This window comes from Erinaceus europaeus, chromosome 17 (assembly GCF_950295315.1).
Source record: "Erinaceus europaeus chromosome 17, mEriEur2.1, whole genome shotgun sequence".
NCBI lineage: Eukaryota > Metazoa > Chordata > Mammalia > Eulipotyphla > Erinaceidae > Erinaceus > Erinaceus europaeus.
In genome coordinates this window covers 44,168,040-44,240,128 of record NC_080178.1, presented here as the reverse complement: position 1 = coordinate 44,240,128, position 72,089 = coordinate 44,168,040, and positions in this window count along the sequence as shown.

Sequence of the window (72,089 nt, the reverse complement as noted above, 5' to 3'; positions counted from 1 at the left end):
TTCAGCCACCAGGTTCCAGATGATACCACCATGCCAACCGGACTTCCCTGGACAGACGACCCCACCAATACACACTGGAGCCCTCCTTTCCCCAGAACTCCACCCCACTAGGGAAAGAGAAAGACCAGTTGGGGGTATGGATTGACCTGTCAATGCCCATGTTCAGTGGGGAAGCAATTAAAGAAGCCAGACCTTCAACCTTCTGCACCAAATAATGACGCTGGGTCATTATGGGATAAAGAATAGGAAAGCTATCAGGGGAAGGGATGGGACACAGAGTTCTGTTGGTGGGAACTGTGTGCATCTGTACTCCTCTTATCCCATGGTTTCTGTCAATGTTTCCTTTTTATAATTAAAAATTAAAAAAGAATCAAAGGAGAAAGGGGGAGAAGAAGGGAGAAAAACACCTGCAGTTCCATCAGTGATCCAAAATTTACAAAATTGTCAGAATTATTTTTTTGCCATCAGTGTTATCACTAGAACTCCATGCCTGCAGGATGAATGCACTATTGCCAGTGGCCACTTCTCCCTTCTATTTATTTGATAGGGGGTGAGAGACAGAGATAGAGAGAAAGACTAAGACACCTGTAGCACTGCTCCACCACTAGTGAAGCTTCCCCCTTGAAGTAGAGAATTCGGTTCTTGTACCTGGGTTCTCTTGCATGGTCACACATATGCTCTAACAGATACACAACCACCTGGCCTCTAACACCATCAGTTTTAGAGTTAAAAGCATAGCTTAGAATGAGCAATATACCTCTATACATATCCTTCCAATGCTCCTTGAGAACATGTTCCAAATTTCCATTTACACACTGAGTCCCCTCAACTTTGGGACATGGCCATGAGAGATAGAGGAATACCAACAAACATCCCTGATCACAGATCCAAGGTTTTATCATAAAATATTCTTCTCTTTACCCTTCAGATATGTACTATTCAATTTTACAGTTTGACAGAAAATTATTTAAGAGATTGTCTGCCTCCCAGAGGGAAAGATGAACAGAGGACTCTGAATTCCAATTCCATCAGGACCCACTGGGCAAGGGAAAATAAAACCATTCAGAAGTAGTAGGTGTGCCTTGGAAAGGAAGAGAAGGCAGGAGTATAAAGGGGGTGGGGGCACAAATATATATAAATATAGAGAATTATAGAAAGAACAGTCAACCTCTATCTGTGTTTTTGGAGAAATATCGCAGTTTCTAGTAGAGGGAGTAGGGATACAGAGTTATGCTGATGGGAAAGGTGTACCCCAGTTACCTTCTAATTTTGTAAACCAATATTAAATCACTAATGAAAACATTCTGGTAAGTTTATAGATAAAAAAAGAAAGATTATCTGAGTTTTCACAAGTGTTTTGCTTATATGATCATCTTCATTATCAGTCTGGAATGCTCGTTGCTCTTTGTATTCAATTTCTGATCTAACCAACAACTGAAATGCTTCCATCTGTTGTTAATTGTTGCTACTGAACAAAAATGAAAATTTATACATTTCTGATTCTGCTCATTAAAAGCAAAAAGCAAATCTATAAAGATGGCATTGTCTTTCATATTATTTTAATGCTAATGGAGTAGCTTTTTCATATACTATATAGGGGGGCACCAATGAAATGAAATATCTCACTTGGAAAGTGTGTTGCTTTGCCATGTGCAGAACCCAGCTTGTAGCCCAGTCCCCATAGCACTAAATGAAGATCTGGTGCTGTGGTCTCTTTCACTCTGCCTCTCTTTTAGAGATATAAAGGTAGAGATAGGGTTGAAGATGAGTCTAGGTCATGAAAAGCCTTGTGGAGTGCACAAGCTACAATGCACATGGACCAGGGTATAAGCCACTGGCCTAACCTGCATGGGAAACACTTCACAAGTGGTTAAACAGTGCTGCAGGTGTCTCTCTGACTCTTTCCCTATCTATTGTCCTAATCCCCTCTCAAGTTCTCTGTCTCTAATCATTTTTTTTTTGCCTCCAGGGTTATCTCTGGGGCTCTGTACCTGCACTAGGAATGCACTGCTCCTAGAAGCCATTCTTTTCCCATTTTGTTGCCCTTTTTCTTGTTGTTATTGTTGCCATTGCTGTTGTTGTTTTGGATAGGTCAGAGAGAAATCAAAAGAGCAGAGTGACAGATGCAATGTCAGGCCTGCTGTATGGCACAGCGCCAGCAGGCTAGGGCTAACCACAAAGCAGGGAGTCCTAAGACTAAATTGAAACTTTTTTGCTTACATTGATAATTTAAACACTTATTGGCAATATTGAAAATACACAAGTATTACCTGAGGACAATGATGGAGGCAAAGTCAGGCCTGCTGTATGACACAGCCCCAGCAGACTAGAGTTAACCACAAAGCGTGGAATCCTAAGACTAAACTGAAGCTATTTTTTCTTACATTGATAATTTAAAGACCTATTGGTTATATTGGATATGCACAAATAATACCTGGGAACAATAAAAGGAGATCTCTGGGGGAAGTACATTGTGACAACAATTATAGCAGTGAGTGTAACAAGACTAAAAATGGCCTAAGAGCAAAAGCTGCTGTACCTACTGGGAGGCTTTCAGAAAAAGAGCTATTTGTCACCATTACAGCTTCTCTATCAGCTGTACTTAGACCAAAAACCAGAATCATGTGTGGCATGTAGCATGAGTGACAGACTGTAATCTCCATCTAAATATAAAGAGGCCCTATTGCGTACCCTCACTCACATACCCTTGCTTCCACTTATAGGCATACATGATGAATGTAGAAGTTGTGCAGTTAAATAGCTAATGTTAGGGTATATGGGTAGAAGTAAGTAAACTTTCATTACCTAAAATTCAGTGAACATTCATATATGCAAAGGTTAACCATAAGAGAGTCAGCATGGTGTATGTTTACTTTATAGCAGAAGACTTCTTTTTTCATATTTATTTATTTATTTATTTATTCCCTTTTGTTGCTCTTGTTTTATTGTTGTAGTTATTTGTCTTGTCATCGTTGTTGGATACGACACAGAGAAATGAAGAGAGGAGGGGAAGACAGAGAAGCGGAGAGAAAGATAGACACCTGAAGACCTGCTTCCGTGCTTTTGAAGTTACTCCCCTGCAAGTGGGGAGCTGGGGCTCAAACTGGGATCCATAGGCCGGTCCTTGTGCTCTGTGCCATGTGAGCTTAACCCACTGTGCTACCGACCAACTCCCAGAAGATTTCATTAAAAAAAACTTGGTGTATAATCTAGTTCGACCCATCCAAGAATGGGTTAAGAAGAAAGGCTATTAGACTTAGCTCCAGGGAAAAATATTTATTCACACAGAAGGTCAGAACAGAGAGACAGTCAGAACACAGATGGTCATTTAAGGGAAAATTTAGACTACTCCAGACCAAGGGAAGTTTCAAGGGTAGATTTAGACTACCCCAGACCCAGGAAACTTATAAGGCAAGACTGGGATGCCCCAAACAGAGGTAACTTTTCAAATAATATATACCTATAATAATAATATAATAATAATATTGTTTAAGATTATTCCTGCTGTTAATGGAAATGAGGCTTCTATGAACAACTATATGCCACCAAGCTAGAGAACATTGAAGAAATGGATAATTTCCTAGATATGTAGGAACTTCCATAGTTAAATAAAGAGGAACTAGATAATATGAACAGGCCCAACACAGCTAATGAAACTGAAACAGTGGGAGATTCCAGAAGCTGCTAGTGGCTTGAGCTCTGACTTCATCTACTGGAAACAGTAGGATTTTTTGCCTTTAGTAGGGCAGTCAATAAGAGGCCCTAGCTTTGACACCAAGGAGGTGACTATAACTCAATTTGGGTTAGAAAATAGAGTAAAAAGAAAGGGAAATTTTTTTTTTTAATTATTATTCCCGAAGAGCACCCCGTCCCCCCCTCCCCCCATAACCAGTTCCTGGGGGCCACAGATCTGGTCCTAGCAGGCTCCCCTGCTGAGCTTCTTTCTTTACCAAGATTCCTGTACCACAAGGGGATGTAATTCATTCTAATTTTATTCCTTCTGAAACCTTCGGCCTTCTTTCTTTCTAAGTAGCCAATCAGCTGCCTCTGCTCAGGGGGCCTGAGGCAATCTGGAGCCATACAAGCTGAAGACAGGAGAGGGTTTTTTAATCTGTTCTATTTTATGATCAATACAAGATAAACACATATCCCTTTTCCTCTCTCCTTCAGGTTGACCAGAATTAACTCTTAGTGTATTTTCCATTGCTAGGGGACTAGGTGACTTATTCACTGCTAAAATAACTTGTTTGACTCTTCTTACCACCCCTACCCATTTTCTCCCTCCCCCGCCATATAACTAATTAAATAATAATAAATGAATAAATACATGACTCTCCTTTAACTGTTCTTATATTACTGTTCTTTTTCTTATCTTTTTTTTCTCTCTCTCTCTCTTTTCTTCTTTTTCTCATTCTTGTCATCCTTTCTTCCTTCCTCCTTCAACTTAGTGAATTCACTGTTACACGTTTGGGAATTATTTTGGGGAAGAAATCTGAAACAGGGTGGACTCTCTCTGCATGTATCTCTGCTCTACTTCCCTTTCTCCTCTAGCTACGCTAGAGTATACAGTGTATAATAGATTTGCATAACTGTCTATTCCTGCTATGCTTGTCTAGTCCTGAGGATTTTTTTGTTTTTTACTTTCTGAATAATCAGCTGCCTCTGCTCAGGAGGCTTGAGGCAATATGGGACAGGATTTTTACCATACTCTATTTTATTATTAATATTATATAAAGGTGTATCTCTTTCCCTGCTTCCTTTAGGCTGACCAGAATTAACTCTTAGGGTATCTTTCATTACTAGGGGACTGGGCATATTATCCACTACGAGACAAACTTGTTTCACTACTCCTACCTACTCTACAGACTCTCCTCTTCTCCCTCCTCCTAGCTAATTAAAAAATTAAATTAAATTAAAAATTAATTAGCCAATTAAAAATGTTCTTTTCAATGCTCTTTTATTACAGCTGTTTTTCATTTCTCTCTCTTGTTTCTCTTTTTTTACCTTGTCTTCCATTTCTTCTTCCTTCTTCTTTGTCTTTCTGAATTCACTGATATTCATTTGTGAATTATTTTGGGGAAGAAATCTGACTCAGAGTGGACTCTGTATGTGTGTATCTCTGCTCTACTTCCCTTTCTCCTCTTGCTACCCCTAGAATATACAGTGAATAGTGGATTTGCATAATTATCTATTATTGCTATTCCTTCTTTCCTTTCTCTGTCTTCTACACTTGGACTTGTTTGCCATTTTTTCACAGACTGGAAACATTGTTTGGCTAACTGGTAGTGAACAAATTATTTCAATCCTTGCTTCAGTTGCTATTATAATTCCTGAGGTTGGTGATTGCATTTGTCATGTATTTAGTACAGTGTTGCTTGTACTCAAAACAAAACAATTGAGGAACAACAGAACATAAAAATAAGAAACACATAAATCAAAAAAATGAGTATATCAAAAACAAATAAAACTGATACTCCAAAGAATGAAGACAAGAGCCCAGAAGAAACTACAAATCACCAAGAAGTAACCATAGATAAGAAAAGTATGTAAGCAATAACAAACTTATTAATCACAGAAATGAAAACAACATTAGAGGAAAGGAATGGCAGTATTAGGGAAACAACAGTTGAGACTCCCAATGAAACTGATTATCTAGAGGCAATTAGAGAACTGGAGACTTGTCTTAAGTGGCCTCCCCCAGGGCTCTGTTCTGGCTCCTACGCTATTTAATATCTACATCAATGACCTCCCAGAAACTTCTTCAAGGAAGTTCATCTACGCCGATGACATCTGCTTTGCAACTCAGGCATCCAGGTTCGACATCCTCGAGGAAACACTCACGAAAGACATGTCTCTGATATCTGATTACTGTAAAAAATGGCGACTAATCCCTAGCACTGCAAAAACGGTATCATCTGTTTTCCATCTACACCATGCCTCAGCCTCGCGTGAGCTTAATGTGCAGCTTGGCGATACGAGAATCCGCCATGAAGCCCAGCCAGTCTATCTTGGCGTTACTCTCGATCACACTCTGTCATTTCACAAACATCTCATAAAAACTGCAGCAAAGGTGGGCGCGAGGAATAACATCATTGCAAGTCTGGCCAGCTCCTCATGGGGCGTGAGCGCTTCCACACTACGATCATCATCTCTGGCATTATGCTATTCCACTGCAGAATACTGTGCCCCAGTATGGTTCCGTAGCCCCCATGTCCACTTGGTCGATTCCAAATTATATTCCTCCATGAGGATAATTTCTGGAACCATCCATTCCACCCCATTTCCATGGCTGCCAGTTCTTAGCAACATCGCCCCGCCAGATATTCGTCGGGATGCGGCATCATCTAAGTTCATTTCCCACGTCTACGCTCGACCGGACCTGCCAATATACGCGGATATCTTCGCCCACCCTGTCCAACGCTTGACGTCTCGTCACCCAATCTGGTCCCATATGCCTACACTGAACTTCTCTGTTCCAGTCTCTTGGAAACAGAGCTGGCAGCTAGCTGAGGTAAAGAACAAACACCTCATCACAGACCCCTGCAAGCGTCAACCCGGCTTTGACTTAGCACATTATGACTGGGCTCTCCTCAATCACTATCGAACAGGCCATGGCCAGTGCGCCGCTATGTTCCATCGCTGGGGAGCCAGAGACGACCCGAACTGCCCCTGCGGCTACAGACAGACTATGACCCACATAGTCAATGACTGCCACCTCTCCAGATTCAAAGGAGGTCTCGAAACTTTACATCAGGCTCAACCTGATGCTGTTGACTGGCTACGGAAGAAGGGCAAACGCTAGTAGTAATAGTAGAGAACTGAAAGCTGAAATAGCTGAACTGAAGAAAGAAGTTGATGGAAGGGAAAGCAGACTAACAGAAACAGAAAACAGAATTACTCACACACAGCATGAGTTAGAGAGAACTAATAAAGATGTGAAAGAGCTCAAAAAGAGATTGAGAGACACTGAAAACAACAACAGAGACATATGGGATGATCATAAAAGAAATAACATTTGTATAACTGGCCTGACAGAGGAAGAAAGACAGGAAGGGGAAGGAAAAATTCTAGAGAAAATTATAGAAGAAAACTTCTCAGGCCTGAACCACAGAAAGAACATCAAGATTCAAGAGGCCCAGATAGTTCCAAAAAGAATCAACCCAGACCGGAAGACATCAAGACAAATCACAGTCACAATGAGAAGAAGTAAGGATAAAGAATAAATCCTAAAGGCTGCAAGAGGGAAACAAAAAGTCACATACAGGGGAAAACCCATAAGACTATCAGCAGTCTTCTCCACTCAGACTCTAAAAGCCAGAAGAGAATGGCAAGATATCTATGGAGCCCTGAATGAAAAAGGGTTTTAACCAAGGATAATGTATCCTGCTAGACTTTCATTCAAACTAGATGGAGTCATCAAAACCTTCTCAGACGAACAACAGCTAAAGGAGGCAACCATTACCAAACCGGCCCTGAAAGAGGTTCTAAAAGACCTCTTATAAACAAGAACATCACTATAATACTTGCAATATATCAGAGCAAACAAAAATTGTTGAACAATGGCACTACAATACATTAAATACATAATATCAATAAATGTCAATGGCTTAAACTCACCCATCAAAAGGCACAGAGTGGGGAGATGGATCAGAAAACATAACCCAATCATATGCTGCTTGCAAGAATCCCATCTGACACTACAAGATAAACACAGACTTAAAGTGAAAGCATGGAAAACTATCATACAGGGTAAGTGACCACAAAAAAAGGCAGGAACAATAATTATCATCTCAGACACAATAGATTTTAAATTAAATAAAGTAATAAAAGATAGACAAGGACATTGCATAATTATTAGAGGATCAAATGAGCCAAGAAGACTTAACAATTGTTAACATCTATGTACCCAATGAGGGACCATCTAAATACATCAAGCACCTACTGAAAGAAGTTCAAAAATACATCAATAGTAATACAATAATAGTGGGAGACTTTGATATCCGACTCTCAAACGTAGATCAACAAAGCAGAGAATCAACGAAGATAGAAGATAATTAAATGAAGAGATTGACATACTAGACCTCTTGGACATTTTCAGAGTCCTTCACCCCAAAAAACTGGAATACACATTCTTTTCAAATCCATATAGCACATACTCAAGGATAGACCACATGTTAGGCCGCAAAGATAGCATCAATAAATTCAAGAGCATTGAAATCATCCAAAGTATCTTCTCACACCACAGTGGAGTAAAACTAACATATAACAACAAACAGAAAACTATTAAAAGTCAAAGAACTTGGAAACTAAACAACATACTCCTTAAGAACCACTGGGTCAGAGAGTCAGTCAAGCAGGAAATTCAAATGTTCCTGGAAACAAATGAAAATGAAGACACAACCTATCAAAATATTTGGGACACAGATAAAGCAGTATTGAGAGGGAAACTTACAGCCATAAAAATCACATATTAAACAACAGTAAACAGCTCAAATGAATGACCTTACTGCACACCTCAAGGACTTAGAGGAAGAGTAACAAAGGAACCGTAAAGCAACCAGAAGTACAGAAATCACTAAAATTAGAGCAGAAATAAACATCGAAAATAAGAGAACCATACAAAAGATCAATGAATTCAAATGTCGGTTCTTTGAAAGATTAAACAAAATTGACAACCCCCTAGCCAGACTCCTCAAAAAAAAAAAAACAAAAAAAAAAAAACAGAGAAGACGCAAATTAATAGAATTGTAAACTATAAAGGAGATATCACGACTGCCACCACAGAAATCCAGAAAATCATGTGAAACATCTATGAAGAACTATACGCCACCAAGCTAGAGAATCTGGAAGAAATGGAAGCATTCCTAGAAACATATGCCCTCCCATAAGTGAATCAAGAAGAACTACAAAACCTAAATGCATTAATCACAGACAAAGAAATTGAAACCATTATTAAGAATCTCCCCAACCACAAAAGTCCTGGACCAGATGGCTTCACAAACGAATTCTACAAAACTTTCAGGAAACAGTTAGTACCCATAGTTTTTAATATTTCCATAAGATTGAAGAAACAGGAATACTCCCTTCCACCTTCTAAGAAGCCAACATCACACAGATACTAAAAGCAGATAGGGAAACAACAAAAAAAGCAAACTACAGACCAATATCTCTGATGAACATAGATGCCAAAATATTAAACAAGATCTTGGCCAACCGGATACAGCAGCACATCAAAAAAATTGTTCATCATGAACAAGTGGGATTCATCCCAGGAATGCAAGGCTGGTTCAACATCAGTAAGTCTATCAATCTCATTCACCACATCAATAAAAGCAAAGCCAGAAACCACCTGATTATCTCAATAGATGCAGAGAAAGCCTTTGACAAAATCCAACACCCATTCATGCTCAAAACTCTACAAATAATGGGAATAGATGGGAAATTCCTCAAGATAGTGGAATCCATATATAGCAAACCTACAGCCAACATCATACTCAATGGAAAGAAGGTGAAAGTATTTCCCCTCATATCAGGGACTAGACACGCCTGTGCACTGTCACCATTACTCTTTAACATAGTATTGGAAGTTCTTGCCATAGCAATCAGGCAAGAGAAAGAAATTAAAGGAACACAGATAGGAAGGGAAGAAGTCAAGCTCTCACTATTTGCAGACGATATGATAGTATGCATAGAAAAACCTAAAGAATCCAGCAGAAAACTACTGGAAGTTATTAGGCAATATAGCAAGGTGTCAGGTTATAAAATCAGTGTACAAAAAAATGTGGTATTTCTCTATGCAAACACTAAACCTGAAGGAGAAGACATCCAGAAATCACTCCCATTCACTGTTGAAACAAAATTAATAAAATACCTAGGAGTAAAGCTGACCAAAGAAGTGAAAGACTTGTATACTGAAAACTATGAGTCACTCTTTAAGGAAATAGAAACTGATACCAAGAAATGGAAAGACATCCCATGCTCATGGATTGGAAGAATTAATATAATCAAAATGAATATTATCCCCAGAGCCATACACAAACTTAATGCGAAACCCATTAAAGTTCCACCAAGCTTCTTTAAGAAAATAGAACAAAAATACATTCATTTATCTGGAACCTGAAAACACCTAGAATTGCCAAAACCATCTTGAGGAAAGGAAATAGAAATGGAGGCATAACACTCCCAGATCAAAATATATTATAAGGCCATCATCATCAAAGGAGCCTGGTACTGGAAGAAAAATAGGCACACAGAGCAGTGGAACAGAATTGAAAACCCAGATCTGAACCCCCACACCTATGGTTATCTAATCTTTGATAAGGGGGCCTAAAGTATTAAATGGAAGAAGGAGGCTCCCTTCAATAAGTGGTGCTGGGAAAACTGGGTTATAACATGCAGAAGAATGAAATTGAAACACCTTATTTCACAAGAAACAAAATTCAACTACAAATGGATCAAAGACCTGGATGTCAGACAGGAAACTATCAAATACTTAGAGGAAAACATTGGTGAAACACTTTCCCACCTAAACCTCAAGGACATCTTTGATGAAACAAATCCAATTGCAAGGAAGACTAAAGCAGAAACAAACCAATGGGACTACATCAAATTGAAAATCATCTGCACAGCCAAAGAAACTATCACACAAACAAAGAGATCCCTCACAGAATGGGAGAAGATCTTCACGTGCCAAACATCAGACAAGAGACTAATCACCAAAATAGACAAAGAACTCAGCAAACTTAGTACCAAAAAAAGCAAATGACCCCATTCAAAAATGGGCAGAGCATATGAATAAAACATTCACCTCAGAGGAGATGCAGAAGGCTAACAAACATATGAAAAAATGTTCCAGGTCACTGATTGTCAGAGAAATGCAATTAAAAACAACATGAAGACACCACCTCACTCCTGTGAGAATGGCATACATCAAAAAGGACAGCAGCAACAAATGTTGGGGTGGCTGTGGGGACAGAGGAACCCTTCTACACTGCTGGTGGGAATGTAAATTGGTCCAGCCTCTCTGGAGAGCAGTCTGGAGAACTCTCACAAGGATAGACAAAGACCTTCCATATGGCCCAGTAATTCCTCTCCTGGAGATATACCCCAAGGATTCCATAATGCCCAACCAAAAAGATGGGTGTACATCTAAGTTCATAGCAGAACAATTCATAATAGCTAAAACATGGAAGGAACCCAGGTGCCCAACAACAGATTTCCAAAGCCTGGACATAACACTGAATAAAATAACTTGAATATTAAAAATATACATAACTCCCCACACCTATGGACATCTAATCTTTGATAAGGAGGCCCAAAGTATTGAATGGAAGAAGGAGACTCTCTTCAATAAATGGTGCTGGGAAAACTGGGTTGTAACATGCAGAAGAAGAAATTGAACCACCTTATCTCACCAGAAACAAAAATCCACTCCAAATGGATCAAAGACCTGGATGTCAGACTGGAAACTATCAAATACTTAGAGGAAATCATTGGTGAAACACTTTCCCACTTAAACCTCAAGGGTATATGCGTGTACACCTATGTTCAGCAGCACAATTTGATATATACATACATATATATGTACATATATATATATATATAAAGGAATAAAACATAGCTATTAAGCTAAAATTATTATTCCCATAATTATGGGAGATAGAAGAACACAGAGTGCATACTCTCCTGATTTACCCCATGTGGATATTTTAATTTATGTGCCTGGTGAAGAAGTGCCTTACCTCTTTGATATGGAGACATAGCCTCACACTGTATTTCCTTTGTGCTTGCTCTCCTGGCAATTAAAACACTGGCTATAGTTGCTACCCCTCCCTTCCCTCCACATTGCTAAGCTAATGGGCCCCAGACAGCAGTGCTAAAGGTTAACTGATGACTAGGGAGTAAATTGAGCTGTCTCTAGACTGATGCATGCCAGGCACTAGTTCTCCCCTTTCTTTACGCACACCACAGATAAGGAAGATGTATAGCAATAACCAGAAAGATTGCCTTTGTCTATTTCTGCCTACTTTTTAATAATGAAAAAAACCTGCTCTCTCCACCCTCCTGCTGAGGGGGACCTCAATAAAACTGTGTGCTTTTCAAAGGTGCAGAGAGAACTTCCCAGAGTGACATGGAGTCTCTTAAACACCGGTGTCATAAAGTCCTCTAATGAACCAAATACTGGATCAAGTCTTGTGCTATGGGGATCATTTATGTAACATAATGAGTCCACCTTCTCTGACCCATCTTGGAAGGAGATAGAAGGAATTTTTTCCTGAGCCTGACATCTAATATGCAGGCTCTCTGGGGATTTTGTGTCATCGTTGGAAAAGAAAGACTAGAAAGCTAGATCAAGGAAAAGAGTAGGGAGAAAAATTTTTATTGGATGGTAAGTTCAAGGCTTTAGTCACTGAGCACCCACCAAGGAAGTCTTCCACTAGCATTGCTTCCAGGGAGCCTATGAGTTATCCAGGTCCTGGTCTATAGACCAGGTGTAACTCTCCTCTCTCCTTAGTCTCCAAAAACCTCAAACTGTGGGTTCAGGTATAGCAAACACAGAAGCTTCAAAGAGTCATCCAAACAGTGTTCCTTCCTTCCCTAGATGAGTGCAATACCCCAGAGGTTCCATCAGTGTCTAACAACACTGGCCTCCAAAGTTCTCTGCCAAGTACACTTTGACACCACTGTACTGGATCTGGTGACAGAACTAGAAAAAGGATATTCAAACTGAAACCAAAACCCAAAGTCATCCCCACCCACCCTGCAGAAGAGTACCTTTTCAGACCTCAGTTTAGAAGAGACCAGTAGCAGTCAGATTTAGCCTAAAACGAGAAGGAGAGTAAGTCTGTGACTTTTGCATAACCAAATCCAGACACTCAATCCTGGGAGACAGGCTTATTTCAGAATTATCAGGCTGGCTGGGGTGCTGCTCAGAAATGAGAATTCTCCTAATGTCCTATTCAGATCCAGTGAACAATATTTTGGCCCATTCCTAGAATTGAATTCAAGTTAAAAAGCATCAATGAAACACTGGACAGTTGTCCGTGACTTCTGCAAAACCAAGTCCAGACACTCACTCCCAGAAGACAAGCAGGCTTACTTCAGAATTATCAGGATGGCTGGGGTGTTGCTCTGAACTGAGAATTCTTGTGCCCTATTCAGGTCCAGTGAGCAGACAAACATTTTGACCCACTTCTAGAACTGAATTCAAGTTAAAAACCAGATTGTATAGAATTACTGAAAATATCACACCAAAAGTCAAATAGGCAAAGACAATCTTCAAGGTAGGCCAAAGATTTTAGGTATCATCTCCTAAAACCAGTGGGAAATGTGACAGGGTCACACTTCCCACTTCCTTAACATAACTGACTCCATCTTAACTTAACCTCAACCTATTCAACCACTTTACTTGCCAAGAAAAAAGTAGATACTAGTGTTCTGAAATTATTAATTGTCCATTGTTAATTGTTTCTGTAACGGGTTGTCCTGACTGCAGCAACAGACCACCCTAACCACCACATGTTGGGCTTCTGTAACCTAGCTTGCTTTTGCACCTGCCCCTATAAATGGCTGTGCTACACTGAGCTCCAGACAGCACTATGAGCAGTACTTTTAGCTGTTGAGTGTAGTCACCGGTGGCTTAATAAAGACTCCCAAGTTTCTGGGAGTTGGGTGGTAGCACCACAGGTTAAGTGCACATAGCACAAAGCTCATGGACCGGTGGAAGAGTCCCGGTTCTAACACCCAGGTCCCCACATGCAGGGAAGTCACCTCACAGGCAGTGAAGCAGGTCCGCAGGTGTCTTTCTTACCCTTCTCCCCCTCCTCTCTCTATTTCTCTCTGTCCTACCCAGCAATGACGACATCAATAATAGCAATAATACTAGCTACAACAATAAAAAACAACAAAGGAAACAAAAGGGAATACATTAATTAATTAAATAAATATTACAAAAACAAAAAGGCTCTCAAATGTCACTGAACTGGCCTCGGGTGGTCTATGACGTGTACCTCACGACAACCATCCATATCTCTGGCCTTACATATAGTAGCCAGAGGAGCCTTAGATAACAATCTTGTAACAACCCAAGACTTAAAAGACAAGCTCTAGCTAGCCATCAACTCCACCACAGCTTGACTGGCTTCCCTCCAGCACCAGAGAAGCTCACATGCCCAGGTGGCACTTAAAACTGGAAGCACTAGACCTTCTGAAGGCAGAGAGAGGGGGAACCTGTGTTTTATTACATGGAGAGTACTGTTACTGTGCAATGAATCTGGCCTAGTCAAACAGAAACTCTGGGCACTCACTAAGCTGAGAAAAGCCCCTCGATCCTGCTATCTCTCTGACACCTTTCCCAGGGGACAGCTGTGAGAACAGGTTTCTGAGCTGATGTGGACACTGCACAACAAGAAGAATTGTAGCCACTTCCGCAAACCAATGGGCTCAGCCTATCAAACCCATCCTGCTGATGGCTGTTCATACATCCTTTGGTCAAACACATTCTTGAGAAATCCAGTCTTGGGGGCCACAGGAAGAAGTATGAAGGTAAGAAAGCAAAAGGTAGGAACAGACCCATGGTGTCATTCTAGGAGCAATGTTATATGTGCATGCAGTGTGCCAAGGCCAGCAGTGCGGTATACTACAGTGTGGGAAAAAAAAAGTATTAGAGGACAAGATTCTATGGAGCTATCAAAAGCTTAAGGAGAAAGAATTAGTGTTCAAGAACCAGAACCAGGTAGTGCAATGCTTTGATTGAGAGGCGGTGCAGTGGGCGCAGCAGACAAGGCCACTGTAGATATCCCTCGAATTTCTGCCTGACTGGTGCCAAATTTCATGTGAGAATGAAGACTGGGTCATGGACAGGTTTCTAGGATCAGACTAAAGGCATATTTGGTGCATTACGTTTAGGAGCTGATGCTACTTTCTGATCTCCTCACAGCTTATATAAATGCATTGGGGAGGGGTTTGGAGGATGAAAGGAGGGTTTACTCTACTATGTTGTATGAGTGCAGGGAAGAACATAGACAGCCACAGATTTTCATGTGCCATTCTGCTTGGCTTGCTTGGGCAAGGCCTTGAATTTGAAGAAGAAAGACCATGACTGAAAAACTTCTCCTCAGCTAGCAGAAAAAATTCAAAACACAGAAAAGCCCAATCAGTTTGTGCCAGGAGCCATTTCTCTGCTTTATAGATGATAAGCTTTGAGACAATGGAACCCCTCAAGACAAATGTTAATTCCCTTCTGGGCAGGCTATTTCCCCTTAGGTAAACCATTTATCAGTAATCAAGTGAGTCAACACAAGTGAGTCAACACACAGTTTGGTTCCTGCCATTTGTTGCAAGGAACATTCCGCTTTGAAGTTTGCTCCCCCTTCTCCTCCTCCAGCATTCCCTCTCCTTCCCCAAAGCCTTATAATGCCTGTATTCTCAATAAAAATTTACAGCTTGATCAGAAACTTGTCTTGCTGTCGTTCTCTCATGTCTCATGTTTCTTCATTTCAGGTTTCATTGGGTTCCTAGCCCCTGTTCACCGCCCTGCTGGTCGGGGCATTCTGGCGCCCGGAACGTGGGGCGAAGAAGCCTTCTGGACCTAGAAACTCTGCTGATCGAGAGGGTAGGCCTACCCGAATTCACTGAGTCACCGCGGCCCGAGGGGGGTAACGCAAAGACTCGCATAGATCGCCACGGAGATACCTGACCGTGAGTCGCATCTGGAGGATTGTGTCACAGCGGCTGAGGTAAGCAATACCATGGGACATGAATTTAGCAAACAAGATTTATTTATTAAAGGACTCAAGGAGTCACTCAAGACACGAGGAACTAGGGTTAAAAAGAAAGAATTAAAGAAGTTTTTAGATTATATTAAAAATATTTGCCCCTGGTTCCCCCAGGAAGGCACTATAGATGAGAAGCGTTGGAGGAGAATTGTTGATTGTCTTAACGATCACTATCAGTCTTTTGGTCCTGAACGTGTACCTGTTTCTGCCTTTTGTTACTGGAATTTAATTAATGATATCTTAAAAATCTATAATCACCCTGATATTAAAAACCTTATTACAGAGGGTGAAAAGGTCCTCCGGCAACTTTCTAGTCCGCTGTCCAGGACAAAGTCCCCATACCCATGCCCTTCTGTGATTATTGATCTTGATCCCCCAGTACCCAGTCAAAATAAAAGCCTCCCAGCACCCATTGAAAGTAAAAGCCCTGTTCCCCTCCCTACAGGTTCCACCTCACTCACTAAAGTTCCCTTTATTGACCCTCATATTGCTAATTCACATGAGAATGAAAACCAGCATTCTTTCCCCCACCTCTATCCAGTTTTACAAAACCCTCCCTCTCCTGAAGCACTTCCCGCAGAGAATGAGGCTTTGCTAGAAAAAGAGGCTGCCAGATACTACAATCCCGATTGGTGTCCTCCTCCCTTTAATTTCCCTCCCTATATCCATGCCCCTGCTCTGCAGCCTGACCCTCTCCTTGACAATCCTTCTGTCAGGTGGGCATGCTCAGGAGCCCTTCCAGGAATTTCCACTTTCCGCAAGGTCCTTGCTGACCGCAGAGAGCAGCTTCAATTAATGAAAGAAATAGCTGCAGTCACAGAAGAGCTTACATTTTTAGCCTTACCAAAAAACCCAATCCCTAAAACTAAAACTAAGACTAAACCATCCAAATCAAAACCGGTTTTGGCTTTCCCTGTTACTTGGAGCCAGGCTCAAACTGGCTAACACTAACACCTTCACTCTTCCTTGTCCAGACTGCCTCCCTACACCACTGCCCCTCCATTTTGTGCTCCGGTCCTTGACTTGGCCAATAATACTGATTTGACCACTTTCTTTAAAACTGTAAAATGTACCTTAGCCCAGAAAAAGAATTCCAAAGATTTTTCTCTGCGTGGCAGCGGTAAACTAAGCCCGCCTGTTCCGCCCTCGCAGCCAATCATGGCACAGAGCTACTGCTCCACAGATTGGCAAATTCAGTCAGTCAATCATTTCCCTAAGCCACAAAGCCCCCTCCTTGGGGGGGGGGGGTAGAGAGTCTGTGAATTAAGAATCCAAAATCCAAAGCGGTTTTTCAAAGGGAAAATTTTCCTTTCACCAAGAATGTATGTTTTAAGTCTGTGCTAACCTTGTTTTCATTAATGTGTGTTAACCCCTAAGTAACTTAAGTTTGTTTTAAGTTTTAAATAAGATTTAGTTAAGCTAAATGTGGTTTTAAAGATCCAGACTCATAGAGTTGGCACACCTTTACCAGAGTAAAATATAGGACAGTTTCATCCTTCTGATAGCTAATATCAGCATCAATTCATTAGTTGAAAAGATTTTCTGAGATATCTATGCATGGTAAAATGCCTCTACAGTCTCTCTCACTCTTGTGAAAATTGTAGATATTACCAGCACCTCAATATCAACTGCCACTGTTTTTTAATTTAATTCCATGCTTAAACTGACTTTCTAATAACCCAGTCAGTGTAGAGCAGTGGCCTTGCCAGGAAAAAAAAGGGTTAAACGTGCTATTCCTGGCCTGATAAAAAAAAATTTTATTCAACAGATGTGATTCAACAAAATTATTTAGTGTAAAATGGTCATATAAAAGAAATGTTAACAGTAAAAATTTATTTTAACATTTCAGCTATAAGGTTTATCTTAGCTTTGAAAGTTACCTATCCAAATCAAAGTGAAAGATTAATTAAGTTGTGTACCCACCCTTGTTCATAGCTGCCCTAAGGGTGTGATAGCTTTGTGATAAACAAAGGTCCTAGCAAACAAAGTTTAACATTTTACTTAAAATTGTTTTTAAGACTGGCTTGGGTTAGTAAAAGATAACACAATAGTTATGTTATTTATTTACATGCCAGAGGCTCTTGTGCTGGTTTTCCTCTTTATATCTTTCTGCTTTTAAAAATTATCTGGTTTGTTTTAAGACACTGCCAGAGGTTTATTCTTGATAAATTAAGGTAATACATTGTGTTTTTGGTCTGATAAAAGATTTGTTTTGACAAATCCTGATTTAACAAAATTAATATTTTGAACATTTAAACTATGAGGTTTTATTTTAGCCTTTTAAGTCGCCATATTAGAGTTCTAATAAACAAAATCTATTAAGAGTTTTATATCTATGCTTACTCATGATAGCCTTGTGATGAGTAAAGATCTTTGTAAACTAAAGGTATAATAGTGTGCTTAAACTGTCTAATCAGTTTAAAATAATGCCAAAAAAATGGTAAACATTTTATCATGTCAACACATTAGGTATTGACTTTCTATAACATATTGGTATATTCTAATAAAGAGCCTTCTAAAATCATAGAAAAAACTCAAGTCAATTCTAACCATTACATCATCAATTAACTTGGTACAAGTTCTCTCCCTAAGTAAATAATTATAGGTACATCTGCACATGAAGAACTGACTGCTCATATGGTAAGATTTAAAACTAAACATTTTTAATTTTTTATTTATGGGTGTGTGATGACTCCTAAAGTCACTCATATCCTAAAATTTTTCTCATTTTTTTACAAGCCTCTTAAAAAAATTTTAACGCTTGACCTGCCATAGTGAGAACACTTTACTGGCTCCTACATTGTTTAATTAAGATCTTGCTATTCAGACTTTTAAGATTAATCTCCATTGATAAAAGCCAATGCTCTCTGACAGATTGATGTAATTCACCTGCCCATGTTTAGTAAACAAAAAAAACTTTTTTTTTCTCAGTTGATATTTTTTCTAAATTTGTATGGGCTAGAGCTCAAACAAGAAAAACTAAAACCCTTAAGCTTAATTAATAAAAAAGAAGGGAAATGCACCCCCCAGTATTCAGTTGGCTAAAGTGTCAATGAAGTAACATACTAAACCTTTTTAATATTTACAAAAATTTGAATTGTCCATTTATTATATCTCATTGACAAAGCCACACACTTTTCCAGTCATAGAGACATATTCTTTTTCTCTTTTTTCAACACTGGATGTCCATGTTTGTTTTCCTTTTATTATGGTGGATGACATTGCTCTTGCAAAATCCACAGAGTCCCTGTTGGCAAGTCCTTACCACAAAGGACGCCATGGCAGTATATACTCCAGCTAACCTCACCAGCTTATCCAAGTCTTCTCTTTTTGCTGACCTACCACTGCTGACTTCATCTTTGCATGTTTATTGACTGCTTACTTTTCTCAAAATATTCCTCGATGTTCAAGGAACCTCACCTTGACTTCTAATGTGTATGCACCTCCTCTGTGTTTTGGTAAACACCATCCTATATTTTCATGTCAATTCTTCTCTACCTGGTCCTTGCCTCCTAGTTTTGCTTGTTCCACAGCTGACCAGAAGAAGAAAATTTCATCAGTTGGCGCTGACCAGAAGACCAGACGTGCTCTTTCTTCCCCTGGACATCACATCCACTGACTGCTTCCCTTAGACTTGCTGGTGGCACGCTAGGACACTCTATATATTCCTCCCATGAATTTTCTGACAAATTACAACAGGTTATAGACTCCACCATAAATAGTCTTGAGTCACTACAGAGCCCCTTATGAGAACCTTATTAGTCTTTTGTTAATGATTACCTTAAGACCCTTTATTTTTAATAAGATTACTGATTTTATAAAACGGCAGATTGACTCCTTGGCATCAAAACCTTTGCAAATACATTATCACAGACTTGATTTGGCTGACAGAGGCCTGGCTGAACCTGAGGATGACAGACCCCCTTTTCGGATGGCATAAAACTCAGAATTATGCATTGAGACATCCAACCATGGCAGGGCAAGGACACCAGTAAGGGGTGCAAGGCAAAGCACTGCAGGGGGAGGACCCTATAGTCCACCTCTGAGTCCCCCGTGAATCAAACCTGATTTGCATGGAGGTTGGTGTCAGCAACAAAAATTGTTTCCCTAGAAACTGTGGCTCTGCCTCCCCTCCCCAAAAAGACACCAAGAGCCTTATAAGATGCTGGAAGGATGGTTTTGCACCCACCCCGTGGGAGGAATCAGGTCAATACTTCCCTCCTCTGGTTACGCCCACCAAACCTGCTGTTAGGGTCTCTGCTCCTCACCCCCATTGCCTGCCTCAATTTTAAATTATAACAAAGTGAGGATATGTCAGGAGCCATTTCTCTGCTTTATAGATGATAAGCTTTGAGACAACGGAACCCCTCAAGACAAATGTTAATTCCTCCCTGGGCAGGCCATTTCCCCTTAGGTAAACCATTTATCAGTAATCAAGTGAGTCAACACAAGTGAGTCAACACACAGTTTGGTTCCTTCCATTTGTTGCAAGGAACATTCCGCTTTGAAGTTTGCTCCCCCTTCCCCTCCTCCAGCATTCCCTCTCCTTCCCCAAAGCCTTATAATGCCTGTATTCTCAATAAAAATTTACAGCTTGATCAGAAACTTGACTTGGTGTCGTTCTTTCGTGTCTCATGTTCCTTCATTTCAGGTTTCATTGGGTTCCTAGCCCCTGTTCACCGCCCTGCTGGTCGGGGCAAGTTTGGACTCCTATAAAACATAGTCTTTGTAGAAAGAAAGATAAGAATATTAGTAGCCCACACAAACAGAAATACATTTCCAGCATGTTTTTTATTTATTGTCTTTTTCCTTGCAAAGTTGAGACAAAATGCTGAAAAAGAGAGGTTCATGAAGAGAGCAGACTAGTGGTCCAGGAGGTGGCATAGTGGATAAAGCACAGATTCTCAACCATAAGGTCCTGAGTTTAATCCCTTGCAGCACATGTACCAGAGTGATTTCTGTTCCTTTCTCTCTTTGTCATTGACAAAAATAAATAAATAAATAACATATTTTTATAAAAAAAGAATGCAGTCTGTAAATTCAGCGTTGCAGAATTTATGAAAGCACACAAGAACCAGAATGCCACTTTTATGTAAGAGTTGTTTCTGCCTCTCTGTTTCATATAACCCTATTTGGGACTATTTGAACCTATTCTCTGGAGGGCAGATTGAAGGGATGCCAGTGGGCTTTGCAAGAGTGACATTTCCTCTCTGGGTGGCTGCTCCCCATAGACCCAGAACTGAGGTCTCCACATGAGGAAGAACCTCAGGTGAGCTATAGGTTCAGAAAGTTCAAGAAGCCTCATTTCAGGTGGTAGTGAACATGCTTGACCAACACTTTCATGTTTTTAGTCACTATGGCTTCTTTTTTTTCTCTGCCTAAATAGTCCTCTTTTCAAACAATTATCTAGTTAACCCGACAACTCTCTGGACATATAGTTAGCCCACTGTATTGCCTTTGTTCACCATGTAGGGTTTTGGCCAGGGGTAGAGCTTAGTGGGAGATTCTGGGATTGTACACCTGTGACCCTGGGGTTTGACTGCACACACACACACGCACACATACACACACACACATACACACACACACCATAGGGAAGAAAAAAAAAGAAAGACGACCTCTGTCAGTGTACCCCAAAGCTGTAGCCTTCACTCTGGCTCTCTCTGTTCCAGCTGAAACACAGACTTTACAGACAGTCCATCTATGAGCCCATGGGCACTTCACCATCTTTGGGAAGAACAAGAAAGCAGCAGTGAAGCATAGACTGTATGAAAGAACAAATGGAAGGCAGTGCAGGAGACAAAAGAAAAATTAGCCAGAGCCACATTAGAAGTCAGCAATAAGACCAACACATGCTACAGAAAAACCAAGAACAGTAAGGGGCCTGGGCCCTCCTTCCCCACCATAAACCTCTCCTCCTTCACCTCCCTTTCCTGCCCGCTCCCACTTGACACCTTACTAGAAACATGGGTGGACACATGGAGAGTTCATGACTGGCCCTAGCTCACCCCACCCTGCTTCTCATCTCACTCTCCCCAGTCACCCTCTTAGGCTGTCCCTTGTCACTCACCCCCTCATGAGATGAGGTTTTAGATCAGTTAATGGAAATGAGCAGCTTTGTGTGGGAATTCATTGACCAGAAGAGGGTTTTGGCTGAAAGTAAGCAGTCCTAGTACCTTCAATTATCTGAGAAGTAGGGTTCACTGTGTGGGCTCAAGGCATTGACTTTTTCTTTACGTTTTTTTTGTTTTGGTGAAAATTTTTATTTATTTTGGATAGAGATAGGGAGAGAGGCAGAGAGAAACCTGCTTCACTTCCCTCCTGAAACTGAGGACCGGAGGCTTGAACCTGGGTCCTTGCACACTGTAATGTGTGCCTTCAACTAGGTGCACCACCACCTGGCCTCCAACTTTACCTCTTATTCAAAATAGTGAGAGCAAAACTAGATTTCCCACTGAATCCAAAGGAGAGAGGACTTGGGGGGAGATGGTGGCAGTGGATGGAGTCAGACTCTTGCCTTCCCTCCAGGCATTTAGCAGAAAGATGTGCAGAAGAAGATCGAAGGAACACCATCAATCAACGCCTGACAAAAGAATGGGATAAAGATGTTGTGCTGAAGCATCAGCGAGATGAAGATGCCAAGGCCTTTGACAAGTAATTGCCTTCTGGGGTTGCAAGTTGCCTCCTCTCCCCATTTCCTCCACTCTGATCTGGGGATCTATAGAGCTTCATGCAAACGAGTGGGGATTGCCAAGGGAACTCTATAGAGGACAGAAATCTGGGTTTAGTGTGGGATAGCTGTGCTGCCTGCTAAATGTCTACCAACTGTGTTTTGGTCTGCCTCTACTCTAGGAAGCTTTGTTTTCCTATTGTGGAGGGTGAGGGATAGAGTGTGGGCATTTCTCTTTGGAAATAATAAGTTTGAAGCAGAGAGAGTGACTTTCCATCCCAGGCTTACTGAGTGTTCAGTTAAGAGGGGAGCTGAAGAATCATGGGTAAATGGGCAGTCAGTTAGGAATGGAGTCATGGGTAATGGGTGGTATACAAAGTGAGACACCCAGCAAGGAACAGGCCCAGACCATCCACCCAGAGGGTGCCTGTCCCCTCTCCTCAGCCCTCTCTCTCTACTCACCACCCAGGAGCAGAGCCTCTAGCCCCAGGCCATGAAGGCTGACAGCTAGCCTGGGAAAGGCTGATGATCTTTTGTCTTATGTTCATTTGTCAATGGGGAAAGTTAACATGTGCCTGACTGAGAATGTGAAAAACTTGACAAAACAGATGGAGCCTATCCCTTCAGATGCTATCAAAGCCTCAATATGCCAAACTTAATTTTTCTGCCCAGTGCTCACCTCAGGCTTATAGTGGAGTTGGGGATCAAACTGGAACATATAAGGAAACAAAAATCATTTGCAAAACCTCTATGCTATATCCCCAGCCCCCAAGTATTCTAAATGAATAGTTAATAAATTGTTATTGTGGGTAACCCATGGATAACTCCTCATGTTCCTCCTTGCTCTTCTACTCTTCTTCCTCTCTCTACTCCTCCTTCACTCTGGCTGATGATGATACAGAGGATTGAACTTGGGATCTCAGAGCCTCAGACATGCAAGTCTTTTGCAGAACTGTCATGCTATATTTCCCACTAGGATATAATCTCTTCTAGAGAAGATGTTTTGATTTTAGTGGAAGGCATTTTCTCCCCCTCTCCCATGTAGGGCCCATCATTTGTGACAGTGAGTGAGAGGAAAAGGGCAGGCTGGGGGCAAGGGGAACAGGTACTGGGGGGGGGGTGTCACTGTCCTTGTCTCCTTTTCATAGTTTTGAGGAAGGCCTCTCACTATTGCCTGTGCCTCCTCCCCAATTGTCCTGGTATTAGGGGCTAGAGGGTTGAGAGTGGACTGCGGGGCTTGATGGAGGAGGCACCCAACTGAAGAGGAGGCACCCCACTAAACAACCCCAAATACCACCCCCTACTGGGGATTAATTGAACTGCCTCTACCCCATTTAGTACCCCAAAGCACTCTATCCCATTCAACACCCCCCACCCCAATCACCATCCTTCCACTTTCCCAGTCCACACTCAGGGCAGCTGGGGACAAGACATCCAGCCTAAGACTGGTTGTGGTGTGCTCGCCTAAACCCCTACATCCACCAGTCCACCCCACACCACCCCATCAAACCCCCTCCAATTAGGCCACCCTCTCTCCCCGCAGTCCCCATCCCCAGTCCACCCTCAACCTCACAGCCCTGATACCAGGACAGCTGGGGAGGAAGCACTCAGTCTAACTTTGGATTCCCTATCTGTCCTCCCCCGCCACCCCCCACACCACAGAGAGGAAAAACAAAAGAAGGATCTAGAGGATGAAAAGATTCTGTGGAGATACCACTCTAATCCTAATTTCTTTGCTTTTTCTTTTTGCTTCCTGTCTTATTAGGTCCATTATGACCTGCATTCAAGAGCTATGCTGAGTATCTGTCAACCAGCTTCTCCTACACTCTTACATTCTTCTGCATGTTGGGCCCCGGAAGACCTATTATTACCTTTAACCCCACCCCCATATTGCCCCTGTTTAGCAGGAAGCAGCCAGAATGACCTTGGCACCCTATATGACCAAAAAGGTCAGAATGATAAATCTGGGAGTGCCTGACCATTGAAGGCGCTTGTGGCTAAAAACACTCAGTCATAAGAATGTGTTACCCAGCAATACTAGCCCATCCCTGGAATGCCTGCTGGAGGCTAGCAGTTTCCTAAATCACAGACTCACCACACTTAACATCATGGAAAATACCCACTGAACTCTCACCTAAGTTTCTTTTTCTCCTCACCTATAAGAATCTCCCTCCTTGACCCTGGCTGCGACTTCATGCCCACCCCCACCCCCGGCCCACTTGGACCTGAGAACCTTGCCTCAGGAGCACACAAATAAAGCCCTTGTTGATAATATTCATGGCCCGACTTTTTCTGTCAGGTCCATTTCGCCACCACCCACCAGACCACACAATCATGAGATAGCAGGCAGGCACTGGTCTCCACAGACAAGCAAATGATGGGGTGGCTTCCACTGAACACACACAGGGCTGTGAGAACAAGGATTCTGAGTTGATGTAGACACTGCACATCAAGCTGAATTGGGGCCACTCCTGCAACCCGAGGGGCTCAGCCTATCAAACCCATCAAGCCTAGCGACCCTCCTACCTATGATGGTTGTGGGCTTCTCCCACCACACCACCTCCTCCAAGGAGCCCATCTCAGCATTATCCTGGGCAAAAGTCTCTTTCTCAGGGCTCAGATGGCTCCTCCCCTGCAAGAGAGAAGGAAGGCATGTGGCTGTGGGAAACCTAGGCAGTGTTGCTGCAGCTGAGTCACAGACAGTACTCTGTGTACTTCTGACAGAGAAAGAAAGAGAGAGAGAGAGAGAATGGGAGTTAAAGAGACCATAGCTCCTCCAGTGTGGTGGGGGGCTGTGCTCAAACCTGGGTTGTGCACAGGAGAAAGGAGAGCACTATCTGAATGAGCTATTTTGCCTGTCTCCCTCAAAGCCCCCACCCTAACCCTGTTTCTTTTGAATATGTATATATATTTCATATATGCAGTTTATATTTTTTAAAAGATTGTATTTATTTATGAGAAAGAAGGAGAGAGAAAGGACCAAACATCACTCTGGCACATGTGCTGAGGGGGATCAAACTCGGGACCTCATGCTTGAGAGTCCAAAGCTTTAACACTGCGTGAACTCCCGGGCCATGTAGTTTACATTTATTTCTAACATTTATTTATTTACTTTATCTTATCTGATAGAGCAGAGAGGAACTGAGAGACAGGGGGAGATAGAACCTACAGCACTGCTTCATCACTTATGAAGCTTTCCTCTTGCATATAGCACAGACCGGGGGCTTGAACTTGGGTCCTTGTGCATGATAATACACACACTTAACCAGGTGCATCACCACCCATACATATATATATATATATGTGTGTGTGTGTGTGTGTATTTCATATATGTATATTCTAGAGGGATTTCATTATTTACCCATCTATTTTTTTAAACAAAGCACTGTTCAGTTCTGAGTTTTGGTTGTGCTGGGGACTGTACCCGTACCTCAGAGCCTCAGGAGTAAAAGCCTTTTTGTAGAACCACTGCAATGTCTCAAGTTGCTAACCCCCAGATTCTTGGTCACCTGACAAAACCTTCAGACCAAATGGGTCAGGAGGGCTGATTAGTGGGCCAGCCTCCAGTTGAATTATTTATTATAGAAAGGTGGGCTTGTTGGAGGCCTGCCATCATGACTGGCCAGCTGTCACTCTGGGTTCACTGTCAACCCTGTGTCACAGTGAGGCAGAGTTTGGGCCACTTAATGGAAGCCACAGGTGGACAGTGGGAGGCATAAAGGTGATGGGACCTGGTGTGCACCCCCCACCCTCCCCCCATGGATTCCCTGGCAGGTACCACCAGGGCAAAACCAGGGAGGACCTGATGGGCTTCCCTCTACCCAGCCTGATGGGGAGTTGCTGGCCTCCAGCAAGGACTCTCCTGTTACAACCCCCTTTTTGGTGGTCACTGGGACATTCCAGGTCCCAAAGAGAACAGCAGTAATCCCCTGAATCAGCCATGCATTTCCTCTAAAGTTCTGTAGAGAGTCAGCCCAAGGATGAAGGACCCAGGCCTCCACCTCCACCTCCCAACCCCAACACCAGGACTGCTTTACTTGGCCTGCTCTGTCTCAGCATGGTGGCAGCCCTGACAGGGCAAGAGGGAAAGGCAGGGGGCAGCAGGTGCAGCATGCCCAGCCACTGGGTTGGTAGTGAGCAGAGCTGCTCCCCAGAGACTCCTGTCCCTGTAGTGTCCCCTGCCTGCAGTCACAGGCCCATGTTGGCCCTGGGGACAGCTATCCAGTCCCCATAGTTGAGGGCTCTACTCTGGACCCTCCTGGGTACTTCCACCCCAGGACATCCTTGTCAGTGTCTGCTAGAAGCTCCTCCCACATCCTGTAGGTCTTCATGGCCACCAGAAAGGGAACCCATTGCTCACACTTCATCATTCCCTGCAAGTGTAGATACCAAGGATATCTGGTCTTTCGAGACAGAGAGGAGAGGAATCTGTCATATGGCTTCACTGCTCATGCAGCTTCCTGCTTCCTGTTGCAGGAGGACTGTGGGCTTGAACATGGGTCCTTGAGCATGATCACCTGTATGATCTACTGGCCATGCCACCATATGACCCCATATATTAGTGCTTTAAACATTTACTGTATCTGCCCCAGGTCTTTGTTAGCTTTTTCTGTGGACAGAGGCTGAAACTGTGGCTCACAAAGGTGCTCTTGTACTAGCTGGCTGCATTATTTAGAATGCCCTTTACATGTTTCATTCCATTTTTTTTTGCCACCAGTGTTCTTGATAGGGCTCAATGCTTACATTATATATATATATATATATATATATATATATATATATATATATATATATACACAATAGATGTTAAGAGACAGAGAGAGATTAAGAGTGAGAGAGATAGAAAGAGGAGACACACCATGGCACTGCTCCATAGCTCAGGAAGCTTCCCTCTTGTAGGTGCTCCCATGTGGTGTCCAGTGGCTCGACCCTGCGTCCTTGTACAGTCACAGATACATGCAGTCATGTAGTACTCATCTCCCTGGATGCGGCCATAGTCTCCAAGGTCTAGACCAGGGTGCAGTGGCTTAGCAAAGCCCCAGCACTCTCTCCCAGGTCACAGCGAAGCCTCAGCCATGAGGCACTGGAGGCCTAGTGGCACGCTGGCAGCAGGTGGTCTACATTCAGCATCATAGGCAGGCACTGGCATGGGATGATGACCCTGCATGCCGTTTAAAGCACCAGCTTGCCCACTCGGATGCCCATGCCGTAGCAGCCCAGGTCCCCCAGGCCAAGGATGTGTTCCCCATCTGTCACCACCACAGCAAGCAAGACAGGGGGAGTGCTCCTGCAGTGGTCCTCCTCTGGATGCCAACCTGCCTGAGCCAATGTGGGCCCTTGTCCCCTCGACTCCCCTTTAAGGGTTGGTGGTTGCTGCAGGCTCAGTGGAGGAAACCCATCTGCCATCATCCTTCAGAGAAACCAAGGCTACCCTGCACCAGGATCTGGGTTCAAATCCTTAGCCGCCGCGATACCTGGAGGCCTTGTTCTGACTCACTCTCCCTCTGTCAGGCCTTCCTGTGCGTAGCTGACAGGTGGGTGAGTCAGGCCTGACAGGTGTGCTGACTCTTCCCTTTGGTGCTCTGGTGGCTTTCTTTCTGGTCCAGGCTGAGAGGACCCAGTCCAGCACAGAGCAACAGCACAGAAGAGAAGATCCCTACCTTAATGTCATCCTCAGGCCATGAGTTGAGTATGGTGGCAATGTGGCCTTTGTCATGAATGGTGATGAATAGCCCACTAGGAGAGACACAGCCACAGTCACCAGAGGACTCCAGAGCCCAGGCATGCACTTAACCAGGCTCTGTCCTCAGGTCTGGCTAGAGGTTGTTATTTAGGAAGCCACATCTTGAGTGCAAACCTCCTCCCACTAGACTGTCTATTCTGTGGGACCAGAAAATACCTGTCTTCTCACCGGTGCCACCCCAGAGCCTACCCTACCATCACCCTCCACAGGGCACTTGTGAGCTTGTTGGATCCAGGACACTCACATACACACAAGTGTACAGGTCTACATCTTACTTTTTTGTTTTTCGTTTTTTCAGTGAATAGAGCCTCTGGACATATGATCAGAGTCACCTCAAAATGAGGATGACATGGGACCAGGGGCATGACCTAGCAGTCCATAAATGAGGGTGGAGGAGGGTTACTTTTGCTAGAGAGTGATACCATAGCCAGGTACTTCCTGCTAACTCCCTGGGGGACTGGATCCAGCTAATAGGCATTTGGAAACCCTAATCCCAGTGAAATTACTTGGAAACTGGGTTTTTTTTCCTGACACATTCAAGGTAAGAGGACCTGTCATCTAGTCTGTTGTTTGTCTCCAGAGAAGAGGGGAAGAGAGGGACACACAGGGAGAGACTGGCATGTGGTGGTGGTGGGAGACTGGGTGAATGCAGCAGAATCCACAAACTAAGGAGGGAATAGGCTTGCTTGTGAAGTTCAGAAGCTACAGAGGCAAGACAGGACTCCACCCCCCCCAATCCCTGGCATATTTTTTAGAAAGCACATGACCCTGCCAATACCTTCATCCCAGGCTGCATGCCTCCAGCATTGAGATGAGACATTTCACTGTTTGAAGGCAGAAGTTTCTGATGTATTTTTCAGAAATAAGATGCGGAGGAATCAAACTCAGGGGCTCATGCATGTGCTCTGCCTCTGAGCCAGCTCTGCAGACCATCCCCTGCCCCAAGCAATTTTCCTGGGAGAAATAATGGTTTATAGGACAGTTATTGACATCTGAGTACCATTTCTTATATCCTTGTGATAGGTGGAGATCTCCAGGGCCAATAGACACATGAATAAATGTCCAGTCACTGATTATCAGAGAAATGCAAGCAAGAACAACAAAGAGATGCCAGCTGTGAGAATGTTAGACATCAGAAAGGACAGAAACACCAACTGCTGGCAAGGGGATGGGGAGAGGGAAAGCCTTCTATACAGCTGGGGGGAATGAAAATTGGTACAACTCCTGTGGGAAGCAGTCTGGAGATTCTTTTTACTGTTATTATCTTTTCCTTTTATAAATCATCCACATGCCCCATAGGGTTGAGTCTCCACCAATACATCTTGATGTGAATGTTACCAATGTAGGTGACTGTGACAGAACCCACAATTCGCAACTCTGGCTACTTGTCTTTGTTTATAGAACATGTTCTTGACATCTTTTAATTTTTTTATTATTTATTTATTGAGTAGGGGCAGAAAGAAATTGAGAGAGAAGACAGAGATGAAGAGAGAAAGAGCCACTTGCAACAATGCTTCACCTTTTCTGAAGCTTTCCCCCTGCAGACAGATATGTGTGTGTGTGGACCAAGGGCTTGAAATGGGTCCTTGTGTATTTTAACTATTGTACTCTGCCAAATGCACCACACTGCCTGGTCCCCATCCTTGACATCTATAGAGCAACACATCTCTCTATTCTTTTCCCTTTTTTTCTTTATTATTTTTCTTAATGGCTTTTTTCTTAATGGCTTTTTCTTAATCTCTTCTTCTTATTGTCTACTGTGAACAGTAATGACCATTAAAAAAAGAAAAAACCGGTATTTGGGTGATAGCGCCACAGTAATTAAGTGCAAGTGGTGCAAAGTGCAAGGGTAGGAGTAAGGATCCCGGTTCGAGACCCTGGCTCCCCATCTGCAGGGGAGTCGCTTCACAAGCAATGAAGCAGGTCTGTAGGTGTCTATATCTTTCTCTCTCCCTCTCTGTCTTCTGCTCCTCTCTCTATTTCTCTCTGTCCTAATGACGACATTAATAACAACAACAATAATAACTACAACAACAATAAAACAAGTGCAACAAAAGGGAAAATAAAAAAAAGAAAGAAAAAGCTTGTAAATGTTGGCACCTATATGGAAGGATTGCAGGGGATTTTGTTCGAAAGATGCCCTGTGGGAGTATGGAGGTAGCGCAGCAGATTAAGCACATGCAGCACAAAGCACAAGGACTTATGTAAGGAGCCCGGTTCAAGCCCCCAGCTCCCCACCTTCAGGGGAGTCACTTCACAAGCCGTGAAGCAGGTCTACAGGTGTCTATGTTTCTCTCTCCCTCTGTCTTCCCCTCATCTCTCCATTTCATTCTGTTCTATCCAAACAAAGATGATATTAATAACCATAACAATAAAAAAACAAGGGCAACAAAAGGGAATACATATTAAAAAACAACTTAAAAAAACAAATGATGCCCCGTATGTTTATGGTTTTGATTTAAAGCTTTTTAAAAATTTTTTAAATATATATTCCCTTTGTTGCCTTTTTTAAAATTGCTGTAGTTGTTATTGTTGTTATTGATGTCATTGTTGTTAGAAAAGACAGAGAGAAATGGAGAGAAGAGGGAAAGACAGAGGGGGAGAGATAGACACCTGCAGACCTGCTTCACTGTCTGTGAAGTGAATACCCTGCAGGTGGGGAGCCGGCAGCTCAAACCGGGATCCTTACACAAGGGGAAAAAAGGGGGAATAAAAACATCCAGGAGCAATGGATTTGTAGTGCAAGGACCAAGTCCCAGCAATAACCCTGGAGGAAAAAAAAAGAGAGAGAGAACTTCTCTAGTCTAAATAACATCAAAGACATAAAGGTTCAAGAAGCCCAGAGGTTCCCAAACAGAATTAACCCAGACTTAAAGACACCTAGACACTTCATATATAGAATGGAAAGGGATAAGGATAAAGAAAGGATCCTGAAGGCAGCAAGAGAAAAACAAAGAGTCACCTACAGAGGAAAACCCATAAGATTAGCAGCAGACATCTCCACACAAACACTACAGGCCAGAAGAGAATAGCAAGATATCTATCTAGTGCTCAATGAGAAAGGCTTTCAGCCAAGACTACTGTATCCTGCTAGACTGTCATTCAGACTAGATGGAGGCATCAAAACCTTCTCAGACAAGCAACAGTTGAAAGAATCAACTATCACCAAGCCTTCCCTGAAAGAAGTTCTGAAAGGTCTCCTATAAACAGTCAGAACACCATAATTATGTCATATATCAGAACACACTAAAAATCTATAATGATGTTAAAATATATTCAATCTATGATATCAATAGATGTCAATGGTCAGAATTCACCTATTAAAAGGCACAGAGAAGGAAGATGGTTCCAAAAACACAACCCAACAATATGATATCTACAGGAAACCAACATAACTCAACAAGAAAGGATCCCAAAGGCTGCAGGAGAAAAACAAAGAGTCACTTACAGAGGAAAACCCATAAGATCGGCAGCAAATTTCTCCACACAAACACTAAAGGCCAGAAGAGAATGGAAAGATATCTATCTAGTGCTCAATCAGAAAGGCTTTCATCCAAGATTACTGTTAGACTCTCATTCAGAATAGATGGAGGCATAACAACCTTCTAAGACAAGCAGCAGTTGAAAGAATCAACTATCACCAACCCTGCTCTGAAAGAAATTCTGAAAGTTGTATAAACAGTCAGATCACCTTAAATATGCCATATAACAGAACACTCTAAATATCTACAATAATGATGATAAAATATCTTCAATCTATGATAACAATAAACATCAATGAGGGAACCAGGCAGTGCCACACCTATTTAAGCACTCACGTTACAGTGCACAAGAACCTGGGTTCAAGTGCCTGGTCCCCACCTGCAGGGGGAAGATTCACAAGTGGTAAAGCAGGGCTTCAGGTGTCTCTCTCCCTCTCTATCTCCCCCTTCCCTCTCCATTTCTGTCTCTATCCAATAGTAAATAAATAAATAAATGTCAATGGCATGAATTCACGTATTAATAGGGGCAAAGTAGAAACATGGATCAGAAAGAAAAAAAAGTCCTATGTTGTCTGTAGGAATCCCACCTATCTCAGCAAGACAAACACAGACTCAAAGTGAAAGGATGGAAAACTATCGTATAAGCCAATGGACCACACAAAAAAGGACAGGAACAGCTATGTGTATATCTGACACAATAGACCTTAAAATAAATAAAATTTAAAAAGATAGGGATGGACATTACTTAGTGCTCAGAGGATCAATCAAGAGGACTTAATGATGATCAACATTTATGCAACCAAGGAGAGGCTATTTAAATATATCAAATATCTACTGCAAGAGCTACAGCAATATATTAACAGCAAGTAACACAGTCATAATAGGGAACTTAAACATACCACTCTATTCACTTGAAAGATTATCCAGGCAGAAAATAAATAAAGAAGTGAGAAAGGTAAATAAGGAGAGTAAAAATGGTGATGTAATCATTTTCAGCCCATCTTGGATGGAGCTTAAAGAAATCATGTTAAGTGAAATAAGTCAGAAACAGAAGGATGTATATGAGATGACCTCATTCACAGGCAGAAGTTGAAAAACAAGATCAGAAGAGAAAGCACTAAGTTGAACCCCAACTGCAGGTGGTATAATGCAGCAAAGTAAGACTCTGGAGTTAATGAGTGGGAGAGGGAGTTCAGGTCTTGGGACAGGATGATAGAGGGCCTACTGGGGGATGTAGTGTTGTGTGGAGGAGTGGGAGGTGTTATGCATGTACAAACTGTTGTGTTTGCTTTTGACTGTAGAGCATTGATTCCCCCCAATAAAGAAGAAAAAATGAATTTGCATCTACAGGGCTGTCGTCATTTGCATTTCTATTAGAGAATGTGCACTAGGTAGAAACCACCGGCTTGCATTAACTGGAGCAGTGGAGCACCAGTCCAAAGACAGTCTGCACTAGACACACCAGTGAAGGGTTTTGTGATCTGGCCTCTGGGTTCCAGTCTAGGGGTCTGGGACTTGGCAGCTCTGTTAGCATGGGGTTACTTACATTTTATCATTTTCAAGACAAGTTCATGCTAACTATGCAGTGAACAAGGGTGTACAAGGACATCTTCAAGGGCCTAGACATGAGTTTATTTGGAAGTAGTTCTACTTTTCCTTTTGTGAGCAACATCTAGTCTGTTTTCCACAGGGACTGCTCCACTTTACCTACCCATCAACAGTACACCCAGGGCCTCTGATTTCTTCTCCTCTCAGCACTCATTTCTGTTTGAATAATATCTACTCTAGCAGGTACTGAGGTTTTGGCATGCATTTCTCTGGTGAGTACTCAACTTTTCCCACAATCCTGTTGTAGATCTTCTTTGGAGGAATATCTGGTCAGTGGTTTTGCCTATTTACAAACTTGAGTTATTTGGTGTCAGACTCTTTGAGTTCCATGAGTTCCTTTAAGTTATCATTTTGAATATAAACCTGCATTTAGATATATGATTTGCACAGATGTTATCCTATTACATAGGTTGCGTCTGGAGGAGTCACAGATTCTAAATCAACTTAAAATCTAAGAAGAGTAAACTTTTTCTTCCTTTCTCTGCTGCTCATTTGTCATGTCTGCCTTTCAAGTTTTTTTTTTTTTTAATTTTATTTAATACAGTTCTGGCTTGTGTATGGGGAACTGAAACTGGAATTTTAAAACCTCATGGAAGAGAGTCTCTGCATAACTATTATGCTATCTCTCCATCTCTCAATTTCTATATCTGTAAATTACAATTCTTTTTTTTTTTTTTTTTTTTTTTTTTTACCAGAGCAGTACTCAGTTCTGGATTATGGTGGTGTGCGGGACTGAACCTGGGACTCTGGAGCATCAGGCATGAGAGTCTCTTTGCATAACCATTTTGCTATTTACTCCCACCCTCTAATTCATTTTGTAAAATATTTTTTATTATTGAATAGAGACTAAGAGAAGTGGACATGGAAGAAGGAAATAGAGAGGGAGAGAGAAAAACCTGCAACACAGCTTCAGCACTTGTAAACCTTTCCCCCTGCAGGTGGGGACCATGGACTTGAATCCAGGTCCTTACACATTGTAACATGTGCACAACCAGATGCAACACAGCCCATCCTCTGTAAATTATAGTTCTAACTAATAATTTATCTTGTAATTAGTCATAACTTGATACTTGTTAAAATGTTCTGTACCAGTGGTATGGGATTTAGCCTACTAGGTAAAGTGTTGGACTCTCAAGCGTTAGGTCTTGAGTTCGATCCCCGGTAGCACATGTACCAGTGATGTCTGGTTCTTTCTCTCTCCCCTATCCCTCTCATAAAAAATTTAAAAAAAGTTTTGTACCATATTCTGAAATTGCTGATATACTGCATACCACAGTCACAGTCTAACTTGCATGGCTGATAGTTTTGCTTTCACCTGAACAAAGATGATGAAGAAAAGTTTTTGTAATTTGTTATGTAACAGGGAATGTTCATAAATAGGACCTCTTTTTTAATATTTTATTTTATTTTAATGGGAGAGAAAAATAGAGATACAGAAAGATTAGAGTGCTGCTCAGCTCTGGCTTATGGTGGTGCTCAGGACTAAACCTGGGACTTCAGATCATCAAGCATGAAAATCTTTTGCAAAGCCACTATGTTGTCTCCCTAACTATGAATATAACTTTCTGTATGTCTAATCTTTCTATCAATTCATCTATACATCTAACCACCCAGTAAAAAGAAGCATAAAAGATCATTTTTATCATCAGGACAACTGAAATGACATCATAGGTACTCGTTATAATTGTCATAACACATAATTTGTGCTATGCTGTATAGTTACAAGCACTTTTGTATAAACTGTATTAGCAGTCCTGGGAAACAATACTTTATCCCTATTATGTGTCTCTCACTGACAGTAACCCACTTAGTTGCAAAGTGACTGCCTTGCTGATGAGAAGTAGAGATGGAAGACTTAAATTTTTATTTTATTATCACACTGTCATTTTTTTTCTTTCTTACCAGAGCACTGATCAGCTCTAGTTTATGGTGGTGCAAGGGACTGAACCTAAGACTTTGGAGTCTCAGGCATCAGAATCTTTTTGCATAACCATATGTTACCTATCCTACCACCCACCCCATCTGTCCTTTATTATCTTCTTAACACAGTCATCACATACTTTATATCCCATATTTGTATCAGTCAGCTAGAGGGTGTGGGTCATTCTTTGGGAGGCACCAGATCCCAGGAAGAGTGTTGACTTCACTAGAAGGAAGAAGAGTTTCTGTTGCCAGCATGGCTCTCCACTGAGTTTCCCCAGAGTTCTTACCCCTGCCTTGAGTGCCTGTGCTCCTGGTGAAACCCAGCTTCCTGTGTGCCTCCCTGAGGAGAACTCTTGACTCCCAAGTCTCTCTCTTCCTCTTTGGTTTTGCATGAAAAAGGTCATCTCACTCTCCTTAGTGTCCTAAGCCCACTCACTCTGTACATGCACATTAATGAAATATCTTGTTGGCTGATGGAAGAAAACTATGTAAAAACTGTGTCTTCACCCCTAGCAATAGTCCTGATGGAGGGGCTGGAGTGAAGCAATTTCTAGGGAAAACCTCTGCTCTGGGAGGTGAGGGACACAAGTGATAAAGTGGCACTAGTGTCAAGAGAGATCAAGATGCTCTCTGCACCAGTGTTCCCAGTCCATTTCCTTGTGGGCCATATGTATGTAAACTATTCTATTTTACTGGGCCAAGAGCTATGAAAACCTGTGTGTGTGTGTGTGTGTGTGTGTGTGTGTGTGTGTGTGTGTGTGTGAGAGAGAGGGGGGGGAGAGATGGGGGAATAGAGTGGGAAGGAAAAAGAGAGATACCTGCAGCACTCCTCTGAGCTAGTCAAGGCTGGGAGCTTGAACTCAGGTCTTTGTGCCCTATCTGGCATGTCACTACCTGGCCTCCATATAGAATTTATTCCTATAACTCTTACAACAAAATCTGTGATGAAAGGTAGCTGTGCAGGTAGAGTATAGGACTTTGCATTTGTGGTGCAATGGTTTTGTGACCTGGCGTCAAGTATGGGAGAGTAATGCTGTTCTTTCTCTCTTTTTAATAAATAAACCAAAAACCCAACACAAGATACCAATGTCCATGTCCAGTGGAGAAGCAATTACAGAAGCCAGAACTTCCATTTTCTGTACCCCATAAAGAATTTTGGTCCATACTCCCAGAGGGGTAAATGTCAGGGAAAGGTGACTACAGGGCTCTGAACTCCAATTTCATCAGGAACCAGAGAGAGAAGGAAAAGAAAGATAAAAAGAAAAAAAGGGGGGGGACTCACAAGTATTAAGTGTGACTTAGAAAGGAAGAGGAAGCAAGATCATAGGGAAAATGGGGAAATATATATATATAGAGAGACTGACAGTTGTACAAATAATAGTCAACCTATATTTGTGATCTTGGGAGAACAAATGCAGTATCCTATGGAGGGCATGGGGACAGAAAACACTGGCAATGGGAAAAGCATGGAATTATACTCCTGTTATCTTATAATTTTGTAAATCAATATTAAATCACTAACAAAAATATTTTTAAAGTTAGGCATAGAGAACCTATAATTCTATTCTTGAAAATATATGCCAGAGAAATGACAGCACATGCCCATTAAAAAAACATGTATACAGGGGACAGTGAGATACTTTACCTGGGAGGGTGTCTGCTTTGCCAGGTGCACCACCCAGGTTTGAGCTACTGCTACACCACATGGGGGCACTATCACACTGAGGAACGTTTTGTTGCTGTGGTATCTGTCCCTTTCTTTACAGAAAAGTGAAGCCCCAGAGAGGACAAAACAAAAACAAAAAAATAAAATAAACCTTGTATATGAATATACACAGCAACATTACTCATAACAGCCAAAGATGCAATCAACCCAAAAGTATGGCTAAAATGCGGTCTATCCATCTAGAGAGACAGCTCATGATCTAGGGGACATGCCTTGTCTAATTGTGTGGGTGGGACTCAAGCACTGGCACCAAGTACAAGGTGACATGGAAACAGGGGCAGCTCTGGAATCGTCTGTCTCTCCCCCTTTCTAGCTGAATGAAAAATCAATCTAAGAACAATGAAATTACATATAAATGAGGCCCCAGTTCCACTGAGGGAAATGTGGCTTAATCATGAAATGGAAAAAATATTTTTTAGCAAAAAATATGTATTATACATGCTGAAAATGAGTAAATCGGGAAAACATGCTAAATGAAGGAAGGGACTCACAAAAGACTGTACTGTGTGTTTTTGGTTGCATAAAAAACACTGGAAAGGGAAATTTGGGTTAGGAGATTGCATAGTGGTTATGCAAAAGACTTTTTTTTTCATTTTTAATATTTATTTATTCCCTTTTGTTGCCCTCTTTGTTTTATTGTTGTAGTTATTATTGATGTTGTTGTTGTTGGATAGGACAGAGAGAAATGGAGAGAGGAGGGGAAGACAGAGAGGGGGAGAGAAAGACAGACACCTGCAGACCTGCTTCACCGCCTGTGAAGCGACTCCCCTGCAGGTGGGAATCCAGGGTCCCTAACCAGGATCCTCATTGCAAAAGACTCTTATGTCTGAGGCTCTGGGGTCCCAATGAATCTCTGGAACCACTTTAAACCAGTGCTAAATAAAGCTCTGGTGAAAAAAATAAATAAAAATAAAAGGTGATCCAGGAGCTGACACAGTGGCGAAATTGTTGGACTCAAGCATGAGGCTCCAAGTTCAGTCAGTACATGGTAGTGTACATGCTGGAGTGAGGCTCTGGTTCTCTCTTTTAACAAGTAAAATAAAGATAAATTTATATTTTTAAAGACAGATTTGGAAAAAAGTACTCTGGGGGGTACTGGGACACCAGCTGCAAACTGTATTATGTTTTCTAATGTATTGGATCCAGAAAATGGAGACTATTTCTTGCCTTACACATACTGTTTACTCGTATTCATTCATACCTTGTCTTCTATGACAGCTCATTGAATTTGCCTTTCCCAAATCCAGTCACAATAAAACTGCTAAGATGCCTTTCTGCATGAGCTCTTTGGGTTTCCTTCACCTTTCAGAAGAGATAACAGGAGAAATTTAGTTTCTTCAGTATTCTCCAAATCTAAACTGCCTAAACGCTAGCTGAGCTCTCTATTAATAACTGAACTTAACAGAAGATAACTTGGCATATTACCAGAATTTAGCTTTCCTGGGTTATATATATATATATATATATATATATATATATATATATATATGACATTTATTAATAAAAAAATAAGTGTCAGTGTATCTTTTCCCATTCAACTGCTATCACAAATGACCTCAGACTGGGTAGATGGTAACACAAGATTTCTCACAATTCTGGAGACTGCAAGTTCAAGATCAAGGTGCCAGCTTGGTGTGAGCCCTCCTCTAGGCTGCAGACTGCTCCATGTAATCGACATACCAGAAGGCACTAGGATCACAGGACAAATGCTTCCAGGCATTTCAAATACAAAGAAACTCACACACATAGATAAATGTACTGATTTATGGTACAGATTCCAGATCTAGAAGTAATGCCACTATCCACTGGAACACAGATAAAAAGGTCTTATCAAGGGAGTAGGGTGGTAGCACAGCAGGTTAATCGCACATGGGGCAAAGCACAAGGACTACATAAGGATCCCGGTTCGAGTTCCAGGGTACCCACCTGCAAGGGGGGAGGGTGGTGGTGGTGGTGGTGGTGGCGTTTTGGGTGTCGCTTCACAAGTGGTGAAGTAGGTCTGCAGGTATCTACCTTTCTCTCCCTCTCTGTCTTCCCCTCCCTTCTCGATGTCTCTATCTTATCCAACAATAATAATAACAAAGGCAACATAAATGGGAAAAATGACCTCCAAGAGCAGTGGATTTGTAGTGCAGGAACCATGTCCCAGTGATAACCCTGAAGGCAGATTAAATAAATAAATAAATAAATAAATAAATAAATAAATAAATAAATGTCTTATCATAAAAAAAAGACACAGAACAGATATAAGGAGGGAAACGGAAGGGCAGTGGACCATATGTGTAATTTTGCTTTTCTCTTTTTAAGAAGAGAACTGCTTGGAGTCGGTTGGTAGCGCAGTGGTTAAACACACATGGCGCAAAGTACAAGACCCAGCATAAGGATCCCAGTTCGAGCCCCCGGCTCCCCACCCTGCAGGGGAGTCATTTCACAGGCAGTGAATGAAGCAGGTGTCTGTCTTTCTCTCCCCCTCTCTGTCTCCCCCTCCTCTGTCCATTTCTCTCTGCCTGTCTAACAATGATGACATCAATAACAACAATAATAAGTACTACAACAATAAAAAGCAAGGGCAACAAAAGGGAAAACAATTAAATAAATTATATTTAAAAAAGAAAGCAGGGAAGAGGGTAAATAGCATAATGGTTATGCAAAGAGACTCTCATGCCTGAGGCTCCAAAGTCCCAGGTTCAATCCCCCACACCACCATAAGCCAGAACTGAGTAGTGCTCTGGTTTAAAAAAAAAAAAAAAAAAAACAGAGAACTGCTCAGCTCTGGACCTCTGGGGCCTTTTACATGAAAGTCTGTTGTGTAGATTGCTAAACTACTTATAGCCCAATATTTTATCTTAAAAAAAATGGAAGTAGTGAGGATGAACCTGATAGCATCAGACCTGTGTGCACAGAGGGTCTGAGATTGAGCACTGGCACTATATACACCAAAGATTTTCTTGTTTTCTCGCTCTCTCTCATCCATATGCTCTCATCAGTAAGTAAAATGTAGAGAAAAAAAAAAGTAAGTAGGATAATGGTTATGCAAAGAGGCTCCAAAGTCCCAGGTTCAGTCCCCCGCATCACAATAAGCCAGAGCTGTGTCTTGCTCTGGTGTTTCTCTGTGTCTTTCTCTCTCTGCAACTCTGTCAAAAATAAAATAAATAAAATAATTTTTAAAATTTAGAACATATATGTAAAGTATAATAGTTAAGCCTAAATGTCATAGAAATCACTATAAACAGAATTCTCTTGTTCTAGCACACATACAAATAAATGTTAAAAAAAACTCATCAAAACATTTACAAATACTAAGATACTTAAGCATATACAAATAAACTAAAAGCATTCATAAAGTCAGTAATTAATGTCATATATCCACCTTCATTTTTTTAACTTTCCAGTACCAGGCTATTTTTTACTATATAAATTTTTTATATTTATTTATTTTCCCTTTTGTTGTCGTTATTTTTCATTGTTGATGTAGTTATTATTATTGTTACATAGGACAGAGAGAAATGGAGAGAGGATGGGAAGACAGAGAAGGGGAGAGAAAGATAGACACATGCAGACCTGGTTCACTGCCTGTGAAGTGACTCCCCTGCAGGTGGGAAGCTGGGGGCTCGAACCGGTATCCTTATGCAAGCCTTTGCACTTTGTGCCACGTGTGCTTAACTCACTACCCGACTCCCCACCAGGCTTATTTTTAAAGTATATATTGTTTTTTAAAGGAGTAAGGAAATAAGATGACATTACCCGAGTGAAGGAGTCAACTGAGGACACAGCAGCATTGCCTACAGGAGTTTGCTGAGCCACGCTATCCAGTTATTCCACTGAAATTCCAATCTGAGCAACAGATGGAGTCCACACCATATTCATGGCTCCAAAAGGATGCTGGCTCCCTTCTCCTGGAAAAAAAAAAAAAAAGAACATATACACATATTTCAAGCCTAACTGGGGTCCATATAAATTAATTCATAAATAAGTAAGAACTTCCAGTGTAAATGCAGTAAAGTACTGATATAAGCAGTCAGAGAAATAGCTCCATTGGTAGAGTGCAGGACTTACATGCAGGAGGCTCCTGATTCAATTCCCAGTGCCACACACACCTACTGGAGTGGCACTGTGGCTTCTGTCATGTGAATATAATGGTCTACCACCTATGGAATAAACTCAACCCTTTAAAAATCAGTTCTGAAGCAGACTGGGAGATGGCTAAGAGTGTTGGAGTCTTAAGCATGAGGACTTGAGTTCAATGCATGGATTGCCGGAGCAATGCTCTGTTCTCTCAGTTTCATGTTAATTAATAAATTAAGTGGCTTGCTAGGTGGGGTCGGGAATGAAATACTGGGCTTGAAAGCATAAGGTCCGAAATCTTGATCCCTAGTTTCACATGTACCAGAATGATGCTCAGTAGTCCTTGCAGAGTAGTTCAGACAGAGAAGGGGAGAGAAAGATAGACACCTATAGACCTGCTTCACCACCTGTAAAGTGACTCCCCTGCACGTGGGGAGCTGGGGCTCGAACTGGGATCCTTAAGCCGGTCCTTGCGTTTTGCGCCACGTGTGCTTAACGCACTGCGCTACCGCATGACTCCCAATAAATGTATTTTTATAATTTTTATTTGCCCAGAATAATTTTTATTTGCCCAGAATTAATCCTCTACACCACCATAACCATAGCTGAGCAGTGTTCTAGCTAAAATATATATATATATGTATATATATGTATGTATATATATATACATACATATATATGTGTGTGTGTTATTATTTGAAAGTTTGCTTTTTTAACTGTAAAGAACGAGTTTTTACCATATTGCTAAATAAAAATACAAATCATCACATAACATTTCCCCCACCATAAAAAGTAGCTTTTTCTAAATTGTATTAAATTAGTATAGCTGGAAGTTGACAGAATAAAAAGAGAGAAATCAATGAATGAGAGCAAGTATCAGATAAAAGATTTTCAATGTTAACTCTGAGGGAAGAATGGTTTTAAAGACTTTAAGGACCAGTTTTTAGGGAAGGCGAAGTCACACCAGCTATCTGACAAGATCCAAGCATGGTGGGGGGCCTCTGCAAGGTGAGTGGCCCTGGAATGAACCGAAACCACTCTGCCTTTTTGTTCCACTAATCATGATATTAATATTGGGTATTATTGGCTATTTTATAAGATTTATTGGTTAATTTCCAAATGACAACTGAGAAAATAGCAAGTTCCTAAGGAGAATGCTGTTTAACAAAAAACAACCCCTTAAAGACCCCCAGACTAAAGAGGTCCAAAACAGCAATGGACCAATTATCAGATAAGCTGTCTGTAAGGCAATTCCTAGCTCCCCCCACCCCTTTATCATCCCAGTACCTACACCCCTAGCAGAAAAGGTTAGAGGGAAATATAGAGAGCAGTGGGTTCTTCCCACAGCCTTGAGAAGCTTATAGAATAGGGGTAGACTGTTAATTTGCTTCATAAAAACTCACCTTTTAGAAACAATAGCTACTCCAGGAAGCTTGCTTAGGGATAATTAATCATAGTTAAAATTAAAGCAAAAACAACCATAAGAGCTCAGTGAGTGTTAAGGCACAGCCTCAAAGCCATTTCAATGAAACATGAAAGTTTCATTTACAAAATAAAAGAGGGGGAGATGGCACAGGCACTATCATGCGACCTGCTTGACACACTACCAGCTTTGCAGGAAGTTCAGCTAGGCTGGACTCTCCAGGCCAAACTGAAACCATCTTGCCTTTTGCCATGTATAGGTCTTGGGATTAAGCTCTGTGTGGTCTTAATAATATTTACCTATGGCCAGGCTCAGAGCCTGATCAATAACAAAAGTAATGACAAAACCTGCATTGTACCCTGTAAGATTGATCATAATGGAACAAGGAATATCAGTAATGCAGAATTTTTCAGGAGACTCCAAGAGGAAGAATTGTTTCCCCATTTATCTACACCACTTCCTTTAGTAGTCCCCCTAAAACATAGAGAAAGATTGGTGGTTCCCACAGTGGAGGGGGCACCTTACATAGCCTAACTAATAAATGGAAAGTTAAGGTACCTGCCTAGATACATACAATGGGCCTTTTAAGCTACCACTCACCATGCTCCCACTTCCTTATACAGGAATAGTACATGAGAATCTAGGTCACATAATAAGCATACAAAAAAGCGAGCTTAATTTTATGGGGTAAAATTAAGTATCACCTTGCTGCCTTCTCAGTAAGGAACAAAACAAAACTCCTTGATCAAACAATGGAACAGATTATATGAAAAATGGGCTGTTCAATTAGTTTAAGGACCCTAGAAACATAACAAGCTTGAATTTTCTATGAACCACAGCTTTCGATGCCTAGGGGCAAGAGGATGGCATAAACATACATATAGGGAGAATATTAATCTTAATCAAAAGGACATCTGACTAGCACACAGGTTTAGGAAATAACAAAAGACCTAGAAACTGTGATGTGATCTGTAGGGAGAAAAGTGCCCCTGGAATGTGAATATTCCACAAAGCAGGTGTTCCCTACCTGTGCTGTGCTTACTCGGTGATTTTTGTTTTAATAATCTATACCTTGGTGATTTCTGTATTAATGATCTATGCCTTATGAGACTATAAAAATAAAGTTCTGCTTGAGCATGACAGAGATGTCGGCCTGAGCTTGATTCAGCATCAACTCACTCATCTCTCATTCTTGGCCAACACCCCTCCTTTGGGATCCCTGAGACATGCTGGGGCTGGCCCCTGGCAGATTTTAGCATTTCCTCTTCCCCAGAGTCCTTCCTCATTAAGGAAAGAGACAGGCTGGGAGTATGGATGGACCTGTCAATGCCCATGTTCAGTGGAAAAGCAATTACAGAAGCCAGACCTTCAACCTTCTGTAGTCCATATTGACCTTGCGTCCATAATCCCAGAGGGTTAAAGAATAGGAAAGCTATCAGGGGAGGGGAGGGGATGTCATACAGAGTTCTGGTGGTGGGAATTGTGTGAAGTTGGTTGCTCTTATCCTATGGTTTTGTCAATGTTTCCTTTTTATAAATAAATAATTAAAAAATTAGAATAATAATAATATATGTATTATTGGCTTACCAGAGGAAGAGGAGGAAGGGAAGAAAGCATTCTTCAGTAAAAAGTAGCTGAGAACTTCCCTACTCTACACACATAAAAGTTCAAGAAGCCCAGGGTCCCAAACAGAATCAACACACACTTAAAGACAACAAGACACATGATATTTAGAATGGAAAGGAAAAAGGATAAAGAAAGGATCCTGAAGGCTGAAAGAGAAAAACATAGAGTCACCTACAGAGGAAAACCCATAAGATTAGCAGCAGACTTCTCCACACAAACACTGCAGGCCAAAAGAGAATAACAAGATATCTGTCAACTGCTTAATGACAAAGGCTTTCAACCAAGACTACTGTATCCTGCTAGACTGCCATTCAGATTAGATGGAAGCATAAAAACTTTCTCAGACAAGCAATAGTTGAAAGAATCAACTATCACCAAACCTGCCCTGAAATAAGTTCTGAAAGTCCTCCTATAAACAGTCAGACCACCATAAACATGCCATCTATCAGAACACTCTAACAATCTACAATAATGATGTTAAAATAATTTCAGCATATGATATCAATAAATGTCAATGGCCTAAATTCACATATTAAAAGGCATTGAGTATGAAGATGGATCAGAAAACAGAACCCAACTATATGTTGTCTATACGAAACCCACCTAATTCGACAAGACAAACACATACAAAGTGAAAGGATGGAAAACTATCATACAAGCCAAGGGCACACAAAAAAGAGCAGGAACAGCTATTATCATATCTGACACGATAGATTTTAAAATGAATAAAATTTAAAAAGATATGGATGGACACTACCTAACTCAATCAATCAAGAGGATTTAACATTATTAACATTTATGCACTTATTGAGAAGTCATCTAAATACATCAAACATGTACTAAAAGAGGTACAATAATATACAGACAACAACACAGTAATATTGGGGTATCCAACACCCCACTCTCTCAACATGACAGATCATACAGGTAGAAAATCACTAAGGAAGTGAAGGAGATAGGGAGATGGGCGGTTGTGCAGCAGATTAAGTGCAAGTAGTGCAAAGTGCAAAGACCAACATAAGGGTCCCAGTTTAAGCTACCGACTCCCCACCCGAAGTGGAGTCACTTCACAGGTGGTGAAGCAGGTCTGCTGGTGTCTTTCTGTCTCTCTCTGTCTTCCACAATATCTCTATTTCTCTCTATGCTATCTAACAATGATGACATCAATAACAATAATAACTGCATCAATAAAAAACAACTAAATAAATAGATAAATAAATAAATAAAAGAAATGAAGGTGCTAAATGAAGAGATAAATCATCTAGAACTATTGGACATATTCAGAGTCTTTCACCACAAGAAACAAATACACATTCTACTCAAGTCCACATGGGTCATTCTCAAGGACAGTCCACATTTTAGGCCACAAAGACAGCATCAGCAAATTCAAGAGCACTGAAATCATTCCAAGCATCTTCTCAAACCACAGTGGTATGAAACACTTAACAATCAAGAAAAAAATGACTAATGGTCCCAAAATGTGGAAGCTCAACAGTACACTACTTAACAACTACAGGGACAAAGAGGAAATAAAGGAAGAAATAAAAATATTTCGAGACTATATGAAAATGAAGACACAAGCTATCAAAACATTTGGGATACAGCTAAGGAAGTACTGAAAAGGAAGCTGACAGCCATACAAGCACACATTAGGAAACAAGAAAAAGCACAAAGAAACAGCCTGACTTCACACCTTAATAAGACCTAGAAAAAGATGAATAAAGGAAACCTAAAACAATCAGAAGGACAGAAATCACTAAAGTTAGGGCAGAAATAAATAACACTGAAAATAAGAAAACTATAAAAAAAGATCAATGAAAGTAAATGTAGGTTCTTCAAAAGAGTAAACAAAATCCACAAACCTTTAGCCAGACTAACAAAATTGAAGAAAAAAAAAAAGGGAGAAGACCAAAATAAATCAGATTGTAAATTGAAGAAGAGATACCAAAAAAGACAGCAGAAATTCAACATATTATGTGAGGTTTCTATGAACAACTATATGCCACCAAGTTAGAGAACATGGACTAAATGGACAACTTCTTAGATACCTACAAACATACAAAATTAAATAAAGAGGAACTAAATAATATGAACAGGCCGATCACAGCTAACAAAATTGAAACAGTTATTATAACCTTCCCAAGAATAAAAGACCAGGCCAAGATGGTTTAACAAATGAATTCTACAAAACCTTCAAAAAAAAAGAACTCAAACCTAAGGAATCCAGCAAGAAGCTTTTGGAAATCATCAGGACATACAGTAAGGTATCAGGCTATAAAATTAACATTCAAAAGGCAGTGGCATTCCTGTATGCTAACACTAAACTAGAAGAAATTGAAATCCAGAAATCAATTCCTTTTACTATAGCAACAAAAACAATAAAATATCTAGGAGTAAACCTAACCAAAGAAGTGAAAGACTTGTACACTGAAAATTATGAGTCACTACTCAAGGAAATTGAAAAAGACACAAAGAAGTGGAAATATATTCCATGTTCATGGGTTGGAATAATTAACATCATCAAAATGAATATACTACCCAGAGTCATCTACAAATTTAATGATATCTCCATCAAGATCCCAAACACATTTTTTAGGAGAATAGAACAAAGGCGACAAATGTCTATCTGGAACCAGAGAAGACCTAGAATTGCCAAAACAATCTTGAGAAAAAAGAACAGAACCGGAGGCATCACACTCACAGATTTCAAACTGTATTATAGGGCCATTGTCATCTAAACTGCTTGATACTGGAACATGAACAGACACACTGACCAGTGGATTAGAATTGAGAGCCCAAAAGTGAGCCTCCATACCTGTGGACATCTAATCGTTGACAAAGGGGCCCAGACTATTAAATGGGGAAAGCACAGTATTTTCAACAAATGGTGTTGGAAAAACCGGGTTGAAACATGCAGAAGAATGAAACTGAACCACTATATTTCACCAAACACAAAAGTAAATTCCAAGTGGATCAAGGACTTGGATGTTCGACCAGAAACTTTCAGATACTTAGAGGAAAATATTGGCAGAACATCTTTCCACATAATGTTTAAAGACATCCTCAATGAAATAAATCCAATTATAAAGAAGACTAAGGCAAGAATAAACCTATGGGACTACATCATATTAAAAAGCTTCTGCATGAGGAGTCGGGCAGCAGCGCATCTGGTTTAAGCGCACATGGCCCAAAGCTTAAGGACCAACCTAAGGATCCAGGTTTCAGCCCCCAGCTCCCCACCTGCAGGGGAGTCCTTTCATAGGTAGTGAAGGAGGTCTGCAGGTGTCTTTTTTTCTCTCCCCCTCTCACACTGCATAACAAGAGTGATCCATTATCCACAGCCACTCAGTACCCTTTCTCCAGGCCTCCCATACCATTTGTTTAAAGGGCATTTTAATCCAGGGATTCAGTTTCACTTCTAGTTCCTTCTACAGAAAAACAGTGCTACAAAATATGTGCAAAGACACATGCAAGAACACTTGTTGCAGCATTGCTGGTGAAACGCTAAGGAAATAGGAGGCCACCCCCAAATTTCCAGCAGTTGGAACTTGTTGAATGAGGCATGGTGCTGCTCTTCAAAGTTTGACTTTTTTCTGCCCACAAATCAGTGGGTTGTCTAAACAACATACTAAACTTCTTGTAACTCAGTCTCTTGAAACAGGAGATATCAATAGCACCACATCAAAAGGTTGATTTTAAAATATAACATAGCTAATACACAGGAAAATTTTGCAGTGGCACATTGCACAGTCAGCATCTATTACCCTTTGACTCTAACCTAAGCAAGATTCTTCAAGTCATCCCAGACAAGTTTTCCTTAAACACCAATATGAATATAGTCTTGCTCAAATATGTGCCCACCAGAAGGGAAAAAAAATAGAAACCCCTCCCCCAGTGTGGCTATAACACAACTCAACTCAACATTTATTTACTTAAATATTTATCAATGAGAAAGAACCAGAGCATCACTCTACCACACGTGATGCCAGGGATTAAACTCAGGACCTCATGTTGGAGTGTGCAATCCTGTACGCCATCAAATCTACTTGATCTTCAAGACTTTCCAAAAATAACCCTATCATGCCATCCTAAAAGCTCCCTCTCCACTTGAAGGTGCAGATGTTACTAGTTGATGATTCTAACTACTACCAAACGCAGTTGGCATTCTCCCACTTTTATCCCATCCAAGCCCACTGAACACTTTAGAAACGATACCATTCATAGATCTGTTTCAACCAGTGCACCGTTTGTTTTCTTTGAAACCTGCTTATCTGTGATATGAATATCCCAAAAACAGTCATCACTTTGAAGCATACATGCAAATAAAGAGTAGATATTCTTGAGGAATAAGATAAACAACACAGTCCGGCGCAAGGATCCCAGTTTGAGCCCCCGGCTCCCCACCTGCAGGGGAGTCGCTTCACAGGCTGTGAAGCAGGTCGGCAGGTATCTATCTTTCTCTCCCCCTCTCTGTTTTCCCCACCTCTCTCCATTTCTCTCTGTCCTATCCGACAACTACAACAACAATAATAACCACAACAATAAAACAACAAGGATAACAAAAGGGAATAAATAAATTAAATAAATATTTTTAAAAAAGATAAACAACACAGTCTTAACCACAAATTCAGATCATTTTTTCTTCTGTAACTTAAATATAAATTCCAAGTATTTCCCTAAGCTTTCACAGTATAGACAGTTTAAAAATCAAGTTATAGCAAACAGACATACAGTACTTATACCACACTAATAGTAACTAATAGCACTACCTGGCAGTTTCAAAAATAAAACAAAAAAAAATGTTTAACCTTGTTAACACTTCCTGATATGTGCTTATATGCATTCATATGTACTTACAAAAGCAAAGAATCTCTATAAAACTCTTTATAAACTTCCAGTAGTTCATTATTTGTACTGAGTTTTCAGTTAAATGTCTCATGCACGTTAGGAAGAAGACGCAACCTAAAGACAAAATAGGAAAAGATTCATTTAAAGATCCCAAATTCTGTAGCTACCACATCATACCTACGAGAGAAATATATGCAAAAAAAATAATAAAATAAGACAGACTTTTGTTGGAGGTAGAAAGGAAGGGAATAAAGTTCCTTCCTGTTTTGAAATAGTGAACCTTTCATTTTACATTCTCAAGATTAGTCCCATGCTAGTTTTTTGTTTTGTTTTTTTCCGGGATTTTCACAGGTCTGTGATAACTTTCTGTTTATCTTTTTCCCAGACAGAAAGGGAAAGGCAAAGTGGGGGTGGGGGGTGGGAGGGTGGGGAGGGTGTGAGAAAGAGAAAGAGAGCAAGTGAGCCACACACCACAGCAGCACTCACTGAAGCTTCCCTCAGTGCTGTGTGACAGATCTGGATTCTGAGTGAATCCTATGGCAAAGCAGGCACCTTCCAAGACCCACCTATCCCAGTTTTTTGTTTGTTTCTTTCTTTTTGCTTCCAGGGTTATCTCTGGGGATCGTACTAACACTACCTAAAAACTGAATGCTCCTGGTGGCCATCTTTTGTCCACTGCTGCTGCTGTTATTGTTGTTACTACTGCTGTTGAATAGAACAGAAAAAATTTGAGGAAAGGTAGAGAGGAGGAGAAAAAGACACCTGCAGATCTACTTCCCAGCTTGCAAAGCGACTCCACCTGCAGGAGACTCTGGGATCACAGCATGAGTCCTTGTACTTCACACTACATGCGCTTAACCCAGTATACTACCACCTGGCTCCCCAACCAAGTTATTTTTAAGACAGAAAGAAATCCAGAGAGGGAGGGAAGACAGAGAGGGGGAGAGAAAGATAAACATCTGCCTACCTGCTTCACTACTTGTGAAGCCACCCACCTGCAGATGTGGAGCCAGGCTCAAACTGAGATCCTTAAGCCAGTCCTTGCACTTTGCACCATATGCACTCAACCTGCTAAGAGAACGCCAGGATTCCCCAGCCCCATCCTAGTTTTTAATCATCATTCCCAGACTATTCAAGCATCAGTCTGAAAATGTAATTCAGGAGCTGGGTGGTAGCACAACAGTAGAATACATATGACAGTACACAAGGACTTGGGTTCAAGCCTCCAGTCCTCAGCTACAGGGAGGGAATTCACAAGTGATGAAGCAATGCTACCAATGTCCCCCCCCCCTCTATCTCTCCCTTCTCTCTCAATTTCTGTCTCTATCCAACAAATAAATAAATAAAATACTAAAAAGAGTTATAATGTAGATGTAAAAATAAAAATTTAATTTCATCAAACGTTGAGCTGTGGGAGTATCATAGCCAATGAGTTTTATGAGCTTAAATACTGTTAACTGAAAAAAATTTCATCACAAAACTCCTTTTCAAAATCCAAGTATTAAAAATAATCTCAGGGAGTTGGGCTGTAGTGCTGTGGGTTAAGCGCAGGTGGCGCAAAGCACAAGGACCGGCATAAGGATCCCAGTTCGAGCCCCAGCTCCCCACCTGCAGGGGAGTCACTTCACAGTCGGTGAAGCAGGTCTGCAGGTGTCTATCTTTCTATCCTCCTCTCTGTCTTCCCCTCCTCTCTCCATTTCTCTCTGTCCTATCCAACAATGACGACAACAACAATAATAACGACAACAATAAAACAAGAAGGGCAACAAAAGGGAATAAATACATTTTTTAAAAAATTAAAAAATAATCTCAAACTGAATTCACAGTAGATTAATTCAGGACTCGCTACCAAGTGCAATTCTATCAACAAAGCTTTTTGAAACATGACAACTAACATGTTCTGAGCAGAGTTAAGAAATGTACACATCAGGGGCTGGGTGGTGGCACACTTAGATTACACATTTCCATGCACAAGGACCCAGGTTCAAGCTCTCAGTCCCCACTTGGGGAGGGGGGCGGCTCAGGAGTAGTAAGGCAGTGATGCAGATGTCTTTTTCCCACCCCATCACAATTTCTCCCTGTCCTATCAAATATGAGAAAACTACAATCAAGAAAATGAAAGCAGACACTGTATTACGGAGTCTCCTTGCATAAAAATTCCTAAAATACTGGTATCTTCCCTAAAAAAAAAAAAGAAAAAAAATGTATAAATAGTCCAACAGATCTTGATGGTATACCAGAGGCTATAAATACATATACCCACTTCTAACATATACTCACAATTTCATAATATCAATACTTTAAAAGAAGCATCATTCTTGGAGAATGTTAAATGGAAATCAACTCAATTTCTGTACTTTTTCTCAAAAGCTAAATTATTTATTTATTAGTAAGACAGAGGTTATGGAGGAGAGGAAGACCGTGGTTTTCCCCACGTGGTTGATGTTTTCATAATCAGGCAAATCAAAAACAAATTTATCTTCTACTTGCTGTGCAGCACTTTGCACCTGGAACATACGAAATTCTCCCTTAGTTTATTTCCCACCAAGGTTACTACTGGGGTTTGGTGCCAGCACTGTGAATACAACACTTCCAGCGGCCAGTTTTTCCTTTTTTTCTATTTTGTTGGATAGGACAGAGAAAATTGAGAGGGAAGGGAGAGGTAGAAAAGAGAAAAACCTGACACCTGTAGACCTGCTTCACCACTCGAGAGTATTCCCTGGGCCTTAAGCTTGGTGCTATGTGCACTTAACCAGGTGCGCCACCAACCAGTCCCAGTTCACTTATTATTATTTTTTATCATTGTTCTTAACTTCTCTTAGTTTAAAAGTCTGGTAGGTTTCTATTACCTTTATAGTACAGCTGTAAGTTCTACTTCCAAGTATAATCAATTACAATCATTATACCACTAATAATCTAATAATAGTGAATCTAATATTCCATGTCATTAACAAACCAGGAAAGCATAAAGCTTAGTGATCTAAAATAAGTATTTAAGAGATCACTGAGTGAAGGACATCTTTAAATAAAAAACAGATTCATAAGTATCCAAGGAGGCTCTGAAACAGCTGACTCGGATATTTGCCATGCTCAAGAGGCAGGTTCGAGGCCCGGTCCAGCGCACTGGAGGAAGCTGCGCTGCTATGGTCCTTAACACTATTCAACAAAAAGGCTGCAACACCGAACAGCAGCAAGAAAGCAGAGCTGTGGGACATTTCCAGGCGGCTTCCAAGGTGGCTAGCCAGGCTGCCTCCAGAGTATTCCTGACCATTTCAGGGGGTGACCTCGCCCCTGTCACACAATCTAGCCCAGGGGGCATCCTCTCTGGGGACCTTACAAGGAGGCTTGCTACCTACCAACACTGGGCGAGTGGGGAGAACCTCAGGCCCAATTGCCCAGGAGTCTTCCAGGCTACACCAGGCCCTGTAGGCCTACACTGCAGGGGCACCAGGGTCTTTAAAAAAAAAAACAGGGTCCTCAGACCAGATGAGAACTGACTGCCCGCCGGGTGACAGGAGCTCAGGCAGACGTCGACACTGCCAGTCATGCAGCTCTCCCTGGTGGGAACTGGAGCTCCGAGAGAGGGCAGAGAACAATAGCCCAAGATGTGCCTGCAGTGGCCAGGCTCCAGGCCGGCATAGCCTGCTCCCCGCCCAGTTGGGCTCATGCCCCCGCCATCCTCACCAGTCTCCCAGCCACTAAGCAGCGAACATGGCGGCGACCCTGCGCCAGCCTATAGGCGGCCGAAACCGTCCACGAGTCACGGGGATGCCAGGTCAGGCGGACCTCTGAGCCCCCTCACAGCTAGCTATCTGCCCCTGGAACAAGTATTTCCGGGTTGTGCCAAGCCCTGTCACTATAAGTGAGTGACAATAAATGAAAACTACAAGTCCCAGAAGGCTCCGCGCCTACTTACTGTAGGTTATGGTCCCTGAAAACACACCCCCGTTGAGAAAATTTGGGCTCCCAAATTCTGGAATCAGAATTGATTGACAGTTGAGTTATTGCCTCTGTGTAGTGTTTAAGAAATTACAGTGCGGGAGCCCGGCTGTAGCGCAGCGGGTTAAGCGCAGGTGGCGCTAAGTGCAAGGACCTGCATGAGAACCACTGTTCAAGCCCAGGTTCCCCACCTGCAGGAGAGTCGCTTCACAGGTGGTGAAGCAGATCTGCAGGTGTCTGTCTTTCTCTCCTCCTCTCTCTCTTCCCCTCCTCTCTCCATTTCTCTCTGTCATATCCAACAACGACGACATCAACTACAACAACAATATCTACAACAACAATAAAAAAAGAGACAACAAGGGCAACAAAAGGGAAGATAAATACAATTACAAAAAAAAAAAAATTACAGTGCGCCTTTATAAGTATCGCTTCATTAAATCCTTACAGCAGGCATTATCACTCTTTCCTTTAAAGAAATAATTATTCATTAACAAGAAAAAGAACCAGAAGGGTGCCGGGCTGTGGTGCACCAGTTAAGCACACATACCACCAAAGGCAAGAACCTGGCATCGAGCCCCGCTCCCAACCATCACGAAACAAGTCTACAGGTGTCTTATCTTTTTTCCCCTCTATCATTCCATCCCCTCTCAGTTTCTCTTTGTCCTTCTGAAATGAAAAAAAACATTTTTTTATTTTATTTTTTATATTTATATATTCCTTTTGTTGCCCTTAATGTTGTAGTTATTATTGATGTCATTGTTGTTGGCTAGGACAGAGAGAAATGGAGAGAGGAGAGGAAGACAGAGAGGGGGAGAGAAAGAGAGACAACTGTAGACCTGCTTTACTACCTGTGAAGTGACACCCCTGCAGGTGGGGAGCCAGTGGCTCTAACCAGTATCCTTCCACTGGTCCTTGTGCTTTGCGCCACCTGCGCTTAACCCTCTGCGCTACCACCTGACTCCTCAGATTTTTTTGTTTTAATTGGCCGCCAGGAACAATGGATTTGTAATGTGAAAAAAGTGGGTGGGACGAAATGAAAGTCAACTAAAATAGAGGTGGGATAAATTTAAAAATATATATTCAACACGTTGAGGCGCCATTTGTTGAAATTTAACTTTAAAAGGGGCTTGGATCTGTGTTGTAACTTGAGACTTAAAAAGGAACTTAGGACTTGGGTGCTTAAGGATTCACTGTGGGAGCTGAGAACAGTGTTAAGTTGCTACTGACAGAGCCCTATCACAAACTGAGGCTGACACAGGCAATTGACAAAGTTAAAGTATTTATTCACACAGACACACAAGACACACACACAGGGGAACTCAGCACTGAGGGTCTAGCTGGGACAGATCCCTCAGGCAACTCTAAGACCCCCTATTTACACTCTCGAGGGATGGGGGTTGCACAAGCAGGATGCCCCAAGGGAAAACAGGTGCACATTACATTCTAATCTTTGCCTTGAGCAAGGCAAAGCACACATTCCTCCTCAAGCTTTACCTAAACAGCACATTCCAATCTCTAGGGATACCAAAGGAGACCAACTGGGACCTAAACAAGACAGTACTAGAATGACTACAGGAATCCACCAAATCACCAGTGAGTGCAGATACACATGGATTGTGATAGAGAGGAGCCTAGGGAGAGTCTAAGTGGCTGTTAACAGTCCTACAGTTTATCAGTTGAGACAACACCTCCAGTCTGTTCCACCAACAAGGGGACAGCTGAAGGGAGGAGAGGACTCCCTGGAGTCTTACCAAGTGCAATTCTAAGTCTCCATTGCTACTGCCCTCAGAATCTGGAGCAGTAGTAGGGAGGGACAACAGGGGACAGAGATCTAACCAGGAAACAGAGGAGAAGACCTATACCTCTGTGGCATAGCTGTTGGACTGTGAAAGTATCTTTGCATAACCACTGGACTATCTCTGCCACACACTGCCTTATCTCTTGGTCAGGAGTCAGTGATTAAGCTAAGAAGCCTACTTATAGTTTAAAAACCCTCAGGCTCCCATAGCCTAAAGAGAGAGAAAAAAAAATAAAAAAGAGAGTTTTAAATCACTGAGCTCCAACTCAAGGATTAAAATACTATTTCACATCTGTTAACTTCCACCACTGTGAACCCTTTAATTACCTTACATAGACACAAGTCAATCCAGGAAATAGTGGTCAGTAATTTGAAAAGTACTAAGAGAGGGAAATCATAACATAATATATAAAATAGGTAAACCAACAAGAAGAACTATTGGAGAAAGAAACCAGGACAAGAGTCCAGCTAAAAGCCCCCCAAAGGGAGAAGCACAAAATAGCAACTTCAGCATCCAAACATTAGCTAAGGAAATAATCACAGGAGTGAGTAAAGAGTTTGAAAAAATTGTAATCAGAAACACGGGAACAACAAATGAGACTCTGGAAGAAAACAGTAACTAACTATCTCAAGGTTATTAGAGAGCTGAAAGCTGAAATAGCTGAGCTAAGAACTCAACTGGTTGAACAAGCTAAAACAGTGTCAAAACAGAGTAACAAAATAAATGAACTGCAGAAAACAGTAGAGGGCAGAGAGAATAGAATCAATGAGGCTGAAGGCAGGATTAGCAAGATTGAGGACGAATTAGAGACAACTAAAAAAGAAGTAAGACATCTCACAAAGAGATTAAGAGGTGCTGAAAATAACAACAGAGACCTATGGGTTGACTTAAAAGGAAACAATATACACATCATTGGCTTACCAGAGGAAGAAAGAGAGGGAAAGGAAGAAATCATTCTTCAGGCCATAATAGCTGAAAAATTCTCTAGTCTAGACAACATCAAAGACATAAAGATGGGAGACGGGCTGTAGTGCAGCAGGTTAAGCGCAGGTGGTGCAAAGCACAGGGACTGGCATAAGGATCCCAGTTTGAGCCCCAGCTCCCCACCTGCAGGGGAGTCACTTCACAGGTAGTGAAGCAGGTCTGCAGGTGTCTTTCTCTCTCCTCCTCTCTGTCTTCCCCTCCTCTCTCCATTTCTCTCTGTCCTATCCATCAACGACAACAACAATAATAACTACAACAATAAAAAAAAACAAGGGCAACAAAAGGGAATAAATAAAGAAAATAAAATAAATATTAACAACAACAACAAAAAGGCATAAAGGTTCAAGAAGCCCAGAGGGTCCCAAACAGAATTAACCCAGACATAAAGACACCAAGACACATCATCTTTAGAATGGAAAGGAATATGATAAATAAAGGATCCTGAAGGCTGCAAGAGAAAAACAAAGAGTCACCTATAGAAGACATCCCATAAGATTAGCAGCAGACTTCTCCACAGCAACACTACAGGTCAGAAGAGAATGACAAGGTATCCATTGAGGGCTAAATGAGAAAGTCTTTCGACCAAGAATACTGTATCCTGCTAGACTGCCATTCAGACTAGATGGAGGCATCAAAAGCTTCTCAGACAAGCAACAGTTGAAGGAATCAACTATCAACAAGCCTGCCCTGAAAGAAGTTCTGAAAGCTCTTCTATAAACTGTCAGACCATCATAAATAGGTCATATATCAGAACACTCTAAAACTCTACAAGAATGGTGTTAAGATATCTTCATTCTTTGATATCAATAAATGTCAATGGCCTGAATTCACCTATTAAAAGACACAGAGTAGGAAGATGGATCAGAAAATACAACCCAACAATATGCTGTCTATAAGAAACCCACCTAAATCAACAAGAAAAACACAGACTTAGAGTGAAAGGATGGAAAACTATCATACAAACCCATGGTCCACAAAAATGGGCAGGAATAGCTATTCTCATATCTGAAACGATACACTTCAAAATAGATATGATTAAAAAAGATAGGAATGGACACTACTTAATGCTCAGAGGATCAGTCAGTCAAGAGGACTTCACAATTATTAACATCTATGCACCCAATGAGAAGCCACCTAAATACATCAAACATCTACTGAAAGAGCTAAAGTAATTTATGCATAGCAACACAGTCATAGTAAGGGACTTCAACACCCCAGTCTCTCAACTTGACAGATCATCCAGGTATAAAATCAATAAAAACATAAGGGAGCTAAATGAAGAGATAGATAAACTAGAACTATTGGACATTGTCAGAGTCATTCATCCCAAGAAACTGGAATACACATTTTACACAAGTCCACATGGATCACTCTCAAGGATAGACTATATGTTAGGCCACAAAGACAGCATCAGCAAATTCAAGAGCATTAAAATCATCCCAAACATCTTCTCAGTCCACAGTGGAAATAAACTAACACTTAACAATCAACAGAAGATTACTAATAGTCCCAAAATTTGGAAGCTCAACAGCACACTTCTTAACAACCTCTGAGTCAAAGAGGAAATCACGGAAGAAATCAAAATGTTTCGAGACTTCAAAGAAAATGAAGACACAAACTATCAAAATATTTGGGACACAGATATGGCAGTACTGAGAGGGAAGTTCATAGCTGTACAAGTACACATTAGGAAACAAGAAAAAGCAGAAATGAACAGCCTGACTGCATATCTTAAAGACCAGGAAGAACAACAACAAAGGAACCCTAAAGCAACCAAAAGGACAGAAATCACTAAAGTTAGGTCAGAAATAAATAACATTGAAATAACAAGAAAACCATACAAAAGATCAATGAAAGTAAATGTTGGTTCTTAAAAAGAATGAACAAAACCAACAAACCTTTAGCCAGACTCACAAAACAAAAAAGAGAGAAAACCCAAATAAATCATATCATAAATGAAAGAGGAGCTATCACAACAGACACCGCAGAAATTCAAGATATCATGTGAGGCTTCTATATGCCACCAAGCTAGAGAATCTAGAAGAAATTGACGATTTCCTACATATCTACGAACTTCGAAAACTAAGTAAAGAGAAAGTGGATAACATGAACAGGCCCATCACAGCTAATGAAATTGAAATAGTTATCAGAAATAAAAGTCCTGGACCAGATGGTTTTAAAAAAGAATTCTACAAAACCTTCAAAGAAAAACTAATACCTCTACTTTTAAATGTCTTCCAGAAGATTGAAGACACTGGAATACTCCCTGCCAGCTTCTATGAAATCAACATCACTCTGATACCAAAAGCAGGCAGGGACATAAACAAAAAATAAAACCTCAGATCAATATCTCTGATGAATATAGATGCTAAAAATACAGAACAAGATTCTAGCCAGCCAGATACAGCAGTATATTAAAAAGATTGTTCATCATGAACTAGTGGGGTTTATCCCAGGCATGCAAGGTTGGCTTAATATACATAAATCAATCTATGTGATCCAGCACATCAACAAAAGCAAGACTGAAAACCACATGGTCATATCAATAGATGCAGAGAAAGCCTTTGACAAAATACATGGCTTTATTATCAAAACACTACAAAAAATGGGAATAGATGGAAAATTCCTGAAGATAGTGGAGTCTACATATAGCAAACCTACAGCTAGCATCATACTCAATGGTGAAAACCTGGAAGCATTTCCACTCAGATCAGGTACTAGACAGGGCTGCCCACTATCACCATTACTATTCAACATAGTGTTGGAAGTTCTTGCCATAGCAATCAGGAAGGAGCAAGGAATTAGAGGGATACAGATTGAAAGAGAAGAGGTCAAACTCTCCCTATTTACAGATGACATGATAGTATACACAGAAAACCTCAGGAATCCAACAAAAAGCTTTTGGAAATCATCAGGCAATACAGTAAGGTGTCAGGCTATAAAATTAATATTCAAAAGTCAGTGGCATTCCTCTATTCAAACACTAAGCTAGAAGAAATTGAAACCCAGAAAGAAATTCTTTTTACTATAGCAACTAAAATAACAAAATATCTAGGAGTAAACCTAACCAAAGAAGTGAAAGACTTGTATACTGAAAATTATGAGTCACTACTCAAAGAAATTGAAAAAGACACAAAGAAGAGGAAAGATATTCCATGTTCATGGGTTGGTAGAATTACCATCATCAAAATGAATATACTACCCAGAGCCATAAACAAATTTAATGTTATCATCATCAAGATCCCAAGCACATATTTAGGAGAATAGAATAAATGCTACAAGTGTTTATCTGGAACCAGAAAAGACCTAGATTTGTCAAAACAAACTTGAGAATAAAAAACAGAACTGGAGGCATCACACTCCCAGATCTCAAATTGTATTACAGGGCCATTGTCATCAAAACTGTTTGATACTGGAACATGAATAGACACAGTGACCAATGGATTAGAATTGAGAGCCCGGAAATGAGACCCCACACCTATGGACATCTAATCTTCAACAAAGGGGCTCAGACTATTAAATGGGAAAAGCAGAGTCTCTTCAACAAATGGTGTTAGAAACAATGGGTTGAAACAGGCAGAAGAATGAAACTGAAACACTGTATTTCACCAAATATAAAAGTAAATTCCAAGTGGATCAAGGACTTGGATGTTAGACCACAAACTATCAGATACTGAGAAGAAAATATTGGCAGAATTCTTTTCCGCATAAAATTTAAAGACATCACCAATAAAAAAAAATCCAATTGCAAAGAAGACTAAGGCAAGTATAAACCTATGGGACTACATCAAATTAAAAAGCTTCTTCACAGCAAAAGAAACCACTACCCAAACCAAGAGACCCCTCACAGAATGGGAGAAGATCTTTACATGACATACATCAGATAAGAGTTTAATAACCAACATATATAAAGAGCTTGTCAGACTCAAAAACAAGACAACAAATAACCCCATCCAAAAATGGGGGGAGGACTTGGACAGAATATTCACCACAGAAGAGATCCAAAAGGCTGAGAAACACATGAAAAAATGCTCCAAGTCTCTGATTGTCAGAGAAATGCAAGTAAAGACAAGAGATAACACTTCACTCCTGTGAGAATGTCATACATTAGAAAAGGTAAGAGCAGCAAATGTTGGAGAGATTGTGGGTCAAAGGAACCCTATTACACTGCTGGTGGGAATGTCAATTGGTCCATCCTCTGTGGAGAATAGTCTGGAGAACTCTCAGAAGGCTAGAAATGGACCTACACTATGATCTTGCAATTCCTCTCCTGGGATATATCCTAAGGAACCCAACACATCCATCCAAAAACATCTGTGTATACATATGTTCTTAGCAGCACAATTCGTAATAGCCAAAACCTGGAAGCAACCCAGATATCCAACAACTGATGAGTGACTGAGCAAGTTGTGGTCTATATACACAGTGGAATACTACTCAGCTCAAAAAAAATGGTGACTTCACCATTTTCAGCTGATCTTGGATGGACCTTGAAAAAATCATGTTGATTGAAATAAGTCAGAAATATCAGGGTGAATATGGGATGATCTCACTCTCAGGCAGAAGTTGAAAAACAAGATCAGAAAAAAAAACAGAAATAGAACCTGAAATGGAATTGGCATATTGCCTCAAAGTAAAAGACTCTGGGGTGGATGTTTGGGAAGAATACAGGTCGAAGAAGGATCCCATGGCTGTGGCTGGGATCCTTGTGACTCTGTGGGTCACCAGAAGCCAGCTCTCTAGCCATGTGTTCATCTTCCAAAGAGCATGGGAGGTAGGTACTGCCAGGAAGTGGAGAAGCCTAGAGGCAGCCTGGCACGATGCCTCATCTGGACACTGCACTCCTTTGCCATGTGCACGGCCACTGCATTGGAGGAACCTCCAGACCTATGGGCTTTTTGCACCCTCTCTCACTTGAGGATCCCTTCGTGCCCCAGGTGTGGAGGGAGGAGGGCTGGCTGCTGCCTCCCTGGGTCTGAGCCTGTCCTGTGTGGCACCCCCAGGCTGCCCTGGGCATCACTCACCTCCTGGTCATGGCCCTGGAGAAGGAAGGCGTCCCTGCAGCTGAGGCCACCAAGAAGATCTGGATGGTGGACTCCAGGGGACCCATTGTCAAGATGTGTTGGTCTGGGGGCAAGACATGGGGTGTCTTACAGCAGTTGGAGATGGGGTGCTCACCTGTGAGGAGGCAAGCCTGGCAGGCAGGAGAGAGAGGAGGTCAAGGAGGGCAGGGCCTGCTCTTTATTTGCATTCATGGATTGATTGATTTTGCCACCAGGGTTACTATACTGTTTCACTATTCCTGAATGCCATTTTTATTGCAGAGAAAGGGAGAGATAGAGAGGAATACATAGGGAAAAAATGAGAAGGAAGTAGAGAGAAGGGGAGACATCTGCAGCACAGAGTGATTCCCCTCAGATGTCACTCAGAGCCTGAATTCAGATCCCAGATTCCACTAGCATAGAAAACTGGGGAGAGGGACAGGAGAGACAGTTCAAAGGTCAGAGCTGAAAATGTAAAAACCTGGGCTAGGAGGTGGCACACCTGGTAGAACACACACGTTCCCATTTGTGAGAACCTGGGTTCAAGTGCCTGGTCCTGACCTGCAAAGGAAAAGTTTCCCGAATAGTAGAACAGGCTGAAGATGTCCCTCCTTATTCCCTTTCTATCAGTCTCTGTCTCTATAAAAGAAGGGAGAAAAAAGAAAAGAGAATGCTTCGAGCCCCTGGCTCACCACCGGCAGAGGAGTTGCTTCACAGGTGGTGAAGCATGTCTGCAGGTGTTTGTCTTTCTCTCCCCCATTCTGTCTACACTTCCTCTCTCCATTTCTCTGTGTCCTATCCAACAATGACAACATCAACAACAATAATAATAACTACTACAACAATAAAAAATACAAGGGCAACAAAAATGAAAATAAATAAATATTTTGAAAAAGAAAAGAGAAGAAAAGGAGGAGGGAGGAAGGAAGGAAACAAAGTGGCCACCATGAGCAGTGGAGTTATGTAACCACTGATCCTGGACAATGACACTGCTGGCAATAATGATAATAATAAAATTAAAGTTTAAGAACCATGGACACCTGCATCTGAGAGCCATATATTTCAGTGGGCAGGGTAGATACCTTGCCATGCACTTGAATCACATTCAAACCCTAGCACCACATGGGAGGGTGTCACTGTACTGGGAGAAGCTCTGGTGCTGTGGTGGCTCTCCTTCTGTGTGTGTGAGTGTGTGTTTGTGTGTGTGTGTGTGTGTGTGTGTGTGTGTGTGTGTGTGTGTCTCGCAAAGAAGTATGAAGAGTACACTCTGTGGCTCAAATGCAGCAATTTTGCCCAGGTTCCCCACAGCCACATGCCTTCTTCCTCTCCTGCAGGGGAGGAGTCATCTGAGCCCTGAGAAAGAGACTTTTGCCCAGGATCATGCTGAGAAGGGCTCCTTGGAGGAGGTGGTGCAGCAGGTGAAGCCCACAACCATCATAGGTAGGAGGGTATGCCAGGCTCGATGATTTTGGTAGGCTGAGCTCCTCGGGTTGCAGGAGTGGCCCCAATTCAGCTTGATGTGCAGTGTCTACATCAACTCAGAATCCTTGTTCTCACAGCCCTGTGTGTGTTCAGTGAAGCCACCCCATCATTTACTTGTTTGGGGAGATCAGTGCCTGTCTGCTGTCTACTGATTGTATGGTCTGGTGGGTGGCGAAAGGAACCTGATAGAAAAATTCAGGCCGTGAATATTATCAACAAGGGTTTTATTTGTGTGCTCCTGGGGCAAGGTTCTCCAGTCCAGGCATGCAGGGTAGGGTGGAGTGGGCATGGAGTCACAGCCAGGGTCAGGGACGGAGATTCTTATAGGTGAGGAGAACAAGGAACTTAGGTGAGAGTTCAGTGGGCATTTTCCATGACATTAAGTGTGGTGGGTCTGTGGTTTAGGAAACTGCTAGGCTCCAGCAGGCGTTCCAGGGAGGAGCTGGTATTGCTGGGTTCCACATTCTTATGATTGAGTGTTTTTAGCCACAAGCGCCTTCAATGGTCAGGCCGTCCCCGTTGTATCATTCTTACCTTTTTGGTTATATAGGGTGCCGAAGTCATTCTGGCTGCTTCCTGCTAAATGGGGGCGACATGTGGTGGGGGTTAAAGGTAGGAATAGGTCTGTCGGGGCCCAACCTGCAGAGGAATGTAAGAGTGTAGGAGAAGCTGGTTGACAGATACTCTGCATAGCTCGTGAATGCAGGTCATAATGGACCTAAAAAGGCAGAGAGCAAAAAGAAAAAGCAAAGAAATTAGGATTAGAGTGGTATCTCTGTAGAATCGTCTCATTCTCTAGATTCTTCTTTCGTTTTTCCTCTCTGTGGTACATGGGGGCAGAAGGAGGAAAAATAGGGAATCCGGAATTAGGCTGGGTGCTTCCTCCCTAGCTGTGCTGGTACCAGGTCTGTGAGGTTGAGGGTGGACAGGTTGTGGGGATTGGGGGAGAGATCCTGGACTAATTGGAGGGGGTTTGATGGGATGGTGTGGGGTGGAGTGGTGAATGTAGGGGTTTAGGCGAGCACACCACATCAGTCTTAGGCTTGGTGCCTTGTCCCAAGCTGCCCTGAGGGTGGACTGGGAAGGTGGAAGGATGGTGGTTGGGGTGGGGGACATTGAATGGGATAGGGTGGTTTGGGGTGCTAAATGGGGTAGAGGCAGGTCAACTAGTAGGGATGGGGGTGGGATTTGGGGTTGTTTAGTGGGTGCCTCCAATTCAGTTGGGCACCTCCTCTCTCAAGCCCCCCAGTCCACCCTCAACACTCCAGTCCCTGCTAGCAGGACAACTGGGAAGGAGACACAGGCAATGGTGAGAGGCCTTCCTCAAAACTGTGAAAAGGAGACAAGGACAGTGACCACCCCGCCCCAGTACCTGCTCCCATTCCCCCAGGCTGTTCTTCTCCTATCACTCACTGCCACAAATGATGGGCCCTACATGAGAGAGGGGGAGGAAATGCCTTCCACCAAAATCAGAACATCTCCTTTAGAAGAGATTGTATCCCAGTGGGAAAGATAGCATGGTGGTTCTGCAAAAGACTTGCATGTCTGAGACTCTGAAGTCCCAGGTTCAATCCTCTGTACCATCATAAGCCAGACTGAAGGAGGAGTAGAGAGAGAAAGAAGGGTAGGAGAAGAGGAAGGAGGAGTTATCCATGGGTTACCCAGGATTACAATTTGTTAATTGGCCATTTAGAATATTTGTGGCCTTTCTCTGACAATCAGTGTCCTATAGCAGTTTTTCATAAGTTTGTTAGCCTTTTGGATCTCCTCTGTAGTGAATGTTTTGTTCATATCCTCTGCCCATTTTTGGATGGGGTCATTTGCTTTTTTGGTGCTAAGTTTGCTGAGCTCTTTATATATTTTGGTGATTAGTTTCTTGTCTGATGTATGGCCTGTGAAGATCTTCTCCCATTCTGTGAGGGGTCTCTCTGTTTGTTTAATAGTTTCTTTGGATGTGCAGAAGCTTTTCAATTTGATGTAGTCCCATTGGTTTGTTTCTGCTTTAGTCTTCCTTGCAATTGGGTTTGATTCATCAAAGATGTCCTTGAGGTGTAGGTGGGAAAGTGTTTTACCAATGTTTTCCTCGAAGTATTTGATTGTTTCTGGTCTGACATCTAGGTGTTTGATCCATTGGGAGTTGATTTTTGTTTCTGGTGAGATAAAGTGGTTCAATTTCATTCTTCTGCATGTTACAACCCAGTTTTCCCAGCACTATTTATTGAAGAGAGCCTCCTTTTTCCATTTAATCCTTTGGGCCCCCTTATCAAAGATTAGATATCCATAGGTGTTGGGATTTATTTCTGGGCTTTCAATTCTGTTCCACTGGTCTGTGTGCCTATTTTTGTTCCAGTACCATGCTGTTTTGATGATGATGGCTTTATAATATAGTTTAAGGTCTGGGAGTGTGATGCCTCCATTTCTGTTTCTTTTCCTCAAGATGGTTTTGGCAATTCTAGGTGTTTTCACGTTCCAGATAAATGATTGTAGTGTTTGTTCTATTCTCTTAAAGAAGCTTGGTGGAACTTTTATGGGTATTGCATTAAATTTGTATATGGCTCTGGGGAGAATATTCATTTTGATGATATTTATTCTTCCAATCCATGAGCATGGCTATTTTGCTAGCTCTTTGTGGCTAAACCCACTGTGCTGGCTCCTGATTCTGGGGTGTCCGCATCAATAAGAATTGTATTATCACACTGCCACGAGTTCCTCGTCTCTTTCTCCAGTGAAGCTAGCACAGCAAGGTGGGGAATACAGAAAGAGGGAGAGAAATATATACACCTGCATACCTGCTTCACCACTTATAAAGCTACTCCCCTAGAGGTGGGGATTGGGGGCTGTGAACCATGATATTTATATGCTTTGTGCCATGTACACTTAACCCACTGCACTACTGCCCGACCCCCTTCTTTCCCTCTTTATCCCCACTGCCCCTTTCAATTTCTGTGACTGCATTCAATAATAAATAAATAAAAAGTTGAAAAGGATTTATAAAATATTTAATTTATTTCTTAATACAAGGTAGTGGTGGGGTGGGAGATCCAGAGCATCCTATTGTTTCTGAGTGACACTTTCAGTGTGTCAGCAGATTATGTTCAGAATACAAATAGTAGAGCTGTCTTCACAAACTATTGAGTTCAGTTTAGCTACCATGTACCTGAGAGAGAAAGAGATGTCTGATTCTCTCTCTTAACATCTGGAAAGAAAAGTCAGGTGATCACAAAATACAAAGACTGATTTTTTGACAGGTTTTTTTTTTTTAGGCTTATGGCCCTTATTTATATAACAAGGATCATGATAATACACCATCTTGCACATTTATTTTTCCTTTTTGAAAATTGTGATTAGTAGTGGTTTACAAAATTCAATGCACTCTCCCACCGCCCAAAGAAAATCACGATAGGTGATTGTGGAAGAGCTTGGCACATGCCCCTGAAGTACTGGTCCCCAGGGCAGGTAGCTAGTTGTGAGGGAGGTCAGAGGTCATGCAGTGGGTGGCCCTGTAGTGTGGGCCCTAGAGCCTCCTGCATCTGCTGGACAGAATTCCTCCCCTCCTGGCCTGGCTTATCTGCGACTCATCAAAGGTTTCAGTTGCCCGACAGTTGGCACAGGGTCTCCACCTTGTTCACTGCTTAGTGGCTGGGAGACTGGTGAGGAAGGGCGGGGTGGGGGTGGTGGTGAGCGCCAGGCTGGGCGGGGAGCAGGGATGTCTGGCCCCAAGCCTGGCCTCTGCAGGTGCATCCTGGCTGGGCCTTTCTTTGCTCATCACCCTCTCCAGGAGCTGCAGTTCCCACCCAGGTCAAGCTGCGTGGCTGGCAGTGTAGACGTCTGCTGGAGCTCCTGTCACCCGGCAGGCAGTCGGGAGTTCTCATCTGGTCTGAGGACCCTGTTTTTTTAATGACCCCGGTGCTCGGACAGTGTAGACCTACCGGGCCGGGTGTAGCCTGGAGGACTCCAGGGCAAGCCGGACCTGAGGTTCTCCCCAGTCGCCCCGTGTTGGTCGGTAGCAGGCCTCCTTGTAAGGTCCCCAGAGAGGATGCCCACTGGGCTAGATTGTGTGACAGGGGCGAGGTCACCCCCTGAAATGGTCAGGAATACTCTGGAGGCAGCCTGGCTCGCCACCTTGGAAGACGCCTGGAAATGTCCCAGAGCTCTGCTTTCTTGCTGCTGTTCAGTGATGCAGCCTTTTTGTTGAATGGTGTTAAGGACCATAGTAGTGCGCCTTCCTACAGTGCATTGGGCCGGGCCTCGAACCTGGATCGTGAGCATGACAAAACTCTGTACTATCTGAGTCAGCTGTTTTAGAGACTCCTTGGATACTTAAAAATCTGTTTTTTATTTAAAGATTTCATTCACTCGGTGATATCTTAAATACTTATTTTAGATCACCTGGGACTTCAGAGCCTCAAGCATGAGTCTCCTTGCATAACCATTATGCTATCTACCCATGCCCTGTATGTCAGTTTTTTTAAAAAAAGGTCATTGTACACCTGAGAGGTGATGTTGTTGTACTCTCATGCAAGAAGTTTTGAGTTCAAGCCTTGGCATATCATGCCAGAGTGATGCTCTGGTTCTCACTCTGTCTACCTCTCCTCCTCCATAACCTCTGCCTTACTAATAAATAAATAATTTAGGTTTTCAGAAAAAGTACAGAATTTGAGTTCATTTCCGTTTAACATCCTCCAAGAATAATGCTTCTTTTAAAGTATTGATATGAAATTATGGGTATATGTTATGTGTGCGCATGTGTATTCATAGCCTCTGGTATACTGTCAGCATCTGTTGAACCATTTATACATAAGGGAAGATACCAGTATTTTAGGAACTTTTATGCAAGGAGACTCAGTAATACAGTGTCTGCTTTCTTTTTTTTTTCTTTTGCCTTTATTTTAGTTTTCTTATATTTTATAGGACCGAGAGAAATTCTGAGGGGAAAAGAAAGACACCTGCATCACTACCTTACTACCCTTAAAGCTTCCCCCCTCCTCCACCCCCTGCAGTTGGGGGCTGAGATCTTGAACCTGGGTCCTTGTGCATGGTCATGTGTAATCCAAGTGTGCCACCTACCCGCCCTTGATGTGTATATTTCTTTTTTTTTAAGATTTTTAAAAATATTTATTCATTTTTCTTTTTGTTGCCCTTGTTGTTTTTATTGTTGTAGTTATTATTGTTGTTGTTATTGCTGTCACCGTTTGGATAGAACAGAAAGAAATAGAGAGAGGAGTGGGAGAAAGAGAGAGGGAGAGAAGATAGACACCTGCAGACCTGCTTCACCGCTTGTGAAGCGACTCCCCTGAAGGTGGGGAGCCAGGGGCTTGAACCGGGATCCTTATACCGGTCCTTGTGCTTTGTGCCATGTACGCTTAACCTGCTGTGCTATCCCCCAACTTCCAATGTGTACATTTCTTAACCTGCCCTGATCATCTTAGTTGTCATGGGTCAAGAAGCTCTGTTGATAGAAATGCAGTTGGCATCAGGTTCTGAATTAATCTACTGTGACTTTCAGTTTGACTGAGAAGATTATTTGTAACATTTGGATTCTGAAAAGGAATTTTATGATGGTTTTCTTTTCCAGTTAACGGTAGTTCAACTCTGATAAAGCTCATTGGCTATGATACTCCCACAGCTCAAAGTTTGATGAAATTGCATTTTTATTTTTACATCTGCACTCACTTCTTTACTATTTCATTTCATTATTCATTTGTTGGATAGAGACAGACATTGAGAGGGAAGGGAGAATTAGAGAAGAGAGGGAAGGAACATCTGCAGCACTAACATACGCAGCAGTAGCATCAGCAGCACTGCTTCATCACTCATGACACTTCCCTCCCTGCAGCAGTTAGGGGCCAGAGGCTTGAACCCAGGTCCTTCTACACTGTCATATGCACTGTACTGGTGTGTCACCACCTAGTTCCTGAATTACATTTTCAGACTGAAAATAGACTGGAATAGTCAGACTGGAATAGTCTGGGAATGATGATTCAAAACTACGATGAGGGCCAGGCGCTAGCGCACCGGGTTAAGCGCACATAGTGTGAAGCACAAGGATGTGCACAATGATCCCAGTTCAGTTCCCTGCGGGGGGTAGGGGGGAGTCATTTTGCAAGCCATGAACCAGGTCTGCAGATGTCTGTTTTTCTCTCCTCCTCTCCAACTTCCCCTCCTCTCAATTTTTCTCTGTCCTAACAGCAGTCATAACAAGAATAAAAGCAGCAACAATGGACAAAAGATGGCCAACAGGAGCAGTTAATTTGTAGTGCCAGCACTGGGCCCCAGCTATAACCCCGGAGGCAAAAACAAAAACTGAAAAGGTGCCTGCTTTGCCATAGATTCAAGATCTGAGAGAAAGGAGGAAAAAAGCTAGAATTCTATGCACTACTACACAGAAGCCCCCAGCTTCTAGCAGAGCTGTGGGAGCAGAAAGTTGTTCTTTGTTCCCACAGAGCATGGTGGTATTGATTCCAAAAGTTTTTGTTGAAAAAGGATGGGGGAGTTGTACCCCTATTATCCTATGGTTTTTATCAGTGTTTGATTTTATAAATAAAAAAAATTGAAAAACAACAACAACACAAAGCTGTCTTTCTGCTAACTGCAGAAAGATAAAGGTTTTCTTAAAAATGTTTTAAGTGGAAAAAAATATTAGTTTGCTGCAAAATATATACCTGAAAGCAGAAGTACACTAGAGTTTGTAGTGAGTATCCCCCTCACACTTCCTCTCCACTATTCCAAGCTTTGGGTCCATGATTGCTCAACAATTTGTTTGGCTTTGTATGTGAACTCTCTTTTCAGTCACCAGGTTCCAGATGTCATCAGGATGCTGGCCAGGCTTCCCTGGACTGAAGACTCCACCAATGTGGCCTGGAGCTCCACTTCCCCAGAGGCCCACCATACTAGGGAAAGAGAGAGGCAGACTGGGAGTATGGACCAACCAGTCAACACCCATGTTCAGCAGGGAAGCAATTACAGAAGCCAGACCTTCCACCTTCTACTACCCACAGTGACCCTGGGTCCATGCTCCCAGAGGAATAGAGAGTGAGAAAGCTATCAGGGGAGGGGGTGGGATATGGAGATTGAGTGGTGGGAATTGTGTGGAGTTGTACGCCTCCTACCCTATGGTTTTGTTAATTAATCCTTTCTTAAGTAAAAAAATAAAAAATAAAAAAATATTAGTTTGGAACAGAAAAGGATAGAGATTCTTTTCAACTGTATTCTGTCAAGGTATCCTCCCCCCCAATAAGTTGATAACTATGGTATAAAGGAGAGTGGAGACCTCAAAGACAGGGTGATTGTGTACAAGGGGAGAGAAAAAAACGGAAAAAAATAAAGACTGCGACTTGCTCCTAGGGACAGGAGAAAATTTAAAAATGCAGGAATTAATCAGTGTTTCATTAGTCATCTCCTTCATCTTCCTCTCTTTCCTCCCCCTCATCACCATCTTCTTCTCCTTCATCCTTGTCTCCTTCTTCATATCTTCTTTTTTTAAAAAAAATTATTTTTATTTGTTAATTGGATAGAGACGGTCAGAAATCAAGAGGGAAGGGAGGGATAGAGAGGGTGAGAGACAGAGAGACAGCTGCAGTACTGCTTCACCACTTGTGAAGATCTCCCCCCTGCAGGTGAGAATTGGGGGCTTGAACCCAGGTCTTTGTGCATTGTAACATGTGAGCTCAACCAAGTGCACCACCACCAGGCTCCCACTTCTCCATATCTTCTAATGTTTCTTCCTCTTCTTCTTCTTCTTCATCATCATCATCTTCCCCCTCGCCTTATTCATCATCCATATCAGGAACCAAGTAGTATTGTAGTGGATGTGGCCAGATACCATCTTTAATGGCCTCTCTTAACTCACCTGCATCTGCATGAGAATGGTCAATAAAGCAGGTGAAGAAGGTCTCTGGTTCCTCATGCTGTCTCTTCCTGTTGATTTTATATTGTGTTTGACTTGAACATTTGATCAAATCCTTTCCAGATTTCCATTTGATTTCAGTGGATCCTTCAAAAGAAGGATCACCACTCTCATTCAGATAAAATTCTTTGGAGAGAACTTTATTTTCAAAGTAAGGGTTTTCAACAAAATAAAAGTCTATTCTATTACCTGATTTACTATCTTTGAATACTGCCACTTCAACTCTTGTCAAGTAATGCAGTGCCTCTTCATCCTCTTCCCCAAGCAGTGTAGACACTTGTGGGTGGTTGACAAATGTTACCCCAAACTTTGGCATATTGGCCAACAATTCTGATCTCTTCTGAAAAAAGTAGTTGGCAGAGTTTGTTAAATTTCTGTTCTAACTTCAAAATTGTCACTCCCCAGACATCAGCTTGGTAAAAAAGCAACAGGATTGAATTGAATATATCCATGAAGTACAGAATGAAATAGACTTAAGGAACAAGCCAGCTAGGAGATTTCTGGAATTTTCTATCTCACCTTAACTCTAATCCCTGAGAGTCTCATCTAAGACTCTTTGCTGACTCTCTGCTACTTAAAAGAGTCAAAGTTCAGATATCTGCTAGGTAAGGAGGATGGCCTAGGTAGATAAAAGCAATGCATCAAGTGAGCTGAATGTACCGTGTTCCATTATATATATATATATCTGAGTTGTAGTTCTAAACTGAGCTATGTGGCTTAATAGAAAATAGTAGGGTCCTCATGTCTGTGGCTCATGTGACCTTGCTTGAAGCATATGGAGAAATCCAAAGTTTTTTTTTTGTTGTTTGTTTTTTTTTTTAGGTGCTCGAGATACCTAGAAGTTGTCAGACAACCTTTTGATGACTGGTCCTTCGATTTAGAGATTTTCTTTGTTATCTTAAGTTGCTATTTATGCAATCTTCTTTCATTCTCTCCTATGTCCCCTATTTCTCTCTCTCTCTTCCTCTCTCTCTATCTCTCCCCCCTCTGCCAGGACCTGAACCTGTCACCTTCTTCTTCTTCTAGCGTTTGCCCTTCTTCCGTAGCCAGTCAACAGCATCAGGTTGAGCCTGATGTAAAGTTTCGAGACCTCCTTTGAATCTGGAGAGGTGGCAGTCGTTGACTATGTGGGTCATAGTCTGTCTGTAGCCACAGGGGCAGTCCGGGTCATCTCTGGCCCCCCAGCGATGGAACATAGCGGCACACCGGCCATGGCCTGTTCGATAGCGATTGAGGAGGGCCCAATCATAACGTGCTAGGTCAAAGCCGGGTTGACGCTTGCAGGGGTCTGTGATGAGGTGTTTGTTTTTTTACCTCAGCTGACTGCCAACTCTGTTTCCAAGAGACTGGAACAGAGAAGTTCAGTGTAGTCATAGGGGACCAGATAGGGTGACGAGACGTCAAGCGTTGGACAGGGTGGGCGAAGATATCCGGGTATATTGGCAGGTCCGGTTGAGCGTAGACGTGGGAAATGAACTTAGATGATGCCGCATCCCGACGAATATCTGGCGGGCGATGTTGCTAAGAACTGGCATCCATGGAACTGGGGTGGAACGGATGGTTCCAGGAATTATCCTTATGGAGGAATATAATTTGGAATCGACCAAGTGGACATGGGGGCTACAGAACCATACTGGGGCACAGTATTCTGCAGTGGAATAGCATAATGCTAGAGATGATGATCGTAGTGTGGAAGCGCTCACGCCCCATGAGGAGGTGGCCAGTCTTGCAATGATGTTATTCCTTGCGCCCACCTTTGCTGCAGTTTTTATGAGATGTTTGTGAAATGACTGAGTGCGATCGAGAGTAACGCCAAGATAGATTGGCTGGACTTCATGCTGGATTCTCGTATCGCCAAGCTGCACATTAAGCTCACGCGAGGCCGAAGCATGGTGTAGATGGAAAACAGATGATACCGTTTTTGCAGTGCTAGGGATTAGTCGCCATTTTTTACAGTAATCACATATCAGAGACATGTCTTTCGTGAGTGTTTCCTTGAGGATGTTGAACTTGGATGCCTGAGTTGCACAGCAGATGTCATCGGCTT